Source organism: Salminus brasiliensis, chromosome 2 (genome assembly GCF_030463535.1).
Source record: "Salminus brasiliensis chromosome 2, fSalBra1.hap2, whole genome shotgun sequence".
Classification (NCBI taxonomy): domain Eukaryota; kingdom Metazoa; phylum Chordata; class Actinopteri; order Characiformes; family Bryconidae; genus Salminus; species Salminus brasiliensis.
In genome coordinates this window covers 39,016,308-39,085,596 of record NC_132879.1, presented here as the reverse complement: position 1 = coordinate 39,085,596, position 69,289 = coordinate 39,016,308, and the positions used below count along the sequence as shown (strand labels likewise).

General features: G+C 38.3%; 1 protein-coding gene across 2 annotated transcripts; it reads right to left on the bottom strand.

Annotated features, from left to right (window-relative positions):
• Positions 1-9,533: 9,533 nt before the first annotated feature.
• shisal1a (shisa like 1a) lies at positions 9,534-52,618 on the bottom strand. 2 transcript variants are annotated; one of them, XM_072672635.1, is made up of 5 exons: positions 52,457-52,618; positions 34,165-34,340; positions 27,806-28,019; positions 18,530-18,841; positions 9,534-10,789 (listed from the first exon to the last, which is right to left on the bottom strand). In XM_072672635.1, coding segments are annotated over exons 2-5 (594 nt in total). In that variant the 5' UTR covers positions 34,232-34,340; positions 52,457-52,618; the 3' UTR covers positions 9,534-10,788. The 2 variants fall into 2 exon arrangements, with proteins under 2 accessions (XP_072528736.1, XP_072528735.1); XM_072672634.1 differs by lacking the exon at positions 9,534-10,789 and having other exon boundaries at positions 18,526-18,841.
• Between the last annotated feature and the right edge of the window lie 16,671 nt (positions 52,619-69,289).

Here is a 69,289-nt window from a genome sequence, read left to right as displayed (position 1 = left end):
ATTTAGTTAAGTACCAAAACCTAAACAAAATAGATGAGTTTAGCCTAGATTGGAAGATTGAGACTGTATCTGAGTCCCGAACATTATCTGGAAGGTTATTCCAGAGTTGGGGGCTTTATAAGAAAAGGCTCTTGCCCCTGCTGAGGTTTTCTGAATTTTGGGAACGAGAAGTCAGCACCCTGTGATCTAAGTAATCATAATGGTTCATAATCGGCAATAAGATCTCGCAGGTACTCAGGAGCGAGGTCATGCAATCACGCTACTCTCAAAATCATGTGTATGTGTATAGAACATCGCTGTAACACCTTGAAAAAAAATCTTCCTAACTTTCAAGGGAAATCAATGAGAAAGATTTTATTCCAAGTAATTTTGGAGCATTTCTATTCATCATGAAATCCTGAAACAATGTAAAGAACAGCGGACCGATTCAGATTATTTCAAAAAGAAAAAAACAACATAATATTGAAGTATATACAGTCAGGTCCATACATATTTGGACCAGTGTCTGTACATCACCTGGATGGATTAGAAATAAAGCAATCAAAATTGAACTGAACAGACTTCTAGCTTTAATTAAAGGAGTTCATTTAATTTAAGGAGAAAACACTGTCATTGTTTATAGCCAATTTTATCATACCAACACTGGTTCTATCCTAAACATAACCCTAAGTTGACAGTCCACTGCATTTGACTAGTTGGTTTGTTATTAATGTAAACATCTGTAAATACTGTACACAGGGGTACTGAAAATAAAGACCCAGTTTTAAATCCTATAGCTAAAAAAACATATATTACAATATAACTCCCACTTTCTGCAATCTTGATTGCATCATGCTTAATTTTTTACCCCTTTTACCCCCCCAGCCTATTTTTATTGAATAAAGAGCCCTGTGTGTCTGCTTTTGTAGATCGTTCACTGGACAGCATGATTCATGCTTTCCCCAATTTTAGAATGATTAGATAATTTTGTGAATTAATTTGAACTTCTGTAAATTAAAAAGCAGAGCAATTAACATGTGCTCCAATTGCCAAGTTCTGGCTGGAAGAACTGAATCTCCTGCGGCTCTGAAGCCGAGCTTCCTTTGCATCCTTCCAGCAGGCTGAACTGTTAAAGAACCAGTTATCGGCAGCAGCGTAATTAAAGTGACTGAGGAGCAAAGTAGAGAAAATACACTCCTTAAGATTAAGTCTAGCATCACAGAGCGAAGCTTTTAACCACAGCAAAAGGCCAGAAACATTTTGCATTAGAACCTACAATACGTTATTATTGCTGTTTCATTTACTGTGCTGTTAGATTTTAAAAGCTGAATCGCTGATAGTTACATTAAAATGTACAGAACAGGGTGCCTTCAGGACCAGGATTGAGAAACACTGGTCCAAGAGGGCAATCCAAAATCTTACCTAGGTTTAACTGGGTGGAGATCTGGTTATTATAAAGGCCACATTATATGATTTACACCATTTTCATCCTCAAACCTTTCAGTGGCTCCTTGTTGCCTGTGGATGGGGGCACTGTCATCCTGGAAAAGACCACTCATCTGGATATTGATGTTTCAACACAGAATAACAGTCAGAATAATATTATATTGGTTTTGTAGTGGCACGTGCCTCTAAGCACCCCCGCAGATTAACAAAGCCAACAGATCTCCTCACCCCTACACACACATTTGCCCACTTGTGTAAGAAATATGAAAGATGACCCATCCGACCTCCACATCTCTGTAGATCAGTGCCTGTATTCTTTACACCACTGTACTCTCAGAAGGGTCCTGGTCTTTGTAATAAGGGGTTTCTGCACTACTTCTCTAGAATTATTATCTCCATGTAGTTGTGGGTCGGTCTGTGTGTAGTTCAGTCTCATTGATCACTCATTTATTCATATTAAAGATGAGTTAGTCTGCGTAAAGCTTCTCTATCCGTGCCCCAGTAACAAATGCTCTTTAAGTAGATGGCCAGACACCTGGGAAGAGGGGGGAATTCCAGAAAAGTCATGAGTTAATTAACCATCATTGTTCTTGTGATCTCAACATCACAAAAGTTGTTTTCTTTGGATCAACTTATTTTTCAAAAGTATTTTGTGTCAGGATCATGAGAAAAACAAGTTGTCCTCTCGAGGCAACATGTTACTTTAATAAAATTACCTTGTCACCTTCAGATCACAAGAAAAATAAAATTGTAAAAAAAAAAAGAAAAAAGGTGTAAAACATGGCAGCAGAACCAACCAGAGTCTATATTTCAGCCCGGGGTGGGACAACAAAGAGTCAAACTCAGAGACAGAACTAATCAGAATATTCATTTTGGGGAGGGGCGGGACTTCTCTTGAACAGGAAAAACAGTGTTCAGAGAAACAGAGTTCTCATTAAGTGAGGGAACAGCTCCAGTTTATTAATTACTGCCAGTCATAACTAATATGAATACACATGTTCACAGTTAGTGTTCCACAGTTTGTGGAATTTAATGTCTGCCACAGATTTATTTTACCATTACCACACTAAGATAAAACCTGATGTCCCCCAGAAACGTTATCTAGCACAGTAAAAACATTGTTCATGAAAATGTACAGTAATAGGTTTTATTTTACAGCTCTGACAGAGGCTGTATGTAGAGCTGAGAGATGGTATTATTCAGTCGGTCAGTGTCCTGGCTGTCTGTTAAAAGTCAGAGACACAGTCACTGTTCCATTAGCAGCACACTTTAGCCAAAATGTGCTAATGCTATTTAATTCTCTATTAGCAAACTTCATAATTCTCTTCAGAAAAGAAAGGTCAGGTTTTCAAAACAAACAAAATCTGCATAATTTTAACATTACATAACAAATCAAAGTTATTTTCATCTGTGCTGTACCTTTATATCATACATAAATTGTTGAGGTGTAAACATTAATTTTTATATCATTCAGTGTGGGCATTGTGACCCCTGACTCCTATCACCAAGTTAGTAGGTGTTTCTGCAATGAACCATTTCATACCAAACCAGCAAACTAGTGCTGTTCTTGTTTCACCGCTTTGTTTGCTTAATAAAAATTATGGTGGGGAATTCTGCTGGATAACTATTTCCAAAGTGTTCCAAAATATATAAAATAAAATAACATTCTCTTGTAGCCAAACTCAAGGAACAGCAGCAGTTACCACTCCCATCACATTATCAAGCCTCACTTTACATCTCAGACAATCAATTACTTGGGTGAATTAATCCCTTAATACCCAAAGTTGAAAATTGCCTCTGTGCACAGACAAGCCCAGTAAACCAGATTAACAGTGAGTTATTGAACTCTTGAGTCAGACTAAGACAAACTCTCTCTCTCCTCTGTTTAGTGACGCACACTCATGGGGTGATAAGTTTCTCCTTTTCACTGATCTTCTTTAAGAATAGTTTATTTCCAGGACTTTGTCAGGTTTCCAGGAATTTGTCATCAAACAAGAGTTTGATGATGTGCTGTAGCTACTGAGATTTTATCTACATAGTAGCGATGTTGCTAGTCTGGGGTAAGATAAATAAATGTATCCTATCAGTTTAAATGATAATAGAGATACTGCTGCTCTAATCCAGCACTGCCTCTGCTGTTAAGGGGACTGAAGAGAGAGTAGGCAGAACTGCTGAAGATAAATGTAAGCATTCCCCCCTCAGAAATACATTATATACACAGTGAAGCAGAAAGTACTTAGTAAAAATTTAGATAGTAAAATTTTATCACTTCAGTTCCTCAGCTTGTAGACTACTGGTCTCCAACCCTAATGTCCTGCAACTCCAACTCCATGAGTTTTAAAACATAGAGGGTTAGAGGAGCTCAGTGGTTAGACCACATGGCAGTTTGATCTGTAGGTTGTAGAGCTCTTGCTCAAGGTACTTAGGCTGACCCTGATCTGTGGAAGATCTGTGGTTGATCTGTGTATGCTGGAATTTGATGGAAAGCATTTAAGTGATATGTGCCTAATACTAACTATGAAGAGACAGATCTACTGTGTTTCAACTTCACCAAATACATTTTTTTTTAAATATTCATGATAAACAGACAGTTTGGGATCTATTTTATTTATCCTAGGGTAGCATGCCTCCAGACCCAACTTAGCCTACCAATTCATAAATCTCTAGTGATTCACTGCTTATATATTACTTTGCTAGGGACAAAATATCTTCATAAAGCAGACTTTCACTGTTCAGAAATGTGTTCAGGTTGTGCATGCAGCAGATGGAGTTGGAAAGATTCAGGTTTCCATTTAGTCCTTTCAGTGTGAAAAGAAAATTGACTAGCAAAGGCAAACTCTTCTTTTATTTTACTAATAAGAAGTGATACTGCAAATGTATTCCTCTTAGTTTCATAAACACTAGCAAGACATTTGTAGGATTAAACATTATGCTAGCGGAACACAGAACTGTAGCAGCATTTACCTGTCAAGTCAGCATAAGACAGCTCAGACTATACATAACCTGTCAGTGACACTAAGGCCCCATTCACAGCTGACATTTACATGCGCCTTAGATTATCCAATCAATACAATTAATAATACAATTAAAACATATAAGGAATCCAGTCAAATCTATTCGTGCAAACTGCAAGGCTGAAAAGGGAATACATCAGTAAACCTTGGTCAGAAGCCATACGTCAACTCTTTCCAAAAGTCCAAAAGAAATGAACAGTTCTAGCATGTTTTATTGTCCAATGTATCACCATTTGAAATAGTTGTTAGACAATTTCTTTTGGGCCAAATAGGATTAAACTATCCTACAAACGGAAAAAAGTCCATGCAGTTATCCGTTTTTAGATCCAAAATTCAGCATTTATCATGGAATCAGTGGGTTGTGTCAATGCCCAAGGAATGGATAACTTTATGCAGAAATATACATACAAATTGTGTAAGAGTGACCAAATGCGCATATCAGTATAACTGTAAGGGCAAACAATGGATTGGAACCATTGTCTTGTGCTGAAATGTAACAAACATTTGAATAATTATTTCAGTATTTGTTTACTGACACCTCACATCTTATTGGAAATGCTGTGTTTTGCCCCGAGTGAGTATGCCAGCTCATTTAGAGTGTAGTTTGGGTAAGTGCTTATTATTATTATTTTTTTTTTTTGGTGAAATGATAAAAAAATATTACTCAAATTCCAGTTTGTGTTTTTTGTTTACTGTTTCTGACACAAAAAAAACAAGAAAGAAATGGGCCAAACATTTTTTCACACAGGTGGGTTGGGTGGCAAATATATTTTCTTAATAAATACCACATTGTCCATCACACTTTTTTCGGTACCCATTTTATGCATTATTAGGTCTTGGTTTGAATTGTAATGTTATTCATTGTTGGAAATGTGCACAAATTCAGATATATAGACAAGGGGGCAACAAGAAAAATACAAATCCAGTTTATTCTCCTGTAATAAGGTTATTGTTATCAATAAAACTGAATGCTGTTATTATTATTCTCTTATACAGAATGACTGTTATTTGCATAATCTGATAACCTGGAAGTAGGCCATTTATTTTTCAACACCATTTGGAAAAATATATTAGCAGCTCATTTGTGTGTTTTGCTGCTGAGGGATTGACCATGAATTTCAAACTGGGCCAGATGGTTGCTCTCATCTTTAGAACGTAACCAGTACAAAAAAAAAAAAAAATAGAAAGAAATACACAAAGACTTGAAGATGGTTCCCTTGAGTACCATTGGCCTTGTGAGGTGAATCTAGCTGGAGCGCTTTGTCTGCTTCCGAATATCTAAGGGCTGTGCAGAGAGTGTAAGAATAAAGCTGTAATGCATACATAAAGAGCCCTGCTCAAGCTTAATGAGCTAATCTGTTTAACACTAACTTCATGCCACCCAAAGAATAGCTTCATGGCTCTCCACAGACAGGGGACAGCGGTGGGGGGATATAAATAGTGCTCTAATAGATTAATGCAGTCTCTGTGATTTGTTGCTGTGGCATTTTGAAGTAGACACAGCAGCTGGAAGAAGGACCCTTCAGAAGCAGTGACAAATGGTGGCAATTTCTGGAGATGCAAAACTGTTATCATAGCTCTCTCTCTCTGTCTCTCTGTTTTCTGTCTGTCTCTGTTTTCTAACTCTGTTTACCTTCTCTCTACTCTCTCTGTTCTTGTGTTGTTTTTTGCACAGCAGCTTGCCCGTAGTAAACAAGCCCCTCCAGCTCCAAATTCAGATGTGTTTTTTGTTCTCTTTTATAATCCAATGAAATTATGACTCAAGTAGAAGCAGTACTTGAGTAAAAAAGACCCTTTCAAAGTTTGTAAACAAGAACGAAGTGGAGCATTCTGTCACTGATTTATCAGAAGTAGTCTGATAAACAGTACTGCCTACAGTAATGTTGTGTAGGCAGTTGTATAAACCATTATTTGTTTATTATAATGACAACCAAAAACATCCAAATGACCCTGATCAAAAGTTTAAATACCCCAGTTCTTAATGCCATGTATTGCCCCCTCTAACATCAATGACAGCTTGAAGTCTTTTGTGGTAGTTGTGGATGAGGCTCTTTATTTTCTCAGGTGGTAAAGCTGCCCATTCTTCTTGGCAAAAAGCCTCCAGTTCCTGTAAATTCCTGGGCTGTCTTGCATGAACTGCGCGCTTGAGATCTCCCCAGAGGGGCTCAGTGATATTGAGGTCAGGAGACTGAGATGGCCACTCTAGAACCTTCACTTTGTTCTGCTGTAGCCAATGACAGGTCGACTTGGCCTTGCAAATCCCCGCCCTTTTCATGGATTCTCTGGACCCCATATACTGGCTTTGGAGCAGTCTGCTTGATAGCCCACAGGAGAAGATCAGGAGGATTGGTTGGGAAAACCTCCTGATCTGTCCCTTTGTCAAGCAGAGATGCCAATTGATGTCACTGATTGAGTGATGTTTGTGAGGGCGAACAGACCATATGAGTCATGTTTGTGTAAAATCCTGTAATAGACAGAGCCATAGCCTCCCTTGTCAGCGCTACCATGTGTCCCAGTGCTGCTGGCCCCATTGGAGCTTTGTGTGTCTCCAGGCAAGCTCAAGCAGCTGCGGGGCCTTGGGATGAGTAAGTCAGGTCCCATTGGAAAACCTCTACATGGCTTCTTTGACCCACCTCCCCGGCACCTGACCAGACACCTGGGTGGGGGGGATGTGAGGAGAGAAAGGCAGAGCCATAGTTTTGCTTGTTCCCTGACAGACAGCAGCAGCTTGTTACAAAGATGCTTCCAGCACCTTTAATAGCATAGCACTCACCAGTATGAGAGACAAGACAGAGAGAGCATGCTAGCCTTCCAGTCATCGTCAGTCATTTCTCATAGACTCATACTAAAGACTTCAGAAGTCATGTTTTAGGGTGTTTGGTGCACGTGTAAATAAATCATGTTTGCATTGACTCACGTCGCTGGCTGTGTGTGTATCTCTGAGCTTCACATGTTGGCATGGCATGTAATGTAATGAGAATAGCGCTGCCATCACTGCTACTCTGTATTGAAAATGGCAGAAATTGCAGTATGTAACTCTGGTGAAGCGAGTAGGATAGGGCTTGCAAGACTACGTACCATGCGAGTCATGTTTGTGTAAAATCCTGTAATATTACTCTATCGTGTCAGTCCACATGATACTTTTACTTTATATGAAGGTTCTGTGTCTCTCTGCTTGTAAAATACATGTGTAAAGAATGTCCAATAGTGGTGGTTCAAAAAGTGAATTCCACTTCCCGACCGCAAGGGACCCTTTTGACTTGGGTTGCCCAACCTTTTGCATGCCACTAATACAGTTACTACATACTTCAGATCACTCTGCCTGTTGTTAAAGTTTAGGAACTATAGTATTAGTGTAGCAGTGCTACTTACATGCTTCTAGTTTCTATGCTTTAATGATATGACAGAGCCAACATATTCACAGTCTGTGAGTTTATCCATCAAAAACAATGCCTACTTTTAGGCACTGACATCTGGCACAGTTGCAGTTTTGGACAAAAGCCTGGACACAATTATTCAAACTGTGGACATCCTGTGACTTCTCAGGAGACAAAAAGTCACTCCTGATACTAATTAGAGCAGGATCACTCTTCACACCTTAATCCACTGGAGGCATCTCCTGCTGGTGTGTGGTAACAGGTGTGACTGCCTCCGTGAGCTGGTAATAAGCACCACTCCAGTGTTGCAGAAACTTATAGAGAGGCTTTTAACAAACAGAAAAAGCTGGGTCACTTTGACCTGTGTTAAGACAGTTGTCTGGGTGAAAAAATGAAAGTGTAACAGAAATAAATAGGAGCCCAAAAGGTGCAGGTAAGCTGACAAAGATGATATACCATCTCATCCCTGGTGGGTTTTGTAATTTTTCAGATTAAGGGGTCCATAAAGGCACAATAGTATAAAAATAAGTGTCAAAGTTTATTTGTCACATACATAGTTATACCTAGTACAACTAGCATGCTTTGACAACCATTGATAACCAGACCAGACTTTAAAGGTAATCACTAACTAGAAGGGGAAAGTTTGTGAATGAACTTGAAAAGTGACCTGATAAGGTTAGATGCTAGGTGGTTGCTGTGGTGTTGCATGGAGTATGATATAGTCCCATATTATCACCCACATTTTATACCTACAGAAGCTTTTATGGCATTTCATTCTTAATCCATATGCATTAATTAATTAATCCTCTGTTTGCAGATATAATGGCTCTACTTGGAACACTGAAGAGTGAGTTTGTGGGACGTTTTGCCAATTCATCGAGAAGAGCATTTGTGAGGTCAGACCTGTTTTGCATAAGACGGCCTGGCTCGCATCATCCCAAAGATTTTCAGCTGGGTTGGGGTCAGGAATTTGTGGAAGCCATACCAAACTGTCAGGCCATGCTGTACCTTGCTTTGTGCACTGGGGCATAGTCAGTCATGCTGGAACAGAAAAAGGCTTTCCCTAAACTGTTTCCCCAAAGTTGGAAGCAACAATTGTTTAAAAGGTCTTGGTCTGCTGAAGCACTTTTCTTCACTGAAACTAAGGGCCATATTGGCCAACCCCTAAAAAAACTCATAGCATTATCCTTCCTCCACCAAACTTTACAGTTGGCACAACGTAATCAGGAAGATTACTGTGACAATGTGCTTTACACTACTCCATCCGATGCTTGACATGTGCTTGGTGGAATAAGGCATGCATGCAGCTGCTTGGCCATGGAAACCCATGCTATAAATATATGGGAGAAGAGTGTTCATGAATGGACTTTTTGGAATGGTGGCATCCTATTACAGTACCACACTGGACAAGTTCTAGATTTTCATTAATCTTCATAACTTGCTCATTAATTTAACACGTCAGTTATCTCAGTTTTGGTTTACTCTCAGTCAGCAAAGAGATGGTGATGTCTGAAAGTGTTAAATGACACTAAACACCACCTAGTGATTAGCTTTACCTTTCACAGGCTGTAAAGCTCTGGAGGGACCTGTTTGACCCTTCAAGAGGTCTGCAGAAGCAAAGGACTCTTCTGGAAAGGAGGATCTACTGAGAATAAAATAAATGGAATAATGGTACTCCAAAAGTTTTCTGAAAGAGTAAGATGCTCAACCAGACACATTGAACACACTGCAAAAGATATATTTTTATTTTCGCAGTTTGCAACAGTAAAAAGTTAACAAGTGCAATTACAACCAGACTGCGCCCACACACTCCACGCAGTCGTAAAAAGACAGGTGCACTGCCGTACTACACCTGGACTGAAGTACCTAATGTAATGACGCAAGGTGTGCACTATAGACTTACTGTAAGGCAACTATACTATCACCAGAACCCATTACTTCAACACTGAGCAAGTCTCTCGTCTGTCTGGAGGAGAAATTAAATTCACCTAAAACAATTAAAAATATGATCACACAGAGATCTCTTTCTAATACGATATAATGCAACACAATACTGTGCATTATTGCAGGTGGATGTCTATGGTCTATTCCTAATCACTTACTTCAAGTCAGTGCACATTTTCCAACGGCATTAAAAATGTAAATAAAACTACTGCCAGCTAAGGGGTCTGTTTAGGCCTATGGCTTTGCCTAAAGTAAAAAAAAGCTTGATGCCGCAGCATCTCATGATCAAGTAATTCATAAGAAACACACAAGTAAAACCCACACAAGTCTTCATCATGTTCTTCCATTACATATTGCTTTATCTGATGCTATTGGACTTCAGTAGTTTAAAGTACTTAATCATATTGCAAGAGTACAAGTGTTCTTTTGAAGGAATGTTGTTAATGCTTGGATAGCATATTCACCTTCTGGTCAATCTTTTATATCCTTAAGTCTGAAGGTGAAGCAAAAAAGGACAAAATAGGATGAATTTTGAATGAACTTGTTAGGCTTACTCAGTATAATCCAAAATTAAATCTGTTCAGTTCTAGCCAATTGTCTTTCTGGTTGAAAGCACTATAAAGCTGGTATGATATACGTAGCCATTATAAATAATCCTTTTTCTGCTTTAGGAGAAGTCAGGCCAGAAGAATACATAGTCAAGAATCTGATACAGAATCTGTCTTAACTTGTCTGGTCTTACTGACCTGAACCCTGTTTTTCTTTAAGCTTAAAAATACTTCCTTAACCACAGCTGTTTACAGTAGGAACATTGCAGTCAAAACGCTGAAGAAAGTGCTTCTTCTGCAGGGTGGATTAAAATCAGAAGCAGCTGAGTTTTATTTACTCATTGTCCACTGGTGTCTTTCTCACTGGAGCACACTGTCCATGTCAAAGGTACATGAGGCCTTTTCAGTTTCCAGTTGGCCGTGGCTATTCCTCCGCATGCTTCTCCTGCACAGTACATCCTATGGTTAAAGCTTCAAGCATCTGTAGAGAGAAAAACGAAAGAAATTCCATTATTGTTCCATGTACATCACTTGGCATAGGTGAGGGGATACCCGTAGTTGTCAGCCAATGCAGTTTTCCCAATAAAATATGATTTATGTTTGCTAATTTGGAAGCAACAGGCTGTATGGAATACAGTCAATTTTGTGTAATACAGGTTTCCATATAACATTTGCAAGTTAACATCAATAATTCTGTCATGTTTCTTGAGGTGGGGGCGTGGGTAGATCCATTTATGGGAACTTTTTTTGCCACTTGTGCTGTACACAGAGGTTTGAGTGACCTGATTACACAATGCATCCTGGGGTTGTTTACACCAGGTTCTTCATTGGAAAAAGTAAAAGCTGAAAATGCAAGTCGATGCTTATAGTGCTTCTTATAAGCTTAAAAACACTGCAAGACAGTCGAAATCAAACATTGGGCCTCATTCACCAACCATTCATATGAAAAATCTCTTCTTAAAACCCAATTACGCAGTTTGTCAGAAGATTCTGACATTCACCAATATTATAGGATTTGTTCAGTTTATGGGGTAAATAGAATCGTTATAGGAGCATAGCTGTGAACAACTGTGTGGTTTAAAGACACATCATGGATCATGACATTTTGTTAGGACTTTTCTCAAGAACAAATTTAAATACATTTTTAGGAAGATGAAGGTCAATAAGGTATATTGTTGTGAAAAGTCAAAGAAGTGGTGGACACTGTTCAACATTTATTGTTTTCTCAAGTGATTCTGAACTTCTGTATGATTCTGTATGAAGACAGAAAGGAAAGACTAAATATGGAACATTCCACTGAAATGCCGTTGGACTCTCTTTCGTGTGAATCTAAAAACAGCTAGCCCAGGTTTCACCCTCATAAAAGCAGCAGCCGTCTTCTAGCACCTAATACAGTTGGACTTACTCTGGATAAAATGAGCACATCTGGTCACCTTGAAAACAGATCTTATCTGGCAAAGAAGAAAAGCAAATCTTAACTGAGATTACAGGCCGCACTGTAAACATAGGCCTAATAAAATTTACCACCGACAGGAAATACACATAGGAAAGTACATAATTTTTCATCATATCTGATCTAAAACCTAAACAGAAAAACTATCTACATTTTTTTGTTGTGAAATATAATGAGATCTTTTAGCAGTGGACAGAAAAAACACTACACATATTTTGCTGCTCCTCCCTAATCTGTACATTTACACATGTTGGCATGTTAATCAATGCACTACAGTCTAACAATACCCATCAGATTTGGTAACTTGTAACCTAAAATCTGAACACTCAGTCAAAAAAGCAGATTTTGTGGCACAGAATAATGGTATGCCCTGCAGTGTGAACCAGTTCTTAATTTCCTCTGTCTCTTCACATGCAACGAGACTGGGTTAATTATATCCCAGTGCTAATTTAATTACAGCATGCAACAAGCAAACACAAACAAACAACACAGTTAGAATTTCATTATTTCATTATACAATAATTTTCAGCACCTGTTACAATTAGCTGCGAGTTGAATCTGATGTCTATATGTAAATCAGAACTGGAGAGTTATAGCATTGAACAGTTTAGTGATTTTCCATGCTTTAATGTACTTTCTTCAACTCATGATGGACTTGTTAATGAGCAGGGATCAGGGATCAAGTGTGAATAAGAAAGGATATAAAAGGACTGTCAGAGCTGCAGGCCTTCAGGAATGCAGTTTTGGCAGCTAACCCATGCCTAATAGGACTACATCGGTACACTTCACAAGAGTTAACAAGAAATAAAAATGTATGTGTAAAAAGCTGTACAGAGCACAGAGACATATCAATTATCCTTGATAGATTAATGGAATTTATCCATTTATTCATTAAGCTGAGATTAATAAAAAGAAAAGGATGAATCACAATGGTGTATTGTATATGGCAATCACATTTAATCATCTAAGACAAAGGAACCCTTACCTGATCGCTGTTTAGCATTTCTATTTGTGGCATTTAGAGGGTACTCTTATTTATAATTTAAAAAATCCTTGTCAGCTTCAAAATGTACCCTTAAGCTAGTACAAGCATCCTGATAGATTAAGTTAAAGCTCAAAGAGCACATCACAACATTCTATTAAACTGGACCAGTTATGTGCTCACAGACACCAACCATGAAGATTTTAACTAGCAATCTCGCCAACATGGAAAGAAAGTTTAAGCAGCTACACCATGGGGGAGTGCATAATATAATGGTGAGGCTGGGTTTCATAGAAGAATGGTCAAATGTTCTTCCATTTTTTTCAAAACAAAGGTGATCTCTCTCCCTTTTTGAACATGTTTATTTACAGTAAAATACATTTATACATTCAAAAGCATTTTGTTTTATGTGTCTGTGTTAAAAATGTTCAGTGGGCTGTCAGTATTATTGTATTATGGTGGGACTATAGAATTAAGTTCTATAGCCCCACCAGTTTGTACAGAATCCCCTGTAGTTACTAAATGATACATATTAATGTGTAATAAGGGGATAAACATCTTTTAATGGCAATTTTTAATACATTAAAATGTATTAAAAAAACAAACATTTTTAATACACTTGATTATAGAAGAAACAATGAACAAGCAGGTGTTCCAACAAGCAGGTGTTCCAATGTCCATATAGTTCCACTGGTCGAACATCTGGGTAATCAGATATTCATACTCAAGATGAATAACTAAGATGTCTAGGTGATAAGAGCACTGCAATCATTTAGTAGTTTATGTTTTCTACCATATCTTCAAGTCAACGGCTAACTTTCACCTGTCTTCATCTCTTAACCCTGATCCTACTTGTATATGATGCCAAGTCTAGCAGTAATTCTGACACTTTTTATGGAATAGCAGCAGTTAAAAATTAGCTATTTGATCTTCATTCACTGTCCCTCTGTAGCTGTAGGGCAGCACTAGGAACAAACAGCACACCTATTTAAGACTTTAGTGTTCTTGTTTATAATGAAGATGGATGACTGATTCAGCATAGTAGGCTGATCTCTGCCCTCTCATACACGATTCAATTCTCCTGATTTTAGACTTGGAGACTCTTCAGCAGGTGTGTGTTTTTTCTGGCCTAGTTTAAATCTGTCTGTCCACAACATGCTTCTCATTTCTAATGTATTATTGTGCTCTTAGGTTGGTGGTATGAGAGCACCTCTGTTTAGGAACAGTCTCTGAGATGCACACAGCAAGCTGAAACATCCAACAGTCCACCCGTCAAAACAACTTAATTCTAAGAGGCACAACTCAACAGATGTCCCTAATTATACGTCCACTGAAGACAGTGCACGCAGAAACAGCATGGTCCTAGTTTGCGTTTTCTAATTTGCAAAACCCCTTTGAAGAATTTATATTCAAACCATATATATATATATATATATATATATATATATATATATATATATATATATATGCATTGGGTAGCATAAAAATCCCCTGCCCTAAAACACCTAATCCAGCTCCTAAAGGGGTAAATAATTATTTAAGATGAATCAGTTGTGGGCTGAAAACTGTTAACAATATGTGAGGCAATGGAGCTGCAAAAGCAGAGTTGGGCCCATTGATGTTTTGTGAGTTAGGACCATGGCATCAGGATATAATGATATGATATATGATAATATGATATGATATGGAAGACTGTAAGAGGGAGGGAACTCAGAGAGAACTTTGGGGCGTTTAGGTGGCAAGTGTTCTAAATTAAGATTTATTCCTGCATTTTTGTGACATGCCTCAAATGTGTATATAGGCTACATCTCTTATTTGTTTCTAAATATTTTTGCAGTAAACATGTTAGGAAGTAGCCTCTTAACCTCCTGAGACCCGGTTTGCTTGGTGTGCATTTAACTTCTCTTTTGAGTAGCGCTGGAGCAGTTGCTTTTATTCCATTCATGAAACACATTGGCTGCCTTTGGCATTTAGAAACCGGGTACATAGGACCAACTCCATAAACTGTATAAATTCTGGCCATGACTCTGACAGCCTCATTGTCATCAAAGTAAAACTGTGAGACTGAATCAGGAAACCTTAGTCAAGTGGATCCCAGGAGCGCCTCCATCTCTTTCCTGTGAGAACCTAAGAACTCCTTTTCCATATCTTCAAAGGCAGAGGCGCATCATCATCACATTTCACGCTAAATTCCACTTGTCTGCCTCCACACTACTTCACTTTTTCCAGACGCGCTATGGGAGCAGGATATGGAAGTGTAGCAATGTAGCAGACAAGTATGCAAGTGGGCCATCTATATTGCTTTACAATATCCCATATTCTGTGTACAGACATACCTGTCCAAATTGCTTACCAGGTTTATCATAGCCATTGATTGTAAAATCCATGAATGAAGCAGTGTGTCTGTAGCCCCAAAAGTTTTAAAAATTGATCAATAAAACATAAAATATGCACTCACAGTACTCACAGTATCTTTACCTGATACATAAGTAGCTAACATATACACAATATTTTTAACAGTAAGTGCTGTTTTACTGTTACTCAAGCAGAAATTTGTGTAAAATGCTTTACTCAAAAAAGCAAAAGATGGAATGCATTGACCTCACAGTCCTGTTGGAACACACCCTCTTTGGTCGAATTGAGTGGCAAAACATTTATTAGGGAAAATGGCCAAACAGGAAATGAAACAAGCAATTATCTGCTCAAGGTAAAGGCTGTTGGACACTAATTACCAAATACCCTTTGAACAATAATTGGTAGCCAGGAACTTCCACATAACTGAGGCTCAAATCACCTCATACCTGAAAGCACAATGGGGAGTGTTTTCAGCTATTTTCAGATACATTTTCTTGACTGGTTTATCCAGGTTTGCTTGCTCTGCCTTTAATTCAAACTCAGCTAGTTGCAACTTGCAACTACGGTGGGCTTGTTTTTTCCCACTTGTGTTCAGAGCATGCCAATCAGTAAGCTCCCACATGTTTCGGTGCCTGGATTTCAGGTATTTCTGTGAATTGTAGCAATCCATTTGCAGTAAAAAGGATACTGTAGAAGGATAGCTCAGAATTCTTGCTGAATCTATTTGTACAGTGGCTCTTTCTCATTTTTCATGTTTTTGTGTTTTAGCGGCATTTACACCGAGCCACTCAATATGGAACAAATATGGAAATCCCATAGAATAGAAGCTAAGTGTGATGAAGAATCTCTTTCTGTGTATGGTAAATAAAAGCTTTGTTCCTTTATTGGTATGCTTAACATGCTGGATTAATTCATAATGCCAAGTAGGTGGGTTAACCTACCTACCAAAACAAATACTCTGATCAAACATGTGTCACTCCTTTGTGTATGTATTTGTTTTTAATTTTTTCATCAAAATCCAACATCCAATAAAATGTAGTGGGTGGTAGATGGTTTTGGCAGGAAGCCATAGAGTATGAGAGAAATCCAACAACAAACCCAGTGAAACACAAATATCTTCTCAGTAGTCACATTTTCAAGCCAACACTAGCTTTGCTAGCCTGTGACTCTAAAGCATGGCTGGCATAAAGCATATCAAATCAAATCCAGGCTGCTCACGGATGTGTTAAATACATCTTTCTTTCCTTATACGATTATCATCTGGTTTAAGTAAGTTGAACTGTGTTATCAGTACACAATTGTTTTATTTTTGTTTATTTTCCTGAATCTTTAATTACTTTCTTTAGCTTTAAATGCTTGCACCAAGGTTTGGTGATCACTCTAAAGCCAAATTGCTTGCCAATGGTAAAATGAAATGGTAAACTATGGTGGTCCCTTGTTTTGACTGCAGATGTAAACTGTCCGGTAGATTCTGCCTAAAGCAATGTCTAATGCGTCGTTATTTTTTTTTTTGTCACTGTGCTTGTGTATACATACAGTTATCACTGCTGTAATAAACGCATCTTTCCAATGAGTTTGTAAAACAAGGAACTGCCTTGTGGTTACAGGAATGACCCAGCTTATTCTGCAATTGCTGCCTGTGATATGCTGCATGTGATACAAGTTGTGACAGCCTGAAGTTGAAGCTGTCGTCACCACCCGCTGATTAGATTAATTACTCCTTCCCATGGCGCAACCTGTTAGTTTTTAATATGGGCCAAGGAACTAACTTATGAGTAACTGATTTGCAGTCTGCTATAACTGACTGGTGTTATTTATATGTGTAGCAAACAGTTCACGTGGACTCTGTGATGCCCCTGACTGAGTTTATTCCATCAGTGGTGGTCATAAAATTCTGATATGACTGTGACAGTGGGCGAAGAGTGGTAGCATCTCAGGAAACCATCTGAATCAAGGGGGGCATTCCTACTATAAGATGAGTGGTTATAACTTTCTGATATGACTGTGTATTGACATGATGACATATACTATTGTTAAAAATTTGGAAAATTTGTTATTTTATATTCAATAATAACATTTTGTGCATTTAATTAATAAGTAAACATGTTTTAGATTATACAACACCTACAGCTTTTTCCATCATTTTACATTGACAGCTTAGTTATTCATGCTTGACACACTCAAATTTCTTAATCTCGAGAATCCAAAGTGTGTATGTTTGTATTCCAGACGTCATAAATTAGAATCAGTTTACCTTACATTATACACACATCACAAAAACAGAGAGGTGTGTGTTCTGGTCTGAGGTTCTCTTCCCCCTGATCAGGGTCAGTAGTATTCATGAAGCAATTAAAAAACAAAAGAGATACTCTTTTTACTTCTAAAATAGGCAGCATCTTCCTTTCCAACTATGATTTAGCCTACTTTAGTGTTTTCTGAAAATGATAACATATAACGTGTGAATATATTCATTTAACAGTTTGAAGAGATGGTTGAGTACATGTGACCTAGAAATAAAATAGTTTAAAATGCAAGTAAAAAAAGAAAATAAAAATAGCCTGATCTCGTATTGCCATTGCTTAAAAAACACAGCTGCAAATCTATATTAACATAGTAGCCTCAATTTCACAACACATCAGACTGTAAGGTACACGGAGCTTGTTATTTATTGCAATACAAGAGATATCATATGGAATCACTAACATTTTACAAAGTTTCTTTTTAAGTTTGGCAATTTTTTTTTGTATTTTACCCAAGTGTAAAAATGATGATATGAACTCTTCCAGGCATTTCCCCAACAACATGCCACCTTAGCCCATGCCAGGTCTGCCTGTATTACAACCCTGTGCAATGACAAAGAAATTTTACTTGATCTGTTAAATTAGCATGAGTTTCTGGAAGCAGAACACATTATATTTTACTTTATTTCATAGTAGACTATGACTAGGAAAAAGCAGGGCTAGAAAACTGATGAAGACCACAGTAAGAGACATCTTTCCACACATTAATTTTCTTTTTGATGATGAAATAAAGCTGTGCCATTCACCTGCACTGGTCGGAGTGTATGTTTCTAGGCCAACAGTGTCCTCAAACCAGCAGCACTAAAAATGGAACTTGGTCCCAATTTTAACAGCATTAACATTACTCCTAGGATTTTTGATTCCCTTCATCCAAGACTGCATTGGTGAGTTTGGAATTGATGCTAGGTGATTACACCTTTACCTCCCAGGTGTTTAATGTTTCCTTATCCTTGCTGGGCTTGTGTGCAACTGCTCTAAAGGACCTTGTACTACTGGCAATGCTTTTCAGTGAAGATTACATGACTGTCAGCAATGGGTGGGCCTTCAGATCATTGAATTCTCTAATTTGATGCAATTTATGTGCATTCTCTAACATATATAGAGTTTTGAGCATTGTAAAAATGATCTCACCAGGCTGTGGAGGTCTGGAAGGTCATGAGGGTGGGGTTCTGTGCCTCGCCTGTCAGACTGTGTCTTGGGTGATGATGTTGGTGTGGTCCATGGCTTTGTCCCGTCCCAAGGTTCACATCTCCTTCCTGAACCACGGCTACACCATGCCACTGAATCCTGGCCTGTTTTAGCCATCGTCCACCCAGCCCCCATTTCTCCAGGTATACTCGACACAGCTCATAGTTCATGGCTGAGTAATAGAGAAAATCCAGGGCCAGCAGGACCATGACGAAGAAGCCGTAAACCCACACACCAATAAGCGCGGTGTAATTACTGTAACAACAGAGCAAGACAGCAGAGAGAGCAGTGGAGAAATCAACACTCAATAATGAAAATTTTTCTGTCATGTTTTCTGTCCCAAAATTTGATCACTACCTTTAAAACATGGGTTGTTTATAGTTCATTATCTTTTTATTCTCAATTAAAAATGTTTTCCTGATCATTGTAGAATCATTTACAGCCCTGTTACACATTCTGGGCATGATTATTTTTTTCAGGTGCTCGCTTTTCCACTAATATCTGAAAACTAGAAGTTGTGCAGGAAGTTGTGGGAAGTAGGAAGTAGTGATGATAATCATTTTACACATGTATGCGTATAACCAAACATTAATTATTAAAGGTTTAGTAGGTTACAGCAGGGAAATAAGCAAACTGTGCTGGTCTCCGGCTTCTGTTGCCCACCTCTGGTCTAAAGGAAACCTTTTGGCAAGGATCGTTTTTCTTGACCATTTACCTGAAGGTTTGATTAATGGAAGTGGTTGCATTATATTTAAGATTGTGACTGCGTCATTTATTTTAGCTGCGTCAAACAGGCTTCATCAGGGAGAACACTTTGAGGCTAGACAGCAAGAAAGTGAGATTTGCTACGAACAAGCACAAACAATTTAAACACCCTATTAATGTGCTTGAGTTAATGTTCAGATCTGTGCTCTTTCTTGGTAAGAAAGGAACAGCTTTTTGGGGTGACACTTGTCTTACTAGTATTTTGTATGAACCTTTGCCTGAGCGCATGTACAAAAAAAAAAAACCAGTATGCTTGTGCTATCCAGAGTAAGACTGTATCTTGTGCTATAAAAGTCCATACGATGGACTCACTGCCGATGGCATTATGGACAGAGGTTCAAAGAAACAGTTTTTACTAACACTAAAATATATGGACGAGAACATGGAGACTCACTATGTTTTCCTTGGATTTTACAATGCTCCTGACAAGGCTGGAGAAGCCCTTTTCAAGTGCATCAAAGGCGTTTTTGTTAGAGATAACCTCCCAATTATAAGTCTGCAGGGATACTGCTTTGATGGTGCAAGTAATCTGAGACATTTTGAGCATCAAAGTCAGCACATTCTGAGCATCCTAGAGTGTATTTCTTTAGGAAGCACGTAGAAGCATTACGGGATGACGCAGTGGTTCAGGACATGCTATATAAGGTGTCCACAGACAGGCTGACATTGCTAGGTGATGCTGAGTTTTACAAAGAGCATAGGCTTGATTAGCGCCAAGCTAACAATAACCAAGATGGCACAAAAAAAGCAGCTCCACGAAAGAAGAGTGCTAACACCAAGGGTCAGGAATAAACAGTGGATGTAGAGTCCCTTCATCTTCCTCAGCACCTAGGTGTAAGTGTGTCACTTGAGTCCTGTGTTTGTGTCCTGAACTGGAAACTGGAAATCCAAGACCGTACTCTGAGTGTAGATCTAATATTTGCTGTGATGTTGTAAAAAAAACAAAAAAAACAATAGGACCAACACTTAAAAGGTGGCATCACTCAGAAGGCAGCCTGTTTTTTTCAAAAATGTAGTGTATTGTGTTGGAACAAATTGTGTGTTGATACATCCCTAGTTGATATTATGCCATACCACATACAAATTCTGTTTTTAAGGGGAAGAGAGAGGAGTTCAAACAGTTTCAGAGGGGAAATATGTTAGTAATTCATGTAATGGAAAAGTAGACCAAATCCTTCCCACCTAAATCAAGTGATGGAATACAAATAGAGGTCATGGCCCCATGCTGCGGCAGCAAGGTGGCTTATTTGCATTCTGCAAGCCGTTGAGATTGCTTTGGCAGGATGCTAAGAGGGCTTGCTGTGTAGATCAGAGCCGCAAAGCTGTACAGCTGGCCCTGGTGTAGAAAACTGTTTGGAGACTATGGAGACTCAGGAGGATCAATCGGAGCTTGAAGTGTGAAATGACATTTTCACGCCTGCCTAGTGCCAGGCCACGCTTACAAGCATCCCTTAATGAATGGCTCTTTTATCTTGTTTTCAGGGATGAGGGCTTGGTGATTTGTCAGGGGTGCGTGACGCTGTGCGACGAAGCAACATGTATATTTAGATGTCATGGTTGAATGAAACCAGTCCACATCATGGAAGGTTTGTATCTATATCTACTACAAGAGTGTTTGAGCGTCGTATATTAGTGTTTCGCACTCACTCTCTCAGCTGATATAAAACATCAGCTGCTGAGCCTTTAATTGATTTCTGATTTGAGAGGCGGCATTCAAAACCCTCTGAGTAGTCCTTTCATCATGAAATCAGAAGACTAATGCTGTCACTCTACACATGAAACGGAACAAACAAATTGTTAACGATGGATCAAAAGCACAGATCAAACCAAGGCCTGCCATTTGACAAGATACCAACAATATCTGAATGTATCTAAAAATATTATGCTCACCTATATTGAATATGTCAGATGTACTAAAGTTTGTGTAAAATGGTCCTAAATTATTCTTGACACAAAGGAATTCAAGGGAATTCAAGGGAACCTTTTACCTGGTACAGAATGGTTACATTATGTGGAGGATCTTTAAACTTTCAAAGATTCTTTGCGTTCTCACCTCATTTACAAAATTGTTGCCACTAAATGGTTCTCTATGAAGCAAAATATGAAAAGAAAAATATCCACCATTATTTGCAAAGTTCAGGTTGCTTTTTATCCATTTAATTAATGCAGCAGAAATAGTATAATAATTAAACCATGCGTTCTAATTGTGTGTCTGTTCATCTATGTATTTCTGCCTCAGCAGGCATGACCATAAGTTAAAATGAAGCTTAAAAAGCGAAATCAATTTAAATGTCCCATCCTCAGTCTGCTGGAGGGATAAACAATCTGTGATAACACACAGCAGAGAAACATCTTTCAGATCTCAGGGTCAGCTCACTGCTTCTCAGCCTGGAGCAACGCATTGAACTTTTTCATTCTAAACAAAAATTAAACTCCTCCATTACAATTTTAGGTGTCACAGCTTCATAATGGCATAATGGCATAATGACAGAAATTCGGTTCACAAGCACAGCTGTATGCCGTTTACATAAAGCGCTGCACCTGGGAGTGGCTGCAGGATCTTACAGTGTAGATGTTCTGCGCCATTCTTTTTCATGAAAGCAACCTAAACAGTGCTTATAAAGTCATCAAAGTATATAGTTAATCAGCCAAGACATGCTTAGTATCTAATTTTTGTTTTTTTAATGATTGCCCTGGAGTTAGTACAGCTAATGCATTTAGCTACTTCAAGTTGTACCCACTGCTGACATAGACATAGAGAATTTACACACACACACACACACACACACACACACACTTACATAGCTTGTCTAGTCCCTGAAAAGGACAGCTTGGACATCGGCAACTACAGACCAATTTCTCTTCCCTCCTTCCTCTCAAAGATTCTCGAACGTTCTGTCTACGACCAACTGTCTCTCTTTCTCACTCTGAACAATCTACAGGACCCTAACCAGTCTGGCTTCAAAGCTGCACACTCTACTGGTTATGCCGATGACACTCAACTCATGCTCTCTTTCCCACCGTCTGACACACAGGTTTCTGCCCGCATCTCAGCATGCCTCAAAATACTTGGACGAATAGCAGAGTACTATGGTCACCTTATTGACTTGTGCTTAGTAATGTCTAAAGCTTAGAGGTATCTTTGAACTATTAGTCTATTCTAACTAGCTAAGGTTTTTCTTGGGTAAATAGCAAAGCACTTTTGTAAGTCGCTCTGGATAAGAGCGTCTGCTAAATGCCATAAATATAAATGTAAATATAGTGATTTTAGTTCAAATTCTAAAAATTGAAATGGTTACCTAAGTACCAATTTTAAAAATAAACATGAGGCTAACATACATATATCACATTTCATTTTGGGTTCAAAATGCTGTAGTATGTAGGATTGGTTTTATTGCAATTTGAGTGTAATTTTGAAATAAAGGGAAAAAATTTAAATAATTGACTTTGATCTGGAGACTGAGACATACATCAGTTACAACCATGGTAGACCTCACAAAGCAATATGAAAGATTTTTAAAAAAAGAAAGAAATTATGGGAAGAGGAAGTCATTTCCGATGATCATATGGTTTGAGCAAACCACAGCAACTGACAAAGAACAACTATTAGAGCTATGAACGAAAATTGCCAACATAAAAGTTAAAGTAACCACAGACCACAGACAGAACACAAAAACCTCTCATCAGCAACAAGAACAGAAAGGCCAGAATGAAGTACAAAGAGTTCTGGAAGAAAGTTGGAGAATGAGGTGGACCTTTAACAAAGTGATGGAAAGGACAAAACAGTGGTGATCTCAAGTTCTCAAAGCAGTGTTGCAGCTTATGTCTATATCTGTATATGTCTTTATTGTTAATGTAAATGATGATGATAGCAAAAGAACAAATTCTAAACTGCAAAGTAATTCATGTCTTTAGCTGTCCAAAAAATGTCTCCCCATATTTATTTGATCGAAGGTCATACTGCAACAAACACAGGCTTAAACTTAACAAGGAGCTCATCAAAACAGAAAAGTGGAAAGTTTTAAACCGGCCAAGACAGTCTTTTGATTTAAATCAAAATGGGCATGCACTGACCTCAGAAATCCCATAAAACAAGCAACAGCTGAAAGGGGCGACCATTAAGGCTTGGAGAGCATCTCAAATAAAGAATTCTAGTCTACTCTATTCAGAGTCTACAAATGTCAATGGGTTGCAGCCTGAAGGCAATATAACCATGAGCTAAAAGGCGTTCACCCAAGCAGTAACTTTGAACAACTTAATTTTGCTTTAAATGCATCTGCACCAATATTTATGCCCCACTGGCATTGGGGGTCAAAGACATGAATGAAAACCAGCATATGCTGTACTTCCGCCTCATATTTATGTTTTGACCTGAAATACAAATTCATTAAAATTCATTAAAATAAGTAATAATTTTACTTCACTGTCCAATTCGTGTGATACTACTACCCTGTAAGGAAGGCTTCTGAACAAGAACAATACTTTATCAATAAATCATATTCCTTATTAATCCACTTCAGGACTCTTTGATGGTCTGTATGGTTGTTTGCTTTTGTTAATCTCAAAAGTAGGGTATTGTTTCTTGTGCATTAAACAGTTATTTTTTTTAACTTATGCAATGTACATTATCTCTCTGATTGATGATTTATTAAAATTTATCTGCCTCATGATGGTCTGCATTACTGGCATGGATTTTTCCTCCATCATCAAGTTTTGAGAACAACAAATAAACCATCTTTTTCAATCAGCTTCATAAGACATTCAAAGAAACCATTCAAAACAGAACCTTTGCTCTGCCAATGTATGTCCAGTGATAGTGGAAAAGAACAAAATTGCATAAGGTTTTGAAAGGTTACTGTAGTTTATATGTTTCTATCATTCGTTTGGGACGCCTCAGGGTATTTTTGGGCTTCAAGAAAGGCCAAATGATTTCTAAGAATTAAAAACTCATATATGTAATTTTTAGTTTCTTTTTTTTTAATACAATCATCATGCTTGTTGCATTAAAACTGCACATATTGCAGCAATGTTATTATTGCCTTGTTATTTTTTTTGCTGGATACAAAAGGGAAACCACCTTGAAATTTCCAATGAAAAAAATGTTAATTGGGATTTGTTTCCCAGTGGCATCTAGATCTAGATATAGATAAGTGAACTTTCATATTGCTTAAGCCTTCAGGGGCTGGACTTAAAGCAGCATTATGTAAGAATTGGTATTTCTTGCTTCTGGGCTCCTTTACACAGTCAGGAAATGGAATTCATAAGAAGTACATGTGTTTCTAAAAAAGCTGAGAGATACAAAACCGTCACTAAAAGTGAAAGAAGCATGTGGACTGAGGTGGAAGAGTAATATAAGGGGATTTGACACAAATGTGACTTAGGTTACGCAGTGTTAAAGCGTTATTCTGCCTGCTTTGCCAAAGTTACATAGTGTAGTTAGACGTGTGCCAATCCCAGAGTAGCAATGCTTAGAGGTGTTACTCTTCTTATTACAGGTCAGTGGAGCATCACAATGGTTTTGAAGCTGTTATTTTGACCCTTTGTCGTGTAAGTTCTGGCTGTCTGTGACTGTCTGCATAGAGTGAATGCTTTTGACATGAGAAGTGGGGAGTTCTAGAATGTTACTGTAGACTGTTACTCAGCAACTCATCTGTACATCATCTGTATCATCTGTATCGTCTTATTTACTTATTTCAATAAATTCTGTCATCTGAACAAGGATGCCCAATCATCTGCATATGTCTATGGATGTAAAACTCATATTGTACATGAATTTGACAGTCCAGTTAAAACATAAAATAAAATTGTTAGCCTGTACATTTTCTACATGTTTCTGTGATAAAAAGTAATTGATACCAATATAGTGATTTTAGTTCAAAATGCTGTAGTATGTAGGATTGGTTTTATGCTCTTGGGTTTGCAATTTGAGTGTTATTTTGAAATAAAGGGAAGAAATTGAAATAATTGACTTCGATCTGGAGAATGAGACATACATCAGTTACAACCATGGTAGACTTCACAAAGCTATATGAAAGATTTTGAAAAAAACAAAGAAATTATGGGAAGAGGAAGTAAATTCCGATGACCATATGGTTTGAGCAAACCACAGCAACAGACAAAGAACAACTATTAGAGCTGTGAACGAAAACTGCCAACATAAAAGTTAAAGCAACCACAGACCACAGACAGAACACAAAAACTGCAAAGTAATTCATGTCTTTAGCTGTCCAAAAAATGTCTCCCCAAATGTATTTAGTCGAAGGTCATACTGCAACAAACACAGGCTTAAACTTAACAAGGAGCTCATCAGAACAAAAAAGTGGAAAGTTTTACACTGGCCAAGACAGTCTATTGATTTAAATCAAAATGGGCATGCACTGACCTCAGAACAGAATTCACTCAGAAAAGTGAATTTTCATATTGCTTAAGGCTTCAGGGGCTGGACTTAAAGCAGCATTATGTGAGAATTGGTATTTCTTGCTTCTGGGTTCCTTTACACAGTCAGGAAGTGGAATTCACAAGAAGTACATGTGTTTCTAAAAAAGCTGAGAGGTACAAAACCATCACTAAAAGTGAAAGAAACATGTGGACTGAGGTGGAAGAGTAATATAAGGGGATTTGACACAAATTTGACTTAGGTTACGCAGTGTTAAAGCGTTATTCTGCCTGTTTCGCCAAAGTTACATAGTGTAGTTAGACATGTGCCAATCCCAGAGTAGCAATGCTTAGAGGTGTTACTCTTCTTATTACAGGTCAGTGGAGCATCACAATGGTTTTGAAGCTGTTATTTTGACCCTTTGTCATGTAAGTTCTGGCTGTCTGTGACTGTCTGCATAGAGTGAATCCTTTTGACATGAGAAGTGGGGAGTTCTAGAATGTTACTGTAGACTGTTACTCAGCAACTCATCTGTACATCATCTGTATCATCTGTATCGTCTTATTTACTTATTTCAATAAATTCTGTCATCTGAACAAGGATGCCCAATCATCTGCATATGTCTATGGATATAAAACTAATATTGTACATGAATTTGACAGTCCAGTTAAAACATAAAATAAAATTGTTAGCCTGTACATTTTCTACATGTTTCTGTGATAAAAAGTAATTGATACCAATATAGTGATTTTAGTTCAAAATGCTGTAGTATGTAGGATTGGTTTTATGCGCTTGGGTTTGCAATTTGAGTGTTATTTTGAAATAAAGGGAAGAAATTGAAATAATTGACTTCGATCTGGAGAATGAGACATACATCAGTTACAACCATGGTAGACTTCACAAAGCTATATGAAAGATTTTGAAAAAAACAAAGAAATTATGGGAAGAGGAAGTAATTTCCGATGACCATATGGTTTGAGCAAACCACAGCAACAGACAAAGAACAACTATTAGAGCTGTGAACGAAAACTGCCAACATAAAAGTTAAAGCAACCACAGACCACAGACAGAACACAAAAACTGCAAAGTAATTCATGTCTTTAGCTGTCCAAAAAATGTCCATCCCAAATTTATTTAATCAAAGGTCATACTGCAACAAACACAGGCTTAGACTTAACAAGGAGCTCATCAGAACAAAAAAGTGGAAAGTTTTACACTGGCCAAGACAGTCTATTGATTTAAATCAAAATGGGCATGCACTGACCTCCGAACAGAATTCACTCAGAAAAGTGAATTTTCATATTGCTTAAGCCTGGATGTAAAGCAGCATTATGTGAGAATTGGTATTTCTTGCTTCTGGGCTCCTTTACGCAGTCAGGAAGTGGAATTCACAAGAAGTACATGCGTTTCTAAAAAATCTGAGAGATACAGAACCGTCACTAAAAGTGAAAGAATGTGGACTGAGGTGGAAGAGTAATATAAGGGGATTTGACACTAATTTGACTTAGGTCACGCAGTGTTAAAGCATTATTCTGCCTGTTTCGCCAAAGTTACATAGTGTAGTTAGACTTGTGCCAATCCCAGAGTAGCAATGCTTAGAGGTGCTACTCTTCTTATCACAGGTCAGTGGAGCATCACAATGGTTTTGAAGCTGTTATTTTTACCCTTTGTCGTGTAAGTTCTGGCTGTTTGTGACTGTCTGCATAGAGTGAATGCTTTTGACATGAGAAGTGGGGAGTTCTAGAATGTTACTGTAGACTGTTACTCAGCAACTCAGCTGTACATCATCTGTAGAATGATGTGGGGAATCAACAGGCAGTAATTGTGCAGACAAGGCCAGATCATGAATACTGTGGTATACTTTTCTAGTGGACATTGTAGTGACACTTCATGACTTCGACCCATGTTTACTGAATCTGGCCGATAAAAAATTAGCAACACAATTTTTTTTATGTTTACCTTATCTTACAGCATGAAGCTGATTTTCCACCTTAAAACAGTTCTGCAGTTACATTCTGACTCTGGTCATCAAAATAGTATTCCAGTGCTATTATTACCATAGCCCTTCTTTTACTCACTTGTGAGTGAAGCCGTCAGAGTTGGTGGTGAGGTTCAGCTGCATGATGGTCTGAAACTCTGTCTCATTGCAGCAGTACTTGAAGGTGGTGTTGTTATGGTGACAGCAGAACATGTAGGTCTTGTTGTCAGAGAGACGTGGGCAGTGAAAGCCAAAGTGATAGCGCCCCTTGTGGTCAGAGTAGGGCTCACAGACTCTGAAGTGGGCTGAAAGAGCTGTCCAAAGAAAGAGAATATGAAAAGGGTTGATTTGCTAAAATTGTAATTAATGTATTAACAAATTAGAATTCTTTCTAGCCCGACCTACATGGAAAATTGTAAATATGGCAATACATTGATTCTTACAGCTCTAGAAAACACTAAGTTTGATCAATGACTAGTCTTGCAAAGACCAATACATTACAGCTGTATTTCACCAGTCCCGCCAAGGCTAATGTGTACTGTCCCGTTGACTGTACTTTAAAAACTGTACATTCCCCATGGGCTGAGTCTGAGAAACCTGAGTGTCTGAGTGTTATGAAATGATAGCTCAAAGCTCTGGCTCTACAATCTATGCACACTCATAGGTATGGTAAAATATTGTATATTCTGCCTCACAACAATTAATTAAATAATTTATTAATGTGACAAGTTACTAGAAAACATTTTGTATAATAATCTGATATAATTTGTACTCATATGGACCTGTTCATCAGTATACTGTTCTTTTGTAATGACCATATAATAATAAAAATGAGCATATTTGTTCTGAACTGTGTTGTCAGCTAGAGGACTACAGATTACCCTCTCACAAATTAAAGATATATTAAAGATTCATGGTAGAGTGAGATTTATATAAAATACTCTGTCTACCATTTAATATGACCCTAATGGTGTGACTGGGTAATTACCAATCACTGCAGACAGAAGGGATTATTCCTGACCTAAGTGCAGCAGCAGCACAGCAAAGGTGGGCATTCACATCGGCACACACTTAATCTACAGGTCCTACATGACCGTCCACACAGAATACTGCACTAGTGCCTTTCTGTGTATTTGTGTGCAATGTGACTTTGAAATGATCCGAGGTGATCGATTTCGGCTATTAATACATTTGATGTATCCATTTAAATAGAATGGTAAGTGTGTTGTTAAAGTGAATTTAGCAACATGCTAAAAAGAGAGAAAGCCTGGATGAGTCAGTCTACTAAGTGTACCTAAAAACAGATTTAAATACTCCTAAGACCATAGATGGGAGTAATTTGAGCCTCAGTAGCTGGATGTTCCTGACCACTGCTGTCAATGCATGGATTACTGTCAAGTCCAGATGCTTTTAATTTGAGAAAATAATTGCTTGTTTTTCCCAGTTTGGTCGTTTCCCCTAATAAATCCAGCCATGTTGCAGAATGTTTTGCCTCTTAGTCCTAAAGGAGGTGTGTTCCAGTGGAAATATGTCAATACATACCATCTATAGGTTTGAGCTCAAATGCTCAATTTTAAAAGACCTAGATCTAGATGTAAAAACTGGATGTTTTAGGTAAGCCAGTAATGTACTGGAATGTTAAAGCAAATTACAGCTAATAGCACTTGGTTTGGTTGTTTGGTTGCATATCTCTTGACTGCAATAACTGCATCAAGCTGACGACCCACTGACATTACCAAACTGCTGCATTCTTCTTCTGTAAAACAAAGTAAAAACTTCTATCATTTTGTGTAGGTGTTTTCTCCCTCCAGTTTCCTTTATTATGGGTGAAATTCATGCTCAGTTGGGTTAAGATTTGGTGACAGACCTTTTCCCCCAGATGGAGTCCACTGGCTGTGTGGTTTGGGTTATGGTCATGCTGCATGATGAAATTAGATCCAATTAGATTGGATCCATTTCTCTGCAAACTGGCTTCTGTTGACTTCTAAATTCATTATGTTGCCATCATGAGCAGATTCTTCCTCCGCACTTTGGCCTTTCCTATCCCTTTGGTAGAAGTTAATCTTGGCCATATTAGTCCATTAAAACTTTGTTCCAGAGCTTTTGTGGCTCATATCTGCAAAATCCAATCTGGCCTTCTGATTCTTTCTGCTGATGAGTGCTTTGGATCTTGTAGTAGGTTCTTAAAGTCTTGAAACTTCTGGTCTTCTGGTCTGGTGTGCATAGCCAGCCACTGAGAAAAAAAGTTGTGACCAGGAATACCAAGTGACCAGAATACTAAACTTCCCCAAAATTAAAAACTGAATGCCTACCCAAGAAATTAACATCCGAATAGTAGAATACTCGGGTCAGTCCTAGTTCTTTGTTAGTTATGTAAACAGTAAGCATGTAAGCTGAAGATACTGTAGCCAGGTTAGCCTTGCCCCCACACATCTCCCCGGTAGGTTCTACAAGTTAGGTGGGTTTTTTCAAGTTCTACGGTTTAAAAAAAACAGCGGTACTTGTCTGCCGTGTGTTTAGCTACAGTTTTGTAGTCAGCTGAGGTAGTCCAGTGGACAATGGATAAAACAAATGGTATAAGGCTAGTGAAAACTTTAAACCTAGCATGGACCCCAAATTTTCAATGCAGCTTTAGCTTTGCTGCATGCCGAATTTGAGCTCCCGTTAAATCACATAGCAACTTGTATCAAGATGTGCTGTTCTCCAGTATCAACACACAGTACACAACACAATAATTTTTCCATTGCTGTAACATTTTACCAATTTGTAAGCTTTGACAAGGACATTTGCTATTGCTTTGACATTATGTAAATACAGTTGGATAATCTAGGTCCAAATTAAACAATCTAATCAATTTAACATGTCACATCTGAAAAATGGGTGTGTTCAAACATGGGTGTGTTGAATATATTTAGACAGTACATAACAGATACATTCTTTCTACTGAGAATGTGTATGGTCATCGTCTTGATGGATTTAGATTTGAACATACACTGTTCCTCTGAATACAATAAATAGTACAAATCAGTATTTTGACTTTTGGTATTGCACATGGGCATTTTTTTTACATGCTACCAGTTATACCATGTATTCAGTATAAAATGCATCACAGCATGCATAACGTAAATGTACATGACGTGAAGACAAATCAGTTTGCTGTGACATGCAGTGAGCATGATTCACTTCAAAAACAATTCCATTCCGGTCACCTCAAGGACAGTCATGTTTTTTTAGACTACAGCAGCAGGCATACTGTTTCACTGTTGATGAGTTTCACTAAATACTGGAAGACAAAGTCATGACACCCCATTGTCACTGCAGGTCTAGATCTCTGCAAGTGTTTTTGAGCTATGTGTACACTTTACTAAATATGGGGTGGGCAATTCCGGTCCTAAATGGCTGGATTCCTGCACAGTGTTTTGCATTTCCTGCTCAAGCACACCTGATTCAACTTACCTGTTAATTGCTAGCTTTAGTTAGTTTAGTTAGTTAGTATGCAAAAAAACAAGGTTCAACTTCACTGCAATCCAGCAGAGAGCACCATGAGAATTTCTGAAAAAAATATTTAAATGTTATTACTGGAATTATGAGTGCACATCCTGCCCTCAACCACAGGCCACAGTCTGGGCCTTTTGACGTTCTTAACCAAAACACTGTAAAATAATCCTGACATTGGTAATTGCATACAATTGCAAACTGTGAAAGGTTCTGATCTCGGAACAAATAATAGGTCCGATGGGCACCTTGGCCCTTCCTAATTTTTAATTTATATAAAAAAAATCCAGAACAATTCACAAAGTCCCTGTTTGCTCATTAGAGCCTGACTGTTGAGTCAGGCTACAAGCTCAGCTGCTTGCCTCCACACTCATATTCAGCCTTCTGGAGGTAGAACATGGCCATGCAATCATTTGCATATAGATGAGAGCTGTCGGGGTCTGAAGGACAGATAAATAGGATGGACAGAAGACCTCAGGGGTCTTCCCCTCAGGTCCTCTTTCACTCCAGGGCAATATCAGCTGTCTGTGCATACAGACCTATGCTTTACAAAGGAAGAAATTGGAGCTAGGATTATCTGAATCTACAGTCAGTTGCCAGTTTATTAGGTTGCGTTACATGTGTTGGCCAGGAACAGGCCATAGAGGTGCAATAGAGGGGCACAAGTGTACAAAGGCACAGGGACATTGCTGGGAGTTTTAATTTCTACCCTGTAGGTACAGCTTATTACAGTTTGTCTCATCCAGAAAGTCCTTGGGTCCCACATTATAGCTTCATTCATGATCAAGAGGGAACTGGGAACTTCCTCACATACAAGTAGGAAAATTACAAGCAAACACAATGTACCCTCTCCTTCTCTTCAAATAAAACAAAAAAGGAATGCAACATTCATTACTGTGGCATAAACATAATAATAGCAGCTACCCATGCAAATGAAATGAGAAACAAGAGTTTATTTATTCGTAAGACACATTCAGGTCTGTAACCAGTGAGTTATTTTAAAGATTAAGTAGGATCAAGAAATTAATATATCACAAAACAGGAAACAATGTTATGTTTGCTGCATTTGACCCCATGTTAATGACCAAAAAGCCCAATTACCTGTATGCATGGGCATACAGAGGGGCTGCTAATGGTGGTAATAAATCAGAGCTGATAGAGAGGAGAGCCAAAGAGTCCTCCAGGAACACCTCTGACCTCATAAAGAGCCTTGAATAGCAAGGGAAGTTATTTGGCAGTGCACAGGCCGTGTATCCATCAACCAAACAGGCAAGAAGTCAAGCCGTAATACAAGGCACTCATATTTTTTGGGGAGGGAAGAAAAGAACAAAAGGAAAAAGCCAGGCATATGAAATGAAAACCACCTGTTGAGTTCTGTTTTTTCCATTTTTTTATCTTCACTGCAAAGCAGAGAGCAAATCAATGTGTTTTCACTCTTTATTTCTGCATTATTTACACCCTGTAAGCTATCAGTGTTAATCAGCTTGACCGGCATTAATATTCCCTTCTTCTCACAACAGAGTGAATTCTTAATGAGCGTTTCTTTTGAGGGTGCGGGGTACACCTGTCTGACAGCGAGCATAAAAATACCTGTCTTTCTCCCTCTCTCTGTCTCTTCATGGCAACTGCTATGATGCGTGTGTTCATTCAGGGAGCAGGCCAACCACGTAGCCGGGGCGCATACTGAAGTGATTTGGGAGGTAACCCCCCACCCGCAGCCCTGAAAAACCTCCTCCGTCTATTTAAAACTGAACTTGGCAGGCCCGCCGGAGCACGTCCTTCTTCATGGGCTACCACTGCATCTTGTTACCGTGGCACAAAGAGCGCTAAAGAGACGCGACATGACCAGACATGTAAATTGGCAGTGTTTTAAACACCTTTCACTGTAAAGTGCATCATTACAGGAAGAGGCATCACTGAAAAGATGGCAGAAAGAGAAAGCGAGGGTTGTCCTGTTATTTACCAATGTATGGGTTATTTACCAACGTTCATTAATCTGTCAATGGCGGATTTAATAGATAACTGGGCCGAGTGCTTCATTAAATTCAGAACCAAGACTGAGATTGGCTGTGTTGGATTCACAGAGGTTAAAAGTCTTCTTCCCATGAGATTTTTGGCCGACACTGAGACCCAGTGTGTGTTTTCTGGCAAGACGCTTCAGGAGCACAGATCAACCTGGTTATGATTTTATAATAATGGGAGATTGTGTTTTCTGCTCATAATAACTGGCTGAATGACTGTGAGAGAGATTTTCTTTTAAAAGATATTAAATAATCACAGATGTTTGAAAGTAGACCTTGTCCTCAAATGACTCAGGGTAATTACGTCCGTCTATGGTTCTATTAGCTTGTCTGCCTTAGGAGAAAAATGTCAACTCTAAGGCAGGATTAGTGATTTCACAGATGTAGAATGGCAGTAAGACCTACACTAATAGACAGTTTTGTTGTTTATTTGAATAATCCAGTTATGTCAAGTTATGATATGTTATGTTAAGTGAATACTGAGTTCCTTATTATTATTATTATTATTATTATTATTTTTATGGCATTGAACATCATTGACATTAACAATGTCTCTTCAATAGCACCTTTTGAAATCTGTCTCTCCCTTTGTCTTTCTCAGTGTTAACAGCTGTCAGCTGAGCTTTTTCTGCTCGACTGTCACAGCTCTCCTGCTTTCACACACCTCTTCCATTTGAAAGCACTAATACTCATCTCATAATCTCCATAGAGGGGCTTCCCCGTCAATTGCACCCATTTAAAATTTCTGCTTTTGCACATTTGCACACTTGTCAGCAACTGTTTTTAGGACTACAGTTATGCTACAGTTGATTGTGTTTCACCACACAGGTAACAACACTTTCTGAAACACCACTGTGTGCTGATTATATGAAACACTGGATCAGACTTTAACGCAGCGTGAACCTCTGTGTCTGTGGGTCGGAGCATTTGGTTTTGGGCTCACCTGCAGTGGACAGCAGGAGGAAGATTACGGCCAGGGCGTTGAAAGACCAGTGGCCGCGCATGGTCATCTCTCTGTCCTCATGAAGAAATGATGGGTGTAGGAGAGAGGGAAATGTGCTTTGAATCAATGGATGCACATTGCTTGCTTTCCTCTGTTTCCACTCTTCATACTGCAAGCTGTTGAAGAAAACAAACACACAGTTTGAGTTCAGGTAATGACTTGCTGTCAGCATGTAGCTTATCAAATCTGACAAAAACTCAATGCAATGGACAAGGGGAGAACACCAAGAGCTCTCTGAAACACTGCAGTCTGGCAAAATTAAAACTTTAGCTAGTTACACAAGGGGTACCATGACATGTTCTCCGCTACTTAAAGTAATTCAGCAGGAACTCCTTGGGGGTGTCCAGTACATTCCTTTTTGAGTACTTTTAAATGACTGGTGCTTTTACATGAGTACAGTTTGAACAAAAGCAGTCTAGAAAATTACGGCTATGAGGTCTATGAGAATGGATGCGTATTGGGCCGATATCAGATATCTTTTGGATTGGAATGATCTGATTCAGTCCTGTAACAAATCTATTCTGAAACAGAACACACTCACATTGTGCAATGTCAGCTGTGCACATCTTCCTGTAGTTAAGTGTAGTTTCCTGTAGTAGTATACATCATAATTGTCTTTGGTACACAATGCTGTATTGTGCTGTCTCTTTTTATGAAATATCCGGTTACATTTGCTTAAAAACCTTCTGAATGATTGCTAGCAATCAATTTTACTCACTGCTAGTTTTTTAGTTTACTAACCTCAAATTTAGCAAAAATGAACTTTGGCAGTGTATTTAAATAGTTATATTAGAAAATCAGCTATTATTTACTTTTAATCCAGTGATTCTTCAGCTCAGGTAAATTTTGTATCAGGCAATCTTACTTTTTCCACCATGGCTAAAACTAAGGTCCATTACTGTTTGATCTTTTAATGCAGACAATGTTTGCACCTAACCAGAACCTAATAATTGTTATGATTGCCCTTTGTATGTAAAATACAAAAGCTTTTGACAAAACCATACAATAAACTACCAGAGAGTGTTTAGTGTTAAGTACACTAATAATTTAAAGAATTGCTTTCTGTTCAATAAAGAACAATGTGTGTAAATAAGATGTGTGAGTGTGAAGAACATTTAAATTGGTAAAGAACCCTTAAAAACAAGGTTCTTCACAGTGAACACATACATACACACAATAGTGAGAACATACAAGGGGATAGTGAACACACATGGCGGAGTGGTGGGCAGCCCTAGATGCAGAGCCCAGGGAGCACTTGGCAGTTGGGTGCTTTACTCAAGAGCTCTTCATTCCTGTCAGTTCAGGAGGTTGAACCAACAACCTGGGTTATAGATGCCACTGCAGGTCATCCTGCTTGATGATGAAGCACCACCATTCCTGGTATTTGACTGAACTCCATCATTTCATTTCAGAGAACACCATTTCAATGCTACTACATTGGTCATGGTGACCTTAAGCTCAGCACAGTTAGACCATTGTACAATGCTCAATATTAAATTAGTCTTTATATGATAGAGTGGTTAATATATCATTGTACACAATGTAGTGTAAAGAGTAAAGTGTAAAACGTAATTTGTAACACTGTGGTAATACTGTCCTTGTTTTTAAATGAGCATATTTCTGTGATGTTATTCTCTCATAGAGCAATATTATATAGCAATTTTACCTTAAAATGACAGCTTTAAAACCATTGTGATGCTTCACACTGCTAACTGCACTATGTAACTGTAATATTAGTCTGCTGCATCAGTCCACATGCTTCTTTCACTGTCTGTGTTCTTTCACTTCTGGTTCTGTATCTCTCAGATTGTCAGCAAATGCTGTGCACGGCGTGTCCTTTAGGGGTGTCTCAAAGCATGAATTACACTTCTCAATTGTAGAGGGAGCCACCAGTGTGCTAAAGCCCAGTGCACTATCAACAGCACAAACCTGTTTACCTTATAGTTTGGCACACTATACATAAAGAGGTTTGACGGTTATACAGAATAGATTCCCCTCATGAGTGTCTCTTTACATGCATAGCACCATGCTCTCCATTTGATTTCAATACTTTTTCTTCAACAGCTAAACAGCTTCATCACTAATAGAGCCTCTACTAGGGCCTGACTAGTGTATTGCCTGGTCAATAATATCAACAATGTGGACCAGCCTGCAAGGGCTCTCTGCTTTATTTGCAAGGGCGAAAACACAGTGAATTATTTGTGTAATATTTTTTGGGTAACACTGGAATTCAAACTTACCTCCTGACAACAGACAAAACCTTAAAATCTGAGCCACTATGAAGTCAAATATAACAGTATGATATGCTTGGTCGATTTAAACGCAACACACCATCATAAGAACAAATAAAATTATAATATGTATCCATAACCTAACCTTTAGGATGAGTTTAACAAATAAATTACTTTTTAATTGAGACTAATTGAAACTAATTAAAATAAGTAATGGAAATTTCCCAGTTGTACAATATGTATACTATTTAAGTAAAATTATATTGATCAACATCAGAAGTTTTAGCCCAATAAAATCTGCATCGGTATAGAGTACAACATTTCAGGCCTTATAGCTTCTAATGCAACTGATTCATGTCATATAACATATGCCTGGAAATACTCCCACAACATCAAAAAAAGGCACTGCTGAAACATATAAAGTCAGACATGAGATGGTAAGAGGGCTTGCATTACCAGTCAAGGTTAAACCCTAAACAACATTTAATATGCCCATGCTGAGGCCCATTAGGACCTGACAGCAGATGTCTTTAGATACATGCAAAGCACATGTGCTGACTGGGTTTGATGGGAAACTTCTTGGAAACTTCTTAGACATGCTCCTGGATGACAATGATGAATTAAATGAGAGACATCTGTAATACATAATGTAAGCTGTAGGCTGTACAGGATTTTGAAGAGGTGCACTCCTCTTCTCTCCTCTATCCCTTTCTTTCTCTCTCTATGTAGCCACTGCCCTCTCCTTCTGTTTACACAGCAGTGTCAGTGTGTCTATGTTTGGTTTACAGCCACAGTAACTATCCTTTCGTTCTGAGCCCAATGTCCATCATAACATATGATCACGCCAAGCCACCCCTGAATTGGGACACTGCTAAAGCTTTAGAACTAGACTGTGTATTAAAATAGCTGATACCCAATCCGGTAAAATATGCCTGGATTTGACATTCCGAACTGAAGCGTTAAAAGTTAGCATTAAAGCAATGGTTTGGTCAAAAAAAAAGTTCATGCATGGGATCTATGAGGCTCATGTAGCCAACAAGGCATGGAAGCTTATAGTCCATCAATTACCAACATGCAAACTTGATGTCTAAATCATTCCACTTTCCTTATATTAAACAAAAAACAATTTAAGCCAATAAATCACATTTTTGCTGCTGCATCCCTGACTAGTGCGCCATGAAACTGAAAACTCAGTTCTGCTGCATCTTTAACAGTGTAATTTTGAGAGGGGATTTTCTCCTCTATTATTAAATGGTGGTCAGTGACCTTCCAAATGTTGATGCTCCCATTGGTGGCAGTGGGGAAGTACAAACTGGAAAAGTCTCTGATTTGGCTGTGTTTTACCCTGCCTGCTCCTCACTTAGCCCTGTCTCTGCATGCTTGCTGCCAACCTTCTAATGTGATATTTTCAAATGAAGGGGGATAAAGACTGTGGATTGACTGTGGATATAGACTTATAGAGAATGAGCTCAAATGTGATTGCTTCTGATGTAGGAGGGGGATTTGTAAAACCATAAAACATTTATTTTATACTAAATCATTGAAAATGTATTTGCATAAAACATTTTAACCAACCAAGGTACAAAGGCCATGCACTTTGTTTCAAGCAGTAACCATTTCCAAACAATTCAGCAGTAAGCGGAATGAGTGCAATTGTTACCCCACAGACAGGACTAATTGTACTACACTAAGAGTTAATTAGATAAACTTATTAAACAATGAAAACAAGGTAAGCTCGATGAACTGTTTGAGTGTTATTATAGGTATCTTGTGTTTGGCTATATTTGTTACACCACATTTGTTTAATCTATGCAGAAATCCCAATTCTTTATAAGGGTTTAAAAGATTCTTTCCTCGAGAGGAAACATACTTTCTACTTTATTTTGTATATCTAACAGTAATAACAGCTGTCTTGACTTTGAATATTGTCTTTACTTTTCTCTACTGTTATAAATAACAGTACAGCAAAGATAATTATACAGTGACAGTAAACACATAAGCAATCTTATTAGAGATTGCTTAAAGGTTTAATGGGTGAGGATATTTTATTATGGGTGAGACATGCAGTTTACACACATATATCCCTTTTTATTACTCTCATAGGAAAGGCGGTCCGGAGACGTCATGATAATAATGCCAGCAGGACAATTCTGGTAGCGCTTGTTCCGGCAGTGTTCATTCTTGGCCTGTTGGTACTCCATGTACCACAGATAAACTGGACATCTGCTGCATGTCTCCAATGGAAACCAACCCTCTGCTTTTATATGCTAAAAAGAGAAAACAGAAACAAACAGCACACTAGGCTATCCTACGCGCACGAGGCTTGTGCCACGCTGTTACCTTGGAAACACAAAGAGAGATAAAGAAAGCAAAGTATTTTATTTTTTCCCTCCATCTCCATGCAAGTAATTACAATCTCTTTTGTGGTTCCTATGAAAAAGAAAAAAAACACCGGACACAAATCAGAGCCAAATAAGTCTCTCTGTTTTGTCATTTTTAGGCTTCTGCATACACAATGAGCTTTAATGCTTTGAGAGAGGCTGTATTTGTAAGTTAAAGATTGCTCTTTTTTGTATTATTCCAATTAGATCTTTACAGAGATGTTTTAATGTTTACACAAGAACAGTGTTTTCATCAGTTTCAGTAATCTGTGCACAAAACACCTGTTAGCAAACCATATTTCATCACTTGGTAAATTTGTGTTTGTATATAAAGTTCTGTGCAAAACAACTTAATCTAACAAAACCTATGTTGGAAAAAAGGTACCTGCATCACAGATCAATACAAAACAGGCCAGTTCTATTCTTGGCCCATTCTGTTTGGGCACCTCTAATGTAGGGTTTTTTTTAGTTTAGAAAAAATCTGAATAAATACAAATATGCAATACATTGTGATTTTATATCTGCAAGTGTGTTCACTTAATTATTTTCAGGTATCATCCAGTACCTAGTTTAGCTAATCAGCCCTTCATTAAAGTAAATGAGGTGAGCATCTGGTGAAACAATTCAGTGTCTAGAGTTAAAAAAAAGTCAAAGCTGTGTTCTTCTAATTGCAAACATATCAATACCTACATATCAATAACTAATGAATACAACCCATTTTACTAATGACTACTGAAGTGGTCAATTTATACTAATGTTTCAGTGCTGTAAACTGTGTTTGCCCCCTTCTTGAATTCATATTTTACATTATTGCTTTAGAAGCACAGATAGACCTAAGTTTACGTGGCTTCTGTGCTATCTAGTACAATCAAATACAAAGTTCTGTTTGATTACACGATCACCCACTAAGTGAACACCATGCACAGTTTTAAAACAATAATCCAAAAAATGTTAAACCTTCAGTCAGACAACAAAGCTAAATATTAAACTGATACACTGAATTTGCAGAATAATAATCTACTTACCACAAAATACACTAAAGTCTGGCAGACAGAAACCCCATGTTTGGACAAAAGAAAATTGTCAAAAAATGGCTAAAATGTTTTGTGGTGGTGGTGGTGAACTCTAGAAAGAAAGTGCCCATTAGCATTGAGCTAACAATGATGAATAATCACCTTCCCACACTTGGTCTAATAAAATACTCTGCTCAGACTCAAGATGTTTTTGAATATCTGTGTGCTTGCATCCTCTTCATTTATCTGTGTCTGTTTTCATTCTGATAATTTCTCCACTTCTCTGTGTGTGCGCTGAGACTATAAGACAGATAAGGTATTGTACCATGCACCAGAGCCCAAAAAGCAAGAAGTAGTGAACGATCGCAGCAAGCGGGACATTTCAGCTTTACTTAGAGCACATTATTCGCCACTCAGAGGCATGTCCCTGGGATCCCAGTCTCTTTGCCCAGCTTGGTGGATTCTAGGGCCCACCCCCTTACCTTATCTCTTGGGGCTCAGGAGTGTGGTATGTAATAAATGCATGAGTGTGTTCCATCAGTTTTACTGTAGCAGGCTGTTTAAGAGTAAAAGAAGGAGAAAGACATTTAATCTTAAAGCTTTTGTGCTGCCCACTTTCCCTCCCAATGTTGAGTTCTAGATCTTAAATCACGGGGTGTTGTTACTATTTTCATGACTGGTACCTTGTACAAAGATAGTTTTCAAAAGATCAATACAAATATTTGTATTAATAATACACTGCTCAAAAAAATTAAGGGAACGCTCAAATAACACATCCTAGATCTGAATGAATGAAATATTGAAAACTTTGTTCTGTGCAAAGTTGAATGTGCTGACAACAAAATCACACAAAAATCATCCATGGAAATCAAATGTATTAACCAATGGAGGCCTGGATTTGGAATCACACACAATTAAAGTGGAAAAACACACTACAGGCTGATCCAACTTTGATGTAATGCCATTAAAACAAGTCAAAATGAGGCTCAGTATTGTGTGTGGCCTCCATGTGCCTGTATCACCTCCCTACAATGCCTGGGCATTCTCCTGATGAGGTGGCGCATGGTCTCCTGAGAGACCAGACCTGGACTAAAGCATCCGCCAACTCCTGGACAGTATGTGGTGCAACGTGACATTGGTGGATGGAGTGAGACATGATGTCCCAGATGTGCTCAAACCGGTCATGCTAAAGGATGTTGCAGGCAGCAGATCGCTCTCCACGGCGTCTCCAGATTCTGTCACGTCTGTCACATGTGCTCAGTGTGAACCTGCTTTCATCTGTGAAGAGAATGTGCCAATCCTGGTGTTCTCTGGCAAATGCCAAGCATCCTGCACGGTGTTGATCTGTGAGCACAACCCCCATCTGTGGACGTCGGGCCCTCATACCATCCTCATGGAGACGGTTTCTAACCGTTTGTGCAGAGACATGCACATTTGTGGCCTGCTGGAGGTCATTTTGCAGGGCTCTGGCAGTGCTCCTCCTGTTCCACCTTGCACAAAGGCGGAGGTAGCAGTCCTGCTGCTGGGTTGTTGCCCTCCTGCGGCCTCCTCCACATCTCCTGGTGTACTGGCCTGTCTCTTGGTAGCGCCTCCAGCCTCTGGACACTACGCTGACAGACACAGCAAACCTTCTTGCCACAGCTCGCATTGATGTGCCATCCTGGATGAGCTGCACTATCTGAGCCACTTGTGTGGGTTGTCCGTCTCATGCTACCACGAGTGTGAAAGCACCACCAACATTCAAAAGTGATCAAAACATCAGCCAGAAAGCATAGGTACTGAGAAGTGGTCTGTGGTCCCCACCTGCAGAACCACTCCTTTATTGAGTGTGTCTTGCTAATTGCCAATAATTTCCATCTGTTGTCTATTCCATTTGCACACCAGCATGTGAAATTGATTGTCAATCAGTGTTGCTTCTTAAGTGGACAGTTTGATTTCACAGTTTGATTTATAGTTTGAGTTATATTGTGTTGTTTAAGTGTTCCCTTTATTTTTTTAAGCAGTGTATATTTAAATAGTTTGTATACTGTGTTTTAAACATTTATATTTGGATTAGTTTCTGCTTCTGGTGGGCAAGAAAAAAAAGGATAACTGAAATATTACAGGGCATATTTTTCCAAAAGGCATGCGGCCTTTTTTTTTTACCTTCCCCATTTTCCCTTTGGATGATCTACTCATAAAATTACAAGAAATGACAGCAGTGCATAGCAACCATTTCTTTTTTTTCTAGATTTGTCTGAAAGTTTATAGCTTATTTTGGAAAACCAAACTAAAATTATGTTTTTAGAAATAAACGCAAACAGTGTACAGAATGAAAACATGCCACCTGCCTGAGCTAAACCTTAATTAATTGGTGCAAAGTTTATTGGTGGCAACATCAATGGTTTACCTTTAATAAATGCATACATTCCCACATAATTCCTGCTCTTGTGCTAACATCACTCACTCAAATGATCTGTCTGCCACAGTTGTAGTACAAACCTTTATTTGCCTCCCAATATTTACCCCAAGTTTGCATTTATGGCTGCATGTAAGATACTGCCTCATGATGTTTTCCCATAACTAAAAATCTGCACACCTGCTTTAGGCTACATTCACACAGCAGGTAAAAGTGGCCGCTCCGTGTTTGAAGACATTCCTAAAGAAATAGCTGAAGGTGGCCACAGTAGGACATGGCTACAGAGTCAAAGAAAAATAAATAGCTTAAAACAAAGTTTAAAGAAACACAAACCAAAGAAGTAGATGTGGTCGAATAACATGCCCTATTTATATTCGGAAACCATTATTAGTGATAAGCACACTGTATAAGCACAGCTGTATTTTATGGATGTGTAGTGCAAGCTAGTAAACACTGCCAATGAAAAATTAACCTGAGCTGTCAGAGCACTATAAGCGCATCCCTGGACCCAAACAAAACGCCATTTCTGCCAAAGGCCCGGAGAGTGCGGTACACAAGCTGGAATAGGAAAACACACTGTCTGTTCCTTCTCCCAAGGCCACACTACAGAATGTGTTTATCTATCCCCTAAGGGACTGAGTGTATGTGTGTGTGTGTGTGTGTGTGTGTGTATGTACAAAGGAAGCCAAAGACAGAGACAGAGTGAAAGAGATGCTTAGAGAAAGCAGCGAGAAGTGGAGAGCAGGCAAAATGAGGGAAGGGAAGAGGACAGGATATGAAATGAGAGATAATTAAGTCATTCAAGAGATAAGGACTAAGATTAATCAAGAAACGTTTATATGCTCACACTTCTAGACATGGCACAGTAACATAATTTATTTTCTAATAGCAATACTGATACTGAAACCTTGAGTATCAGCTGATACTAGTAACACTTCTCTTAGGACAGGTGACTAAAACAGCTGATCTTAAACTGGTCAGCAGGATCCCACAGTTGGTTTACATTTTTGCACTGATTCAGCTTGCAGTTTGAAATGATTGAAAAAGCTGTGATCAGATCGTATTATTGTGTGGCTTACTTTGCTATATGTTATGTTGTGCTTCAAACAATCTCTGTGATATTTCAGACTAGAACTGTAACAGAATTAGATCAATTTTTTTTCTTCCTTCTGATAACTGATCTAACATTTCCAGCAAGTAATAGCCCGGTACTGATACTGGGTATAGAATTGGCGCCATGTATATTGATTTCCCCTTTCCTTCAATCACTGCAAGAGAGGCAGTCTCACTGGACAAGAAATTCATTAATAACAAAAAAATAGCCTTTGCTTTCAGAAGGCTAATCAAAGACAAAGGGACATATGGGGACACATACAAACGTTGTGTTCCTAGAGGCATACCTCATTCCCTTCCCCAATGACTTGGTATTAAATAGCTACTTTGTTGTTTTAATTAATTATGAAATTGGTTTACACACACACACACACACACACATACAAAATAAAGGTAATCTGTAGAGGCTGCACAAAGTACACCATAGTGAATTTCATGTAATCACATTAATATTTATTAGATTACTTAAAATATGAGAAATTATAAGGTGAGAAGCAAGCCTGGAAAAACATAAACATGTAATTGTTTATTCCTTTTGCCGTCCATATTGTACAACACATTATTGTCTGCAGCGGTAAAGAATAGTATAATGGACTGGATAACAACTAAGTGAAGAAACAAGACACGGCTGCAGGGCTGCACCTAAAATGTCTGAATGGGAGCGAGTAAGTCTCTGAGTCCCGCAACTCAACACAATGCCCTACAGTTCTCTTCAGAGAAACAACAGTTCTACAGTAACAACACAGCAGCAGATCACAGCATGACAAATGACCTTCTCTGCTTTGAAGGAGCAAGAGTTTGCTACACTGCATTGCTTTCTAACTTAAAAACTGAAACAGGTTCAGAACTGCTCTTGGCTGTTATTATGAAAAACAGAGATGTCTCCTTAATGGAATAACATTATGCTCTGTCTTTGATGATCATGTTAAGTCTGTCTAAAACCAATCTAGACTAGGTTCAGCTGGATTTTTTAGTCAAAGTTTACTACTTCCTATTTGTATGTATAATTGGCATTGCATACATCCATTGGTGGGGGGCCTAGTTACAGCTTGAGAGTTAAACAACGTCAGCTAGTCACTAGTAGACTAGTAGACAGTAGACATTGTTGTGGTAATCTGTAATACAATTCTATAGCTGCATACAAATATCAGAATCGCCCCCCTTTGCTGTGAACTTCGGTCTTTGTTTTGAATGCATTATCTATAGATTTATTTAACACTGTTCCTAAGTTCATGACATTGTGGAAACCCGAACATGGAAAAATGCATTTGAACAATTTTAAAACTAGTAATTCTTACTCAGAAAATCTGAGATTCTCATATCTGACTTCCCTGATGAACAAAAACAGTTTTGACATAAATTTCGGTATCACTCTACTTAGATAGTCTGTAATAGATGCCTCGTAGAGGTTCACCTGACATTCAACAACCATTCAACTGAATATTTAATAAATGCAACTGAACTCCAAGTTCAATGTAAATTACTCTATTGAATTTAATCCAGCAACTAACCTTATCTTTGAATTAACCCTAAAACCTAACCGTAACCCCAACCTAAACCTTAAATCTAACCATAAACCTATCATTAAGTTTAGGGTCAGGGTTAGGTATAGGGTTACGTTCAACAGGCAATTATTTACTTTCAACTTTCAGGTTCAGGTGTGTTTAATAGACATTCAGTTGAAGGTTATTTGAATGTCAGGTGAGCATCAGTCTAAACCAGTCTAATGTAGATTATACTGGTCTGGTGCAGATTTAGCCAGTTATAGAACATGCTGGTCATGCTGGTTGACCAGCATAGGCCTTTATTTTTTATTGATTCCTTTATTTTTGTTTGACTATTGAAACAACTATTTTATTCAAATGTAAGCATATTTTAGGATTTTTGTATATGCAAACATCAACCAAACAAGCACTGACTTACTGTGTCAAGTTTGATTATTTGATACATGCTTAATGAGCTTCTAAATGATTATTTATTATGATTATTATAACATATTTTGCAAAATCATGAATCATGTATGTGTAAACATAACTGCCCCTACATTTAATAACTGGTGGACTTATATTATATTTCAGATCATTGTCTTGCTACATAACCCAACTGTGCTTGAGCTACAGATCACTGGCATTCTCTGCAGGATTTTCTAGTCTTGTCAATAATGGCAAGTTGCCCAAGCCCTAAAGCAGCAAAACATACCCACGCCATCACACTACCACCACAGTATCTTACTGTTGTTATGATCTTGTTACTGTGGAATGTTGTGTTAGTTTCACACCAGATGTAATCTTGTCTTCAAAAAAACAAAAAACAAAACCCCCCCAACTTTTTACTTAAAAAAAAGATCCTCTAGGTGCTTTTGGACAAATGTAAGATAAGCCTTTATGTTCATCTTTGTTGGCAGTGTTTTTGTGGATTTTCTCTTTTTAAAAGTGGAATAATGAATACTGACCTCATGTGAGGCAAGAAAGACCTGCAGTTCCTTAGATGTTCATCTGGGTTCATTTGTGTCATCCTGGAGAAGTTGTCACTGTGCTCTGTGAGGAATTTTGATAGGCCAGTTTGGAGAAATTGGATCTGGCTGTGGTTCGAAGAAGCCCCAGAGAACTAGAATGGTTTTCAGTGCATTTCTCCTCTCTTCTAGCCTACTTTTTTTTTAGTATTTAAGTGATATTTAGATGCAACAGGGCCACAGTAATCCAGACTGTATGCAGTTGAACTGATAATTATTAGATTAATAATTATTTGGTTAATTAAATAAATATATCATTTTCATCCTTGAAATGTTCCTTTAGATTCTATTATTTTCATTTACTTTGGTTGTCTTTGCTAACCTGTCATATTCCATTTTGCTTGAAGATCTGGAAAAAGTGTGACAAATATGCAAAAACAGAAGACAGTAGGGGGTAAATAGTTTTTACAGTACTAAAGGTTACTAACTACATTTTAATTACCCTTTCTATTTGGAGATTGGGCTTCCAAAGTGCAATTGTGTAACATTTTCCCCATTCATTTGAATGAACCTGCACAGGCTATGAATTACTATATTTTTCTTCTCACCTTCCCTTTTCTCTGTCTCTCTTTTACTCTCAAGTGCTTTTTTATTGCCCAACTGAGTGGATTTGTTTACTCTCTCCTGCTGTCGACCCCATCTACACTCTCTATGTAATGCCAGAATAATGGACACTTACACACACACACACACACACACACACATACATACACACATATACACAAAGCTTTCTTCACATTCTACAGCATCTTGTCACCAGCGTGACCCAAAGGAAAGCTCTAATGTTCATATTGAGCCAGTCAGTGAAACAGCAGCATAACACTCATTTGAGTCACAGGTTAATGTTTGTGACGGTTAAGCACTGAACGTCAATTGTTATATCAGTCAAAGGGTATGTCTCGTGAGCACAAGCTGTCAAGGAAAAGGAGAGGCCTTCTTCACGGTTCACTTTTTCAAACTGTGCCTTCAAAGCAGAGGGATCAGAAACACCCAGCCCTCCACACCCTTTGTAAGTCAGAAGGTTGAAAGAACAGTCTCTTTTCCCGCTCTCCCTTTTCTCGGCCTGGTAGAGGCAGATAACCCCTGCTGCTTTGGTATGAGGCCTGAAATATTGCTCACATTAATCCACCATGCTTTTTGTTCTCTCCCAAAATGCATTTCTCACCTAAGAGTGATGACGCGTCGGACCTAAAATTAGTCGCCTAAATCTGGACCCTAATTCTGAAAGACATTTTTTCCCACCTCTGTTCCATCCGGACAGTGTTTCGGAAAGGTCCGAGCCTGAATAAATATGTCAGATGAAAAATGTGCTGGAGAAAATTGGTTGGAGGTTGGAGGTTAAAAAAAAGAGTCTTAAAGCACACATCGGAACTGCCGGTGCATTAAGCCTCTACCGCTGCTTCACTGGAGATGAAGGAGCCCTTGGGAGAAAGCCTCTAATCTAGGCAGGCTAAAGTGCTCTGTCTCTCTCTTTCTTTTTCCCAAGCGTGCTGACCCAGACTGTTCCCTCAACCTGAATGGACGTTGTATTGGGATACTAACATAAAAAAAAAAAACATTCAGGAGAGGCGAATTGTCACTTTATTTTCCCTCACAAGGCTAAATTCCACTCCAGCTATTTTCTCTATACCTGTCGGCTGACAGCTTCACTACACACCTGCTTAAGCCCTAACAGCAGAATGCACAATTCCCAGACTGGAAAGAACCTTTTTGGGCAGAATAATTGCATGACAAAATTCATTAAATGTCCCTTATTCTTATTATAGAGATGCTTGGTAAGACCAAGCTGCACTAGTCGGTGGATTTGCGTGATACACGCACAGGAATTTTGTAAGGACGTACAGGAAGTAGAGTATTTGGTAACTCTTTATATACATGCCGTCTTTGTACCACTGGTCAATTGAGAGTTAAAAATCATTAAGATCCTAACACTGGCTTTGTGATACCTGTTTCCATCTACAAGTGCTATACAATGTATTTAGCAACATCAAAATTCAAAAGGTCTATGTACCACAGCTTTAGATCAGGGATTGTCAACCTTTTGAAACTCGCAGCCCACACAGCTGAACACATACATAATTTACAATGCAATACACAGTACACAATGATGTAGCCTATCACATTTGGTTTCATTATATCATCACAACAAAATAAACTCATAGAGTGTTTTCTATGTGAACATTTTATTATACTGTAAAGTGGTACAGTTCAGCTTGCCCATGATGATGTCACTGAAACACAGACCATAGCTTTAGAAACTAGATTAAATAACTTAACTTATTTTTTCATTAAATAGTATATAACAAATAATGTCCAATACTTAAAAAGGCTTCATTATAATTTCAGGTAGACTTTAATTGTGGCCAGGAATTTCAAATAAACATTCTGTACTGGGCACTCCGGAGACAGACTGTTTTTTAAGTCTTGAAAAGGGAGGAGCATGGAAACTCTAGTCATCCTTTATTAATAAGCTCTGCTTAGTATCACATGAGAAGAAGACACCCCAGACAGGCATTACATCATCAGAAAAAGGCACAGAAGGCTATGAGCTCTTCATTTGCACATTAAAAATGAACTCACGTTTTTACATCTCAGAAAAGAGTCATCCAAAAAGGAAGATAAGACTGAAGATTAGAGACTAATATACTTAGTGTATTGGGCGTCCTATATCTTGTTATACAGGTTTACCGTTTTAGGTCAATTAGGATTACCAAAATTATTTCTATTTGCTAAATGCCAGAATAATGAGAGAGGGAATTTTTGAAGGATTACTTTTTTCAAAGTCAAAAGTTTAAATACATTTCATTATTATTTGGTACCATTGCCCTTAAACTATACGACTTAGGTGCTGGCTCTCCTTCCTGTAGGCCAATTCATTATCACTGTTGATGTGGTCAATGGTGTCATCTGCAAAATTAATGATGATGTTGGATCTATGCAGATGCACACAGTCACCCACATATTCGGTATGGGCAGATAATTGATTAAGAATATTGGTATGTGACAGATGTTTAGCTATGACTTGTATTTTACATTTTGATGGCATATCTAATACACTCTGGAAGAGCAGAATTCTTCTTAGTTTTACTGCAACTGAATCCCTATGGGAGAGCTTCTTCAGACTGGGATTTAAAAAATAGTTTACCAAATGACAGTGTTTGTTAGCAGGGTTGGACTAGCATCTCCTGTTCAAAACTAAAGACGCAAACTCCAGATGCTAAACATGTCTTGACTGATCGCCTGCGCCTAAGTGATAAAATCATGTTAATCTGATTCCTTTTAGCCTAATCCTAGACAAAAAACCCTGTGGTCATTCTCTGTTGTAAATTCATCAAAAATGGCTAGCATGAAAATCAATATGGAATAGAATTTTTAAATTTTAGGTAAAAAGTGTAGGGTAAATGGCATATTTGCTATAAAACATAATAAAAATGACTTCTCAAAGAAGCATTGAGCAAAGAATGTTGATTGAAATGTTGAAATGATTTTGCAAATGGGCTCCCCCTACAGTTGTGGACTAACTTACTTTCACAAATCAAATGCAAATACAAACTAGGCTTTGAGATGTATGATTTTGTTGTGCAGGGCTAAGGATATTGTTCCTTGGTCCTTGCGCTGTGTTTTCTTTTGGTCTAAGGCCCCCCAAGACCCCTTGCAGTTGGAAAGACCTACTGCTCCAGTAAGTAATCTGTCCTTGATCCACAGTAAAATTACCAGTAATTCTTGTTTATAAAAAAAACAAATGTGCTAGTGCAACACTATTTATTTTTAACACCACAGTAAATCTTGTGCAGATCTGAATCTGGTCCACAGTGTGATTTTAAATATTGAGACTTGGTGGTGGCCCTCTCAAATTAAACTAGGACTGTCCAGAACGTGACACTGTAAAAGGCATTTTTGCCAAACAGAGATAGAGTTTCAGCCAGGCATGTCACCAGAGACACACAGTGACTAGTGTGCGCGCTGCTACTGAGTTTCTTGTAACACTCTTTCATGAGGGTGTGTGGATTGTCACGTAGACACACATGTTTGAAGTTTAGATTGGTTCTTCTCCTGCTCTATGGTATGTCTAGGGATCTGGAGTGTGTTCAGGATTCTCTCCTCTACCCAAGGCTTTGTTCTCAATGCTCTGGTTTCTATGTTACTACTACTCCTGTCCTACACACACATGTTTGTATTTCTGCCAAAGTGGTGCATTTCCATATGCAGGAAAATGCTTTCGTGCAGCTAAATACTTATGTGCTGCACCTAACCCATTAGCTTAATGTAATGTAATGGTTCTTTAAAAGTTGAAGATATACAATTACAGATATACAAATTTTACATTACCCCAAATGTAGACCTTTGGTGGCTAACATAACTAAAACTTATGTCTATGACAACAAATATCTTTTCTCGTAACACACTGGGTTTTCATCTATGCATTTTTATGCATATTCTGGCTTAAGGAATAAAAAACATGATGGAACACTAAATATGGTCTAGAAATCAACAACAAATTGTGTATTTGCATGAGGAGGATAATAAATGTGTTGCTAAAATTTACTTAATAAACAGGATGAAAGCATGTCACACTTTCTGCAGTCTGTCCTGTTTTGTTCTTGTTTTGTTTCATGTTGCACCTTTTGTTCTGGGAAAAAACACTATTTCATTCCACTATGTACAGAGCTGAAATGACTTGACTTGACTTGAGTCAGCTGCTTATGTTTTGCCTGGCAGGCACCACAAAGCATGACCGTAGTTAGCAGGTACCAGTGAAACAACAAAGACATCCTAATTAACCTCTCTTTTGTAAGAAAAACAACATATCAGTAATACTAGATGGTTAATAGACAAAATGTGCCTGATCCTGAGTTGTTACATTAGCTAGTTTGGTCTGGTTCTGTGCTTTTATGACATAAAATATATTCATCATATATACATCAAATTAAACAGAACAGCGATGAGAAATTTTCTTGACTTATTCCACATTTCTCAGAAGTGTTTTAATGAATAGGATGTGGGCAGAGCTGATGTAAACAACCTTGTTTGCATCATTAGTTATAGAGTTATAGATTATACATGTGTATATTTCAACATACAAATACACATTTATGAATACTTAGAAACACCTACACTGTGTGAGTCGGAGCTGTTTCTGCCTACATTTGTTACATGATTGGATGCTTTTTTCTCTCTGATTTCTGATCCAGTATTCCCTGATATCTATAGACATACAGATAAAAAAAACCTAACTGTCCTTCAATCAACTACAATCAACAAGAGTTCCAGAGGTCTTATGAAAAACAATGGTTTTATACAGAACCACATCTCAGAGAATCCCTTTAAATATTATTAATGGTATTAATGGTTTTATATAGAGAGGATATATAGAGATTTTAATTTATTGGAGAGCTGCTGACTTGTTATAGCCTACTGTTCTGCTAAGTTCTGCTTAGTTATATCCACATCCCATGCTGCCCACTCCGATGCTGTGCTACTCTTCATGCTCATTTTGATCTGTTCAAAACAAGATTATGCTGCATACTTGAGTGCATGCAGCTGTTTAGCCGGCATGGATACCAGTTTCATTCCCTCTCCCTTAACAGTAATACTCAGCATGTGTCCTGCACTCACCCCCTTCTCATATCCCATGACTTGGGATAGTTCTCCATAATTTTACTTCTTACCTAATTTATTTTCTGTAACGAGACTTGCCCTCTTGTGTCGTGTTGTAGTATTGTTGGGTTCCCCTTATGAGTCTTGGCTTCTCCCAAAGTTCTTCCTCTTGCTCTGAGGGAGTTTTCTTTCTGGCCTCGGTCACAATTATTTTGCTCAAAACAGACATCTGTTGATCTAAATCAATTCGAATTGAACTGAAGTGGTTGTACAGACTCGTAGCTGCAGTGCAAAATCCCAAAGAAGAAAACTTCAGACAACAAGCACATCTTGGCAAACGGCCAAGGTCGAGGTCCAGGGATAATTCTGTAATTTTACTTTTTCTGAGAACTATGCGTTATTTTTAGGGTCGTACACGTTTTCATGTTTTCCATTATACTGGGAACCTTTAGTCCCCACAAAGATTCAAATACATGGCACCCCCTACACACACACCTACACAGACACACATCCACATGCACGCACAGTAGCACACACACGCACAGTAGCACACACGCGCATACACACTGTTACTGTAGCTTGGAAACAGCAATGCTTGGCTAAACCCTGACCCGAGAAACACTCCTGCTCGCAAATACGTGGAATAAACACGCGCGCGCACACGCACACGCACAGTGACTAGATTGTGACTAAGGCAATAAGGTGAAATAAGGCAATAGTCGTTGAGAAGAAAAGACTTCAGATCAGCGCAGTAGAGCCAGTGAGGAAGGCAGGAACACACACACACACCCCAGCAACTGGTTACGGATCACATCAATACGACGCTTCATCATCATGAAATATCTACGCGCTGCAAAAACGCCAGGGTGTACACGTCTGGAGTCGCGTTAAAAACGACCCATAACTCTGAAATCGCGAAGACAAGTTCATCAAAGTTCAATGAAAAAGTTTTTAATCGTCCAGCAGAGAGGAAGACGCGCTCTTACCCGTTCCGCTCTTTCTCTTCACGGCTCTACTTCGGTTTTCAGTTAGAACCCTCGTGCAGCATGTTGAACGCGTTCCTTCTCCCAACTCAGAGAGGAAGAGAGCGAGAGAGAGCGAGAGAAGAGAGCCCACAACTACACACGCGCACGCACGCACGCGCACATCCTGCAACCGTTGCAGCAGCCGTGAAGTAAGCGTGGGACACGGAGAGAGAGAGAGAGAGAGAGAGAGAGAGGAGGAGGAGGAGGAGGAGGAGGAGGAGGAAGAAGGAGAGCAGACTTTGCACAGAGCGAGTGAGACTGAATGAGGGATTGATACGCCGAGAGAGAATGGGAGAGGGATCATGTGTTCTGTGCTGCATTGTGCTGGTTTACAGTACAGTATGTACTCTATATGGGACATGCACTTTTGGGACATATCTCTTAAAAATTGAATTTAGATGTTTCATTCAGTCCCATTGCCAAAGGTGCCTTTACACTCATTAGTGAAAGAATGGGCGGTCTAAGAAGCTCACTAAATTTCAGTATGGTACTGAAATAGGAGCCACCGTTGCAGTGAGTCAGCTGGTGAAATGTCTTTCCTCCTAGATATTTCACCATCAACTGTAAGTGATATTGAATAGTGGCGTTTAGGAACCACAGCAACTCAGCCACTACGTGTCAGACCAAGTAAAGTTACAGAGTGGGGCCGCCAAATACGTCGCCAACACTTATTAACTGCAAAGTTTCAAACACCTTCTGACTATAACATCAGCACCAAAACTGGTCTCTGGAGCAGTGGAAACTTGTTCGGTGGAGTGACGAATCACGGTTCTCTATCTAGCAGTTTGATGAACGAGTCTGGGTTTGGTGAATGCCAGGGAAATGTTATCCGGCTGACTGCATTGTGGCAATTGTAAAGTTTGGAGGAGGAGGGATAATGCTATGGAATTGTTTTTTAGAGGTAGGTGACTGTATGCTTCCAAAATGGATGACTGTATGCTTCCAAACGTCAAGTTCAAACAGTTTGCAGAAGGCCCTTTTCTGTTCCAACATGACTGACTGTGCCCCAGTGCACAAAGCACGCTCCATAAAAGCTTGGTTGTGGAAGAACTTAACTGGCCCACACTAGAACTTTGCATCTGAAAGCCATTAGGGTCTTAAGTTACACAGGCAATTTCCACTAGTTTTAAGCTGTACATTATTAGGGGTCTAAGCACCGAAGGTGCCAAGAGGTTCATTATTATGTGCTTCAGAGAACCCTATTCCATTGGCAATTCATTTCTACTGGACAAGCTGTGGGTGTGTATTTGCACATCTGTGTCAACAAAGGGTGCAACTTACAGTAGCTAAATGCATTCATCAGAAAGGGTGTCCAAACATTTGGACTGATGTACTTCTGGGTCCCTTAAATGAGCAGCTATCCTCTCCTCCCCCTCTAACTCCATGCTGACTGCTTAAGAATACCAGGAGAAGTTCTAAGTGCCACATGTACACAAACACATAAAGTGGCTTCTGTTTCAGAAATGCTTCCATACTGATAGAAACGGCATCCTTGGGCTAATATGTGCTTGGAACCCAGAAATCGCTGCTTATGACTATATGTATTCATATTTTAATTCATAATTAACGTTAAATTCATTCTTAGTGTTAAAACAAAGATTTCACTCTTACATTTCCACTTATTAGTCACCATCAAGTCACCAACTAAACCGCAAATGAATTTGCTCTCCTTTCAGCAAACCTAGGTAAGTTTTGTTTATTCTGGTGTGTATGTGTGTGTATTCAGCTGATTACAAAGCTGCCTCAAAACTGCCATATTTAATGTTGTTTTTGCTTTTGAAATGGCTAAAACACAATATTCAGTCTGTCAAGATGTCAAGTGTCTCTTAGACAGACCTGAACATATCCAGATATATTTACACTTTAGAACACACAGTAAACACTGAACTAAAATCATACAAGGTTTAAGTTGGTCTCTAGTTAGGATTTTCCATTCTACCTTAAATGTGGTAGTTTTACACTGGTGCCAGAATGTATCTACAGCACCATTTAAGGTGGAAATCAAACATTAAGCTTCAGATTCATATAAAACGTTGAGGTCATGGGCAATTTGATAGCAATGGGTGGAGAGACTGGAGATAAAAATACAACCATTACCATTACAGGCAGTGTCAACAGACATGCCGTTGCCATTCCCATTCCCATAGGAAAACTGTTTATCCCTATTTTAATTGTTACTGCAGGTAAAAACTATTTTTTGACCCTATGCATGTGAATCACTGTGGAAATCTCTCTAGTGCATTTACACATGATTGAATGACCTGCAGAATAAAGCTTATAATACACTAATGTGTGTGTGTGTGTGTATTGAGTTTCAGTGTTTGTGTCATGAATGTCTCCACAAGACACCTTCAGTTTTAAGAGGACATTTAGTAAAAACTCAGTTTCTGACAGCCGGACTGAGATGCACACACACACACACACTTAGAAAACCTACAAAGAACTCTTTGTCCTAATTCATACGAATATGCAGGTCTGTTCATTGTCAGGATTCACTTAATATCTAAGACACACGCACATACAGTAATACATGCACAGCACAAGTTCCAAATCAGAATGTAAAAAAAGTCATTGTAATTACCACAAATATTACATTATCCCATCATATTAATTAGTTGAGTTGAGTTCCCCTTACTGGGACTTATTATTGACGTTCTCCTGACTGTGAAGAAGCATTTGCCTTTGCATCACATAGTATCGCATTTCTATGCATTTCTATGGATTATAACGTTAATATAATAATGTATGTTATGAATACTTTAAACACCCATTTTCTATGTCTGTCTGTGGTGATATAAATTATATGAGAAAAATATCATGGCATCTAGTGTCCTGAGTGACGAAGCTGTCTAAAAATTTAACAAGAGTTTCATTCACAGCGAGGTTACAGCCATCCATGGCTGGGTATCCAACAAATCACAATCGTCGGTAGGTGGAATGATCTGTCCTCTTCCCCATTACTTAGCACAACACTATCCAACATGGGCATCTGTTTAATGCTAAGAAAAAAAGTAACAATCTGTATCTTTACTTATGAATAGGTACAAATGTGCTTCTTCCTCTTGGGAAAGTGAATGTAGACAACCTTTTAAAGTACACAATGTAACTTTGAAGACCATTTTGTATAGTCCATTCATACTGTTTGGACCTTGGGAAACTTGGGAAGATTGTACCTGTAAAGCATCTTTTCTTCTGACAGTGTAGCTAATGTGACAGCATTGGCAGTTAGCATTCTCCTCTAAGCGTACTCAGCTGTCAGCTGCGTGCTGCTTCAGTGATGCTTCATATGAGTAGCCTTCACCCTCTCCGAGCTGGTGGTACTGTGTGAAAGGGAATACCAAATTACGACAGTTTGTCTTTTTCTTTGTTTTCTTCACAACTAAACATTTTTGCTGTTGACTTCTTTTTAAAAACAGTTATTATCAATCATCCATCAAACTGAGAAACCCAAACTAACAGGTTTGTTGTAAGCTTACCACAAAATGCAACCTTTAAGACTTATATTCAGTTTTTAAATATATTCATTTTTTATGTTCAAGATTTGTATTTAGTTTTATTACATGTTTTTGCAGTATGTCCAAATCCAAATGAAAATCTTTTCAGAATCTGATTGCATTGTAAATTAAAATGTATTCATGACCAACTGTACCTAAACTTTTCTTAGCAAAAGTGTTTACTTTTGTTATTGTTTTTATATATTTTTCCCTCTGAAAGTCAAGATTTCTCCTCAGATTTGCTGCAGAATATCTGGATGATAAATTATGTTTGTACCATGGATGCCAATAATTCTAGAGGGCACTGTACTTTCTGAAGTGCTTTGCTATTTTCCAATGAATTGTAATGAATAACCCTCAATGCGGCATTAAAACATGTCATAGTAGTTTTCAAACTGACTGAATTGTCCAAACCAAAATGTGATGCTGTCTGGATGGTCTGGTTGTGAGTGTGTTTGTGTGTGTGTGTGTGTGTGTGTGACCTTTCTGAATCCAAAGGCCTTTCTAATAGTCTGGGTTGTAGCTCAGCTTATCTTACAAGCAGCAAGTGTGTCTGTAGAGCAGCGGGGTGTCCCTGAAAACACACACATTTACAAGAAACTCATCAGAAATAAGTCAACCATCTGGGAAATATCACCCGCCTTCTTCCCCATTTAACAACAAAATAAATCAACACTGTAAACAAAATAAATCAGCACCATGCTGACTTACACTTTAAACATGAGGCAGTGAGGCCTGACATAACTGTATTTAAGGTAGATGTCTGTAAATGCGTGTGTGTGTGTGTGAGAGAGAGAGAGAGAGAGAGAGAGAGAGAGAAAAAGAGAAAGAAAGAGAGTCTAGATGTACAGGGTAACTCCACTAAGGCCTGCATAATCTTGCAAACTTGTAAAACTAAATAACATCCAGGGTTATATCACAAAAGTTAGCTGGCTAAGCAAAAAATCCTGATTTGTATGACAGGCCACTTGAACCTTGTGTTTTTTGCTAAGTGCTTGTGTTTTTGTTTTGGATTCAAGCTCTTTATGTTCTTCGCCCTTTGTTTTCATGCTTTGTCTAGTCTAGTGGCAACCTCTGTGTCTACCAATTGGTTGAGCACTTTTTATGTCACAGCATAATAAATTTAGATAACACCCATACATTTCTGTTAAACCTGTTTAATCTAATAATTTGCTTTTGATCTTATATTTTGTACATTCTATCTTTTATCTTGTCCATTGTTGTCTAATGTGACTGGACAGCTACTAAAGCATTTCATGGCTAGTTCTGTGTATGACTATGTACAGTGTATCACAAAAGTGAGTACACCCCTCACATTTCTGCAGATATTTAAGTATTTCTTTTCATGGGACAACACTGACAAAATGACACTTTGACACAATGAAAAGTAGTCTGTGTGCAGCTTATATTATATTCTTCCCTCAAAACAACTCAATTTACAGTCATCAATGTCTAAACCACTGGAAACGAAAGTGAGTACACTCCTAAGAGACTACACCCCTAAATGTCCAAATTGAGCACAGCTTGTCATTTTCTCTCCAAAATGTCATGTGACTCATTAGTGTTACTAGGTCTCAGGTGTGCATAGGGAGCATGTGTGTTCAATTTTGTAGTACAGCTCTCAAACTCTCTCATACTGGTCACTGAAAGTTCCAACATGGCACCTCATGGCAAAGAACACTCTGAGGATCTTAAAAGACGAATTGTTGCACTACATGAAGATGGCCAAGGCTACAAAAGGATTGCCAACACCCTGAAACTGAGCTGCAGCACAGTGGCCAAGATCATCCAGTGTTTTAAAAGAGCAGGGTCCACTCAGAACAGACCTCACATGGTTGTCCAAAGAAGCTGTGTGCACATGCTCAGCGTCACATCCAAATGCTGTCTTTGAAAGATAGGCGCAGAAGTGCTGTCAGCATTGCTGCAGAGATTGAAGAGGTGGGGGGTCAGCCTGTCAGTGCTCAGACCATACGCCGTACACTACATCAAATTGGTCTGCATGGCTGTCACCCCAGAAGGAAGCCAGTTCTGAAGTACACAAGAAATCCCACAAACAGTTTGCTGAAGACATGTCAACAAAGGACATGGATTACTGGAACCATGTCCTATGGTATGATGAGACCAAGATTAATTTGTTTGGTTCAGATGGTCTCAAGCATGTGTGGTGGCAATTAGGTGAGAAGTACAAAGATAAATGTGTCATGCCTACAGTCAAGCATGGTGGTAGGAATACCATGGTCTAGGGCTGCATGAGTGCAGCAGGTATTGGGGAGTTACATTTCATTGAGGGACACATGGACTCCAATATGTACTGTGAAATACCGAAGCAGAGCATGATCCCCTCCCTCCGGAAACTGGGTCGCAGGGCAGTGTTCCAGCATGATAATGACCCCAAACACACCTCTAAGACGATCACAGGCTGAGGGTAAAGGTCATGGACTGGCCAAGCATGTCTCCAGACCTAAATCCAATAGAACACCTTTGGGGCATCCTCAAGCGGAAGGTGGAGGAGCGCAAAGTCTCGTACATCTGCCAGCTCCGTGATGTCATCATGGAGGAGTGAAAAAGCATTCCAGTGGCAACCTGTGAAGCTCTGGTAAACTCCATGCCCAGGAGAGTTAAGGCAGTTCTGGAAAATAATGGTGGTCACACAAAATATTGACACTTCCGGAACTTTCACTAAGGGGTGTACTCACTTTCGTTGCCAGTGGTTTAGACATTAATGGCTGTATATTGAGTTGTTTTGAGGGAAGAAAAAATTTACACTGTTATATAAGCTGCACACAGACCACTTTTCATTGTGTCAAAGTGTCATTTTGTCAGTGTTGTCCCATGAAAAGAAATACTTAAATATCTGCAGAAATGTGAGGGGTTTACTCACTTTTGTGATACACTGTATGTAGCAAACAAAGATTGATTTTCAATTGCTACATTTTTACAAACAATGTAATGAAGAGACTAAAATAGCTACACCAATTTAGAGAAACGCTTAAGGTGTTTGACTGAAAAGCACTACAATAAAAAACAGCAAATAGAAATAGAGTCTTTAGATTACTAAGTCTCTTAATTAATCATGGGTGTGTTTTGGGCCAATTAACAGACAATGAACCAATCAGCGTGTCACTTGCCATTCCCTTTAAGAGCCAGGTGCAGTCTGCTATTTCAGTGGCACAGTTACCTGACACTTCTCAGCAGAGGAAACTGACCTGTTCAGTCTACCTGTGTTTTCCATTGCCAAGATATTAATATGGCAAAAATTTACCTGAACACACCTCATTTTGAGACCACCATACCCATCATTGTAGGTATATTTGCAAGGACCATTGCTATTTAAATGCTTTGATTTAGAATGCAAAAAAAAAAAAAAAACACAACAAGTGTTAGCATTTGTAAATGGCAATGAAAAGAAATGAACAGAATGTGGCTGGCACGGTGGAGCAGCAGGTAACAAGTGTGCCATAAAGCTCCAGGGGCCTGTGGTTGTGGGTTTGATCCTCATGTCTGTGAGGAGTTTGTTCTCTCTGTGTCTGTGTGAGTTTCCTCCAGGAACTCCGGGTACAGGTTTCTTCCTACCTCCCAAAAACACATAGTGGGTGCATTGATCATGCTATATTGACCCCTAGATGTGTGTGTGCGGTGCCCTGTCCAGGAGGTATTCCTACCTTGTGCCCAATGATTCCAGGCAGGCTCTGGACCCACTGTGACCCTAAACAGTAAGAAGTGGATAAGAATATAGATGGATGAGCAGAATGTCCTTATGAGAATGTTCTTATGAGTGTTATGGAGACATCAGGGACAGTATGGAATTAAGGTGTGTTTTGGAATTGAGTGTGGCTCTAACTGATTTTGTCAATCTGAAACACTTCGTCAACTATATAATCACTAGATGTTCTATATTATAAAAAGGGTTTTGACTTCCCATTTACTTTTAGAATTAAAGCAAAGTGAAAGAAGGTTCATAGTGATGAAGTATCAATCTGCCAAAAGAAGTCTTAATCTGTATAGTATGAGAGCAAAGAGGATTTAAATTGACCTGTCTGTATCTTTTTTCCAATCAGAAACACAACACATACGTTACTGCAGAAGTGGAGAGCTTGAGGCATTTTGCAGTGCTGCATAGACTACCTGGAGAAAAGCAACTGCATTAGGATGCAAGTTTGATATACACACAGTTACTAAAGATTCTGAGATAAACCACAAGAGTGAATAGTGTTGTGGATTGATTTTCAACACAAAAACTACTAAACAAGGAATTTTTTCCTACATAAATTTACCCATATTTTCCTATTGGTTCACTCTGTTTGTTTGGGTTTGTGCACCAAATACAGTCAACCAAATTTATTTTAACGAGATGTAAGACATTTTTGATGCTTTTAAAACTGAGATAAAAATTAGTTCTGTTCTGGCTGCCCATAATTGTGCTTAATTAAAAAAGCAGCACATGACTTCAACACTCTTTATAACATTAATGTGGATGGATGGAGCTGAACTACTAATGTCTGAACATACAAATTTGGAATTGGACAAAACACCATATATTATTGATACCTTTTTTTTCTGGCTCATGAGTAAGAACTATTATAGGACCACGTCAGTTGTTGACTAAGGTCAAGCTATCACCGTTTTGGTTAGTAATGGTATAGTCATCCAAACAAAGAAAGATTATAGATGTTTAAGCAGTTTGTTATTAGAGCTAGGCATGGTTGCTTAGAATGATACAGCCAATATGTTGGCAATTTGATTTGCGATTCATAAAGCATGAAAAAAACATGCAGCAGTCATGCACATCACATCATTAACACTGTTTGATGGAGAAATGTGAGTGCTAAGCCAGTGGCAGTTTACATTCACTTTCCACACTTCTATATTCAAGTAACTTGACCTATTCATCATATGTTTTACAGTCTTCATTCATATAACATCTACTATAACATTTAACCCTGAATATTGGAAGAGACTATCAGCATAATTGCATCTACAGAACTGCTAGCTGTGCTAGGCCTTGTTGTCAAATTTACCTGCAGTATGTTGAGTATGTTCACAGCCATTTCCTTCATGAATACGTTTTTAAAAACCAGTGTCCCATGTATAACTAAACCGGTTTAATCTTGGACTAAACTGCAGTGCAAATGGTGAATCTCTATTAAAACTTATTTTCAAACTAGGATTCACCTAAATCTGGGTCTGGTTTAATCTGGGTCTCAGTGTTTACATTGATTCATTGATTGACAGAACTGTAATATGTAACAGCTATGTAACAGCTGTAGAGTTTCGATAGAGGGACATATTTCACTCCTGTCTGAGAAAAGTAAACATCAAGAAAAGAAATCTGCTTGCATGGCTAAATGTGAGCTAAAATTGTCAAAATGGTGGAGAAAATGTATGAATGTTGAGCCATAAGTGTTGACAGTAACTGCCATGACTGATTCTACATGCTGACGAAGAACAGCTGTCTCACACTAAGTAAAGGGCACCAAACTGACCAAGCTGACCAAACTGTCAGCCATTTTCAATAAGCCATGGAGTTGCTTGTCAAGTACTAACAAAATGCAGAATTACAGAACAGAATTAGTTGTAGGCTGAGCATACAAAACAAGAACATTCTGTTCATGCAATTGTGTGGTCCCACATTAGAAATTAAGATTAATTTATTGTGGATCATTCAACACTTCCAGTAAACACCACGCATTTAGAAAACAACAAGACTAAGAACATCTTCACCATTTAAAGTATTCTGCTCATATTTTTAAACCTTTAAATAAGTAACCAGGCCCTGGTGGTAAGGATTTACTCAGACTCAGCTTCCAGTGACTCAGTAATTTTTAAAATTCTGCCTGTGTTAGAGAGGAAAAGATCTCATGCTGTGTCACTGAAAGGCATACAATTATAACTCCTTTTAGCAACTTTTTGTAAAATGCTGTCGAGTTGTCACTTTACTTGAGACTTAATTTGCTTAATAGATTATTGTCCTTTGTATATCATCTGGCACTTCTACCCTGTACCCAATAGCATATGGTGAGAAGAACAAACGTCCAAAATTGCTAATGGTCAAGTTTGCTGGGCTGATCAAGGGCAGGGCTGTTATGTGGATGATTCAGCGCTATGACTTCTGAGACTGTGACTGCAGAGTCACAGCATACGGAAAGAATGAGGAGCAGGCAAATCTGTCTAGGTATCAAAAAGATGGGCAGCTGGCTGGATACTCACTCTCTTGGAAATTGGCAGTGCTAATATGCAAAGCAAGGTCACTTCAATCTTCCAATTTTACTCTGCACTGGCAGGTTGGTTTAAAATGTTCCTACAACCCTGCTCCTGTACCACAAAAAACACAACCTCAATCTCCTCTTTAACTGGTGGGCGAAGTACTTTTTTTTTTACAAGACATGGTCTTCACATTTTAATGGTTCAACCTTGTTGATTAGAGAGGTCATTGGACAAGGGCCAGCTTGTCCATCTTAAAGTGCTTAACATGCCAAACCTTCAGCTGGATGTACCTTGTTGGCTTCCACTTCTGTCAGCCAAGAACAGAAAGCTGAGGGTGCAGTTAGGCCAGGTTCACAAAAAACTGGATCCAATTTATGATAACAAAAATTCTGGTTGTTTGAGTGCAAAATGACGCCCAACTCAATATTAGTAGTCTAACTAATATTGTCTAAATTGGTGAGGGCAACTGCGTTGCAGTTATTTATTTTGCCTTGAACCCATACAACCTGTTTGGATTTCATACTTCTTCATTCCTGTTTGAAATGTTCTTCAATTCTTCTGTATGTTTTTTAACTGTGACAGTTACAAATTCTTTTATAAAAGTGAATGTGATATTTTAGAACTCAGGTAATGTACAGAATTAGATTAAATACATTGCTGTACTTTTTAAGGTACATTTACATTTTGTGCATGAACAGGAAAATTCTATTGTCAAGACAGGTACTGCTCCAGTTTTCATTCTGTTTGGGGTCATAGCTGTGTAAGAGGCTTTTTTCCTCTAAATGTGTAAGACTTTGATCAAGGTAGAGGAAGCTTAAGCAATCCAGGCTGTTTTAAGCTTTGTTACATGGAAGTACCTACACTGACCCAGCATTCTCCAACAAACACCAGCAGTATTACACAGTATGGTACACCATACTGTGTAGCGTGGTTGGGTTGGTGGTGTTTGTTAAAGAATGCTGGGTCATATACAGTGGCGTGAAAAAGTGTTTGCCCCTTTCCTGATATCAAATTTTTGTTGCTTACTTAAATGTTTCAGATTGTCAAATAAATTACTACACAAAGATAACACAAGTAAACACAAAATGCAGCTTTTAAATAAAGATTTTAAGAGAAGAAATTCAAACCTACATGACCCTTGTGAAAAAGATTTCCCCCTGGAAACTGGTTGGGCCACCCTTAGCAGCAACAACTGCGTTTGCGATAAATGGTAGTTAGTCTTTTACAGTGCTGTGGAGGAATTTTGGCCCACTTATCTTTGCAGAATTTTTGTAATTCAGCCTCATTGGAGGGTGTCTGAGCATGAACTGCCCTTTTAAGGTCATGCCACATAATCTCAATCAGATTCAGGACTAGGCCACTCCAAAGTCTTAAGTCTTAAGTTGCTGTGTTCTTGGGGTAATTTTGGTCGGCCAGCCACTTCACTTTATAACCTTTTCCAGAATGATAGATCTCATTTGTTTCTGAATTTCTTTGGATCACACCATGCTGTCTAGCTTTTGAGGAACTTTTGGTCTACTTCACTTTATCAAGCAGGTCATATTTAAGTCATAGGACCTACCAGGTGTAGCATTAATTAGGCCTGGGTGTGGTTAGAGAATTTGAACTCAGTTTTCCAAAGATGTGATAAACCACAGTTAATTTATGTTTTAACAGGAGGCAATCACTTTCACACAGGACCATGCAGGTTTGGATTATTTTCCCCCAAAATAATAGATAATAGAAAAGAGGCACTGTATTTTTAAGGCTGCAACTAAAACCACACAGTATTTTGTAGGTCCAAAATAAAATACCATTAAATATCATCCATTTGCAAACCCACACATCTGTGAAGAATACTATTGAAATACTATTGTACTATTTTCTGGTTAATCAATTTGATTTATACTGACTGGGTATTGATTGTTAATGCTTAATAAATAAAAAGTACAACCTTTGAGACTAACCAAACAGATACCTGTGCTAATTTGACACTAGTCCTAGTTGTTTGCTGTCAGATATCTTAGACTTAAGTGTGTGTTGACTAAACACATATTGTTTTGCAAACACATCAGTAAAGAAATGTGAATTGTAAAGACTTCAGTTAACCTGGTACTAGCATCTGCTTCTCCTTAAAAGCCCCAGTGTTATGATTTTAAAGCCAGCATTTTAGATCAGTATGACTTAAGGCCAGGGTTCACTATATAAAAGTCTGTGTGTGTAGAAAGTGCAGTTTGGCTTTGATGTGATTATTAAAAAAAGACAGACGTTTGAAGACAGGTGTTGTCATCAGTGGGGATCCGTTTCCATGGTAACACTGAAGCCGTGTGACATTAAATAAAAAAAACCTTTGACTCAGAATCTGGATTCATGATTGGATTATTGCGTAATCATTCAGCCAGTGGTGGTGCATAGGCGGGAGTAAGACATTCACTTGACTCCTTGAGCCTTTTGTGCTCAAAAATTAATCTTATTTAAGAACTTAATTTAGTGAGGACATGACACTAGCGATCAATAGACATAATCAGTCAAGACAAATAGCACTGTCGTGGGTCAGTAGACATTCATTCAGTAGACACATTCACAATCTTCACTGTTAGAAACCACTGCTGTTTTTCCTGATTCATTCATATGATTTTTAGCCACCAGTTCAATGAGATGAACCATAAAAGAAAAGAAAAACAGATGAATGAAAGAGGTGAGTATGGGCACGAGTAGCACGAGGGATAAATTGGAGGTGGATAGAAGCTATTTATACACACTATTTTCTCCATGAAAAGAGGATTAAGTCTTAGAGATGCATGCTGGCTTTCACTAAAGTAAATTAAGCAAGCAAAACATGAGCCTCTCAAAGCACAGTGATAGTATTCAAGTATCTGTGTAGTGTCACACTTGTCACAATTAGCTACTTTACCTACTTACTGTCAAGCTTTGCGCTATTTATGTAGTGCCAATATGTGTGTTTACAGTGAGGAACCATCAAGGCTCACTTGGACTGGACTTGATGTCCAGTTGATTGGTCTTTGATAGAATCCTCTTCTTCCTGGTTAGGGTCATTGTGAAATCATTGGGCGCAGAGAAACCCACACAGACACAAGGAGACAATGAATGACCAGAAAAAGGATCGAAGCCAGGGCATTTCATAAATTTCCTTCTTATTGCAGGAATTTTACCATTTCACAGATTTTTTTATGTGGTATCTATGTAGATTGAACAAAGCAAGCTCTACCATTGGTTGGAAGTTTCACTCAGTGTCAGAAATGGAAAATTGCAGCAGGACTATGTCAGGTCTGTGGTCAAAAAACAAATGTTTACACTGGTCAGCCATAATATTAACTAATACTGACTCCACAAGACCCCTGAAGGCATCCTGAGGTATCTGGCACCAAGACGTTAGCAGCAGATCCTTTAAGTCCTGGATCTATGGGTGACATTAATAAGCCTTAGGAGCCCATGAGGTTTTTGCTGGTTTACCAGTGGTTACCTTCTTGAACCACTTTTGGTTCAAGACTTCACTGCATTTGGTTCAAGATTCACTGCATACTGGAAACATCAACAGTGTTATTGTCATGGATGATAGGTATATGTAGATGAACCACAATTGCATTGTTCTTGTCTTTTGATTATGGCACAAAGTGGTATAATAAATACACTATATGTCCAAATGTTTGTGGACACACCTTCTAATCGAACTAGCTATTTTAAGTTGCACCCCTTTGCTGACACTGATATGTAGTAAATGTAGAAATGTACACAAAATGTAGTAGAAAGCCTTTCAATGACAGTAGATATGGTTACCCCAACAAAAGCAGAAAAAATACTTTTTTTAATACCCTTGATTTCAGAAGAAACAACAAATGAGGGGTACCAGCAAAACGACCCCACAACATGATGCTGCAACCCCCCTGTTTTTCACAGTTGGGATGGTGTTCTCAGGCATGCAAGCTTCCTCCTTTTTCCTCCAAACAATGGTCATTATGGCCAAACAGTTACATTTTAGTTTTGTCAGACCACAGGACATGTCTCCAAAACTTAAAGTCTTTGTCCCTGTGTGCATTTATAAACATTAATCTGGCTTTTTATGTTTCTTTTGGAGTAATTGCTTCTTCCTGGCAGAGTGGCCTTTCAGCCCATGTCAAAACAGTACTCCTTTCACTGTGGATAATGGCACACACCAGCTTTAGTCAGCATCTTCACAAGGCATTTTGCTTTTGTTCTTGGGTCAATTTGGGCACATTTCGGACCAAAGCATGTTCATCTCTGGGACACAGAACCTGTCTCCTTCCTAAGCGGTATGATGGACATTCACATCTTGTTTGTACTTGCATATAACTGTTTGTACAGATGAACGAGGCATCTTTGGCCATCTGGAAATTGCACCCAAGGATGAGCCAGACTTGTGCAAGTCCACAGTTCTCTTCCTGATATCTTGGCTGATTTCTTTTTACTTTCCCATCATGTTGCACAAAGAAGCAGTGTGTTTCAGGTGTGCCTTAAAATACATCCACAGGTGTGTCTCTAATTAACTCAGATGTTGCCAATAAACTGATCAGAAGCTTCCGAAGACATGACATCATCATATAGTCTGTCCCAAATTGTTATACTAGGCATAGAAATGTTAGTGTAGTTAAACTTGACTTTGTTGACTTTGAAAATAGTAGTAAAAATGTAATAAAAAATGGCTTTAAATGGCTCATTATTACATTTAGCAAATAGAAATAATTTTGGTAATCCTAATTGACCTAGAACGGGAAAAGTTGATTCTAAATTCATTTTCTCATTTAAAGAGTACTGCCCACTGTGTCTGGCTTCTCTGAACTGGCTGCAGCCATATACAACTGACAGATGATTGATCAAAATTGCTCTACCCAGAGCTAATTGAGGTTCAAACCCCTCCATTTTATACACTACATGTGGGAATCAAGTTGCCTTGAGCCATACAGTATGAACATGTGATTTCATCTTGTGGGAATCAAGTTGCCTTGAGCCATACAGTGTGAACATGTGATGTCATCTTTAAGCATCAGTATAAACAAAGCACAGCCTCTGTGGAAACATTTAATTACCACAAGTAATTGTAATTGTTTTAATGCAGATTTTATTTTATGTATTTAGGTTGAAAACCATGTTTGATTCAAACATAGAATTATGTATATTTAGTTGTGACAGACATTTTAGCAACTATTACAAAAAATGCATTCGTTGTGATTACAGCATTTTCATAAAGTTTTCCCCATCCACATGACAACACTGAAAAGCTCCATTCCCAGTAACCCTGTTCATGTGGACAGGAGGCCAGAACACAGACAAAAACTTCAAAAAGTTATATTCCTGATTCCTGATTTCTGTTTTTTCTGTTTTTATTTTTGAGATTTGCATTTAATAAACCTCTCAATAAAATGATTTTTAGATGAAAGATGTATCCTGTCCTAACACTGTTATTCAATGTTATAGCAATTTTCCAGTGCTTTCCAATCATACAACTTTACACAAAAATAGAAATCCTGTCAATCATTGAATGTCATGGGCTTTTTGAAATCACACTCGGAGTTGAATCTGTGTGGTTTCGGTTGAGACCTGTAAATCATACTGAGCAAAAGTACATTTATGTTTACAGTGTCAAAATGAGTCAAAACAAAGAAATGAGCATTACAGAGAGCTGTTAGAACAATGAAAATCTGAAAAGAGACCTGTTTCACATTGAGAATGAAGTTAATATTATCATCATTTTTACATATTTAAGGTCATATGTGTGGCTCCTCAACAAGGATTAGAGTTCAAAGTAGTTCAAAAGCAGACGGAAACCAAAAGCAGCTGCTTTGGCTTCACTATGCAGCTTGTAAAGAAAAGAACATTTTTTTGCATTTTCTGATAACTGGAATCATACCCTCTATTTTAGGCTCATTGCAGGAACATTGCAGCTTTTGGTGAACAAACATAATCAGCAAAACAAAAAGAAACCAGTCTGTACAAAACAGACTTATGATAAATATACACATGAACCAGTCTGGTCTCAAGAAGAATTTGTGCATATTTGACTAAGGCAGTTCATACAATGTATACTAAATATAGTGTGACTGTCATACATCTGCACAAATTACAGACACAACCCAGACAAGCAGAAATCAAACAATTTGGACAAAACCAGAACCTACACCTAAACTTAACCTATTACACCTAAACCTAATTCAAACTTTAATCTAACCTTAATCTTAACCAAACCTTTAATTTAAACAAATCTACACCTCAACCAAAACCTTAAAACGACTTAAGCTACTATGACTAAACGTAATTCTGATCTTAACCTAACCTAAGCTTAACCCACTACACCTTAACCTAATTATAACCATAAACTAACCTACTAATCTACTAAACCTAAACTTAACCAATTTTCATGAAATTCTGCACCCTTTTGGCGCCAAACATACTTTTAGTCATTGCAGCCAAAAAGTTCATAATCATCTGTCCACAGGACTCATTTCCATCAGGTTTTTGAATATTAAAAGGAAGGACTCTGAAGTGATGACTCGTGAAGGTCATCCTCATGGCTTTTGGAGATCAGTTCATCTTCCAGTTAATTAGTTAGCCATAATAGAAATTGTGGCCAGGGGTGACTTAACTTTTGCATGTCATCTATGCAAAGGGTTTTTACTGTAAGTGAAAATGGTATGCATGCATTTATTAATTCTGGGTAATTTACATCCTTTAAAATTTAATTTAAGTCCTTTTCACATCAAACCTTACTGTATTTTTACTGTAGACAATTTGACAAATGATTCATCATTGGGAGGGTAGAGATTTGTTTAGAATAAAATATTCTACATTCCTCTCCACAAGTTCAATGTGGTGGAGTTGTATTTCTGTTATGTGACACAAAAACAATGTAAATAATAAATAAAAAAAATGGTTACTGATGGTAGGATTTTTCTTTTTCTGTACAACTGCAACTTTTATATGTTATATAAGTGAAGAAAAAAACTTAAATATGGCATTAACTTGTCACATATACATGTAACAATATATTAAATTCTGAAAACATCATGCTATAGATTCTCTTAGGTTCTTTGAAAACTGCAGATATTGGACCGTGGTTATGAATCAACAAAATTAAATTCAT

Coding starts and splice junctions, on each gene's coding strand:
- shisal1a (XM_072672634.1), bottom strand. CDS start 34,231: ATGACCATGCGCGGCCACTGGTCTTTCAACGCCCTGGCCGTAATCTTC. Junction 28,020..34,164: donor CCTCCTGCTGTCCACTGCAG/GTGAGCCCAAAA, acceptor TTCTTTGGACAG/CTCTTTCAGCCCACTTCAGA. Junction 18,842..27,805: donor TCTGACGGCTTCACTCACAA/GTGAGTAAAAGA, acceptor CTGTTGTTACAG/TAATTACACCGCGCTTATTG.